The sequence below is a fragment of the Colias eurytheme genome, chromosome 21 (assembly GCF_061535395.1).
Source record: "Colias eurytheme isolate Ceu_HAF_F1 chromosome 21, ilColEury1 Martin Lab GWU primary, whole genome shotgun sequence".
In the NCBI taxonomy this organism is placed as follows: domain Eukaryota; kingdom Metazoa; phylum Arthropoda; class Insecta; order Lepidoptera; family Pieridae; genus Colias; species Colias eurytheme.
In genome coordinates, this window is record NC_143000.1 from 4,540,693 (window position 1) to 4,601,640 (window position 60,948).

The 60,948-nt window shown below is 32.0% G+C and overlaps 3 protein-coding genes across 3 annotated transcripts; 2 read left to right on the forward strand and 1 right to left on the reverse strand.

Annotated features, from left to right (window-relative positions):
* Window positions 1-22,395: 22,395 nt before the first annotated feature.
* Window positions 22,396-26,491, forward strand: LOC149899063 (uncharacterized). Its single transcript, XM_090114143.1, has 6 exons — window positions 22,396-22,558; window positions 22,910-23,066; window positions 24,387-24,501; window positions 25,174-25,308; window positions 25,773-25,986; window positions 26,337-26,491. Exons 1-6 carry the CDS (start codon window positions 22,396-22,398, stop codon window positions 26,489-26,491), a joined length of 939 nt encoding a protein of 312 aa, XP_089970269.1.
* A 13,861-nt stretch (window positions 26,492-40,352) lies between these two features.
* Window positions 40,353-45,139, forward strand: LOC149899064 (uncharacterized). Its single transcript, XM_090114572.1, has 6 exons — window positions 40,353-40,574; window positions 41,446-41,602; window positions 42,989-43,106; window positions 43,687-43,821; window positions 44,152-44,365; window positions 44,846-45,139. Exons 1-6 carry the CDS (start codon window positions 40,412-40,414, stop codon window positions 44,998-45,000), a joined length of 942 nt encoding a protein of 313 aa, XP_089970698.1. The 5' UTR covers window positions 40,353-40,411; the 3' UTR covers window positions 45,001-45,139.
* A 4,173-nt stretch (window positions 45,140-49,312) lies between these two features.
* On the reverse strand, window positions 49,313-60,437 carry LOC149899065 (potassium channel subfamily K member 18-like). Its single transcript, XM_090114391.1, has 3 exons — window positions 60,094-60,437; window positions 51,081-51,768; window positions 49,313-50,892 (listed from the first exon to the last, which is right to left on the reverse strand). The coding sequence occupies exons 2-3, from the start codon at window positions 51,676-51,678 to the stop codon at window positions 50,099-50,101; spliced, it is 1,392 nt and encodes a 463-aa protein (XP_089970517.1). The 5' UTR covers window positions 51,679-51,768; window positions 60,094-60,437; the 3' UTR covers window positions 49,313-50,098.
* Window positions 60,438-60,948: the final 511 nt, after the last annotated feature.

Below are 60,948 nucleotides of genomic sequence, written 5' to 3' on the forward strand. Positions count from 1 at the left end.
TAAAAAGTATCGTGGATAAAGACAGTTCTAATAAAATTTACTTACAAATTACTATGTTTCGGACATAATATATTAATAGTAGGACATGTTTAAAAACCATAAACAGTTAAAATATTCCTGAAATTTAAAAAATGTATCTTAGTTGTATAATAATTTGTTTTCTGAATAATATAAAAACAAATTCAATTTTAAATTGTTATAAATTGAGGCGTTACGATACAAAAGCTTTTCTATAGCAAAGGCAATAAAAGTAAAAGCCCTTCTAAGACAAAAGCTTAATTGATTGATAATAGAATGACTTATCAAAATGAAAATAGCTTACGTTGCTTAGAAATTCTGCTGACACATTTTGTGATTGAACAGATAAATCTATAGAGTCGTATCTGTATAGATACGACTATAACTACTATTGCTAAAATCTGATGAAAAATTTTGCAGAAGTTTTAACAATTGCCATAGTTATCATAAATAATGAAAATATATCTATTTCTTATTGCTTTATGTATGTCGATACCTATTTCTTTGTGAAGGAAATTACAAAAATAATATCGTTAAAATAATTCTAAGCAACAAGTTGATAATAATACATCCGTAAATAAATATCCGTTTATCAGTAAGTCTCAAACAAACGAACCTTATAAAAATACACTGTATACATACTTACAGCTCTATAGTTTTTTCTGTTCGAAGCGCAATATGCGTTCAGCTTTACGAATGAGACGTCATTACTCAAAGTCCATCTGCTCTTATTCAGGATTTTTCGAGACATATAATAGTATCAAAATGACAAAAATATTATCCTAAGCGCTACAATAAATTGATCTAATATTCATTAGAAAATAATACCTTAATAATCAGATAATTATCTAGGTAAATTTATTGGAAAACTCTACTATAAGCTACTAATGTACTATGTTGGTTTTACGACTCATAAAATATCGTAAATGGTCATTAACAGCAGACAACAGTGATTTCTAAACTTCGATGCACATGTGATTTATGACTTTGTCAAAGATAATTCAATCGGCAGATGTGGCAACTTATTTTATGAAAGAAATACAATCTAGAAATAAAATTAATACAGCCTCGAAAACATAATAAAATAATCCAATTTAAGAGGATTATCATATTTGAATGATTAATAAAATATGATTAGTCTACACTGGAAAAATAATATTTTTTATAAAATTGTAGGTATATTATTATTTTTTGGTTCTTTTATTGCCCTCAGATTAAATTTATAGATATTTAAGAACGGTCATGCTTAAAATATACCTAACGAATAATTTTTGCTACATTTTTATATTTTTCGTTATTATAATAAACTCGTATCGTTTTTTCATAGTTTGAGGTTTTGGTTTTACCTATTTGTGAAAGCTTATGGGATATTAGGGATATTATTAGTACCTAGTCTTTGTCTATTTTCGATATCAGTTATTACTTACTTTGTTTACCAAACAGTAATTTCAGAATTCCATTGATATCTCTAAATTATTTTACGCGCGATATAAATCATGATAATCAAACAATTCACGCATAGACAATTTTAAAATTATTGTACGTCAAACGCATATAGCGTTTGACTCACATTCAACCGGTTTTTTCACGATATACCTACATATCATCATCTGCAATGGCCTATAGTATAATCGTTGTCGTTCCATTTCATTGGAGAAATCAGCGAATAAATCAAATTTAGCTAAACTGTCGGCGTAGTTGATCTACACGCCGCAATATGACACTCCATAAATCGTCGATAACAAACGAACTGTGATCGGTTCTTTGCTTTTTATGATTTGCGTATGAATTTTTATGTTTTCGTCATATATATTTACGTAATCCGAAGCGTCAATCAGCATTTCAAAATAGTTTATTGAAAACTAGAGCAAATGCATATAAAAGTGCAATCCAATAGATCCATTCCTGTTTTCTATAATTATCTCTCCTTTTCTGTTCGTTATCTACCAAACCTACAGCTAAAATTATAATGATATTTACCTACTTGTAAGTAAATTTATAACATTTTACAATCGACCTATAAAGACATGAAAAACCACTCCGTTTAATCCTAATAAGAATTTAAAGAAAACAAAGACATTTTATTGCAAGTCTACAACTTGAAAAAGGCGTCTGAAATCATTTACAATAAAGTTTCAACACAAAGAGTATAATATTATTTCTCAATTAAACAGACACTTTTGAAACTGAGTAGGTATATGGGCGTGTGAAAGTTTCGGGTAAAAATTAACGAATTAAAACTTCACTTTAGTGACACTGAGAGTTGGGATTTACTGCAATCGAATTTTCAACTGTTTTAAATAATAGGAAAGTTTCTGTATTCAGTATTGGGTTCCTACTCCTAGTGAGTCGTAAATGAATTACGTACATACTTATGGTTACTAAATTTAAAAGAAAAAGTTTAGTACAATAAATCTGTAGTTGTTTGTAAGCTCTCTTGTGCTATTTTGAAAGTGTTTTCATTAAAATTTACAAGCTTTTCATCTCAACAAGTGATAATTTTATCAAGATCCGAAACTTTTGGTTTACAATATTATGGATATTTATTATAGGTACCAAACAGTTATGTATTTTACTTACCAATTTTTAGCTACACAATGAAACTGTTTTATAATAGATATGATTTTGAAATAAATCAATGAATAATTTACATAATTAATACAATGATTTTATGAAGGACCTCCCCCAACCTTTATACCAAAAAATGCGCCCAAAAATTAATTGCCGATTAAACTATGGACAAAAGATAAATGCTGACGTTATCTCAGTTTACTTCGGAATCTGAGTGAAATATGTCGTACACGAAACAGCGTGGTCAGGGCCTGCTACTAACCGATTACTTCCAAAATGTCCAGACAAATTCTGGTGAGATTCATTGGCCTGGCTGACAGTCTCTGTCCATTGTGTGCCTGCGTAAATAGTTTCCATGTTGTTTTATAAAGCAGGGGCATTGGTGATAAATAAAACAGTTGAACCTGTGTTGAAATTAAATATTATATTTATTAATCACGCGTATAGCATTTCAGTCTATGATTGTTTTCGTCGTTTTTTTGTTTTTATACAATATAATCGTACATACAACACGTCTGAAAATTTGTAGGCAATTGACAATGTTTCTGACTGCCTGCCTATTCAATACATTTTTTGATACATTGTTAAGTAATTGTCGTTTAACTCACACATTAATCTAAATAGAGCAAAAAATGTAGTAACTAACCACCAAACCATCAATTATTGTTATACTAGATTTCCGCCCGCGGCTTCGCCCGCGTTTTCAAAGGAAAACCCGCATAGTTCCCGTTCCCGTGGGATTTCCGGGATAAAACCTATCCTATGTGTTATTCTGATGTATAAGCTATATTGTGGTAAAGTTTCATTCAAATCCATTCAGTAGTTTTTACGTGAAAGAGTAACAAACATCCATACATCCATACAAACTTTCGCCTTTATAATATATATTGGATATTAGATTAGATTAGATATATTAGATTAAGAGTTCGTAAGCTCAGAAGAAGAAAAGCAAGTAAAATTAAGCAAATAACATGAAATGAATTAGTCAATATGCACAGAAATGCCAGGACTTTATACTTTTAAAAATGTGTTAAATAAAAAGTCACATGAATATACAGCTTGGATCATTCCTTGTCTTCTTCACTATTTACCTATATAATATTATATTCTTACACACTATTACTTATAGTTAAGTGCCGAATATCTTGTATCCCCTGTCCGACCACTGATTTATATCGCATAAAGAACAGAGGGCGCCACTAGCTATAAACCACTGTAGCGTCTTTTACCAATATTGATAAAATATCAACTATTTAACAATGACTTTTGTTTTCACTGAACGGCTAACTTCAATGATTACTTATTTTATAAATGCTTGTGAGGATGAATGGATGTATGTTTGTTACTCTTTCACCGCTTTCACGAAAAAACTACTGGATGGTTTTGAATAAAACTTTACAGAATAACATATTATTATGAGCTATAGAAATACTTGGTTTTGCCAGCGAGTTCATCTACGGGTGAAAAGTCCATGAATAAATGTAAGTTTTGATATAATTTATTTAAAACCAGATTTCAATGAGATGTTGTTAAATATGATAATAATCTCTCAATTTTAGGCAAAGTCACGTCACAAATTTAATGTAGAATTTCTTGTTGAAGTCTCGTGGTGAAGTGTCATCCCTCGAAGGACGTATTTTCATTTCTCATACTTATTTTATAAGTGAATTTTTCACCGTAGGGTATTTTATTTTGATATTATATTCTCCTAGTAAGAGTAGCGTGTAATAATGGAAATTTTGTATGATTAATAGATTTTTTGAATTTATTAAGCTCCTTAATATAATATAAATTAATTATATATTAGAGACAGAATTCGTTAATTTGTAACACATAAATGGAAGTTTAGTTAATCTGATAATTATTACATTATCTAATATCATATTATATTATTTAAATGTAGAGTTTTGAATTTTACAAACACAATCAGTTCAGTAATTCCCATAAATGAACAAAAGACATTAAAATAACATTAATTAAAAGAGAAAATGTTTACGTTATTTCGTAGTTAAGTACTGTGTAGTAATTGTGATTATTCGTTAATGACTGTTTAAAAATCAAACGAAAAATCTAATTGATCTTTATATTTAGGTACCTACGTCGTAATATTATCATGACCTTTCCCTAAACTTTCTTACTTTTTACGATTAGTGAAAATACTCGTGGTTCTTATAATAAATTCGGGCAGACATGTTTGGGCGTTCAATTATATAAATTTAGTGCACCCCAGGGCGAGGGTTAGACAGGTGGCTTGAGTAAATTATACCTTTCACCATTCACATTCAGTGTAAGTCAAAATGTTACGCAATTTTCACCAATACGGTCAAGAGAAATGTTTTTATATCAGCTAGTATGCTAGGCAACCCTCTTTAAATAATTTATATGCTACCGCTAAAATGACATATTTTTAACGTTTTCATTTTCCCTTGTAAATGCAAACACATGTCTTTTTTTTTCTTTTAAATACATGCTAGATTGAGACATAATATTATATTAATATAAGGTAATTTTTTTTTAAATATAAAAGTAGGACGTAGTCGGGAGCTAATGCTTACTCTCTAACCATAATTATGTAGAGATTATAACGGAAGAAGTTCTAATAAGTAGGTACTAGTTATAGTTATGTTTGCTATATTATAACTTTAATAAGCTATTATTTTATATCTTAATAACAATGAAAGATCGTAGGTAATATTTCGTTTTTCAAACAAATTAAATTCATGGTTTTCGTTTAATTTTTATTTCATATAGGAACATCATAACTGTGATTGTAATACAATGTATTGTAATTTTATTTATTAAAATTAACATAATTCATTTGTAAAGTTCAGATATAGACCAAGAAAACTAGGTACATGAACTCTTAGCTACATGTTAGAAGATGAATCAGGTAGCCAATCAATAGACATACGGGAGGCAATGTCAAAGCAATACGTTCCCTTATCTACAGGTGCCTTCACACAACTAATGGCGGCTGTCTGCTCGCAGCTGCTTCATATTGTTAGATGGGAACTGCATTGTGCCTCTGCAGCTTCCAAGACGTGCGATAACGAACTAATACTCTCTAAACGTTTATTTCAATTCAATGGAACTTGATTCGGCTTAGTTCTGAGCTAGATAGATATAGCAGACTGTTCTTGCAAGATAAATGTTATGGTTGATTTTACCAATATGACATACAATTTTACCATGTTTCCTACGTCTAAGTTAACAATCGTTACTAAGGAATTAAATTCAAGCTTCGTTGAATTATCGCTCATCTACGAGAATACAGCTTTATATACTCGGGTATTAAATTATGAGGTAGTTTTCTATGAAATTCATGAGGAGCAGATATACAATTGTACCTACAGTTTACGGCAATATATACGTAAAATGAAAAATGGGTATGATGATTGATGAGGTCCTTTATGTTTATTTGTTTGAAATTCATTTGAACTTAATCTCTTTCATATGCAGCTTGTTGCTCAACAACATGATAGTTAGCGATGTTTATAGAAATAGATACTGTTTAGATATATTATATACAAATTTTTAAATAGTCTCATGAAAATTACCTTTACAATATAAACCTTGTACAAATATTTTACACTAGGCTCTAACACACATTATTAGTTTCTACCCAACATATTCTGGGTTTAGTGTGTTCATAAATTGCGGTACAAGGCTTTTAAAATGTAAGTACATCATTATAGTGTCGCGACTTCTAAATTAAGGTGTATAAATAAAGCTGTATATTGTTACCTACCCTTAATTTGTACCTTCTGCTGGCATTTTACATGGATATATTACTTCTGGAAGTGCCCAATTTAATAGATGTATTAATTCTTCAGTAATTGTGTTGCATCGTACAATATATACTATGGGGTATTATTTGTTATAAAATGTAGAGCTACATTTTATATTGAAAAATAATGTAACTAGATAATTTTAGAAAACATTTATAGCCAATAATTTTGATCAAAGAGCTTGATACAATGTGCTAGGTTTGAAAACTGTTATTATCTCCAATTAAAGGGAATTATAAGAAGGGAAAATTTTCTGAATGCATACTAAGTACTTAAATGAAATTGTATCAATTACATCAATTATTTTTCTCGGTGAATAAAAGGTATTTTCACGTTTAGTACTTTTCGGCTTCCTATAGAATTAATATAAAATTCTGAAAAAAAAATTATAGGATACAACCAAATAAATACCTAGGTACCAACCTATTTATTTGTTTGTATACTAGAGAAAACAATTGATATCAAGTCTTAACTTTCTTATTTTATGTGTGCACAATTAAAACATTTAGCAAAAGTAAATTGTATACATAATACAACATAGTCAAAAATATTTGTAGGTCAGTGGTTAAATCCTATAGCTCCCATAACACGTTTTACGCTAAACAAAAATTAAGAAATATATGAGACTGGGAAGTTATTTAATTAAAAGCAACCACAACGTGAAACTTTAAGTAAACGACGTAAGTTTTCGAATAGATGCATAAACGCCGTATGAAAACACAAGAGACTTTTGAATGTTAACTATAGGTATTGTAAAGTTTTGCTGGAGAAAACAATTCGTTACTCTGAAATACGAATACATTATCAATCACCAATATACTTTACGTGACTATTTGGATAACTAGTAACTGAAACATTATAACATACTATATGTACCTATAACATGGCATTTTTAGGGGAACTTGACAAAATTGCTAGGTATATATAGTATATTATATACCTTTTCTTAAATAAAATAATATTCTAAACATTTTTTTTCAATGACTGTGTTAGAAGAAACAAAAAAGATTCTACCATTTCTAAAAAACCAGCTATTGATACTTATATTGAAAAATAAGCTCAAGCAGTCTCATCAACTTAGATGTCTTCCAAATTATTTCTTCAAACAACTCACTATATCTGTCTACATCGAGTTGCTTGGAAGAAATAGCTCACGAGCGATTAAGCCGCTCTTTGTACATCTATATTATAAGCTAAGCACAATAAAGAATATTCATTCATTCAAATGAAACACCCATTTAAATTATGCATTAACCATCCAGATTCTAAGCATCTGTGAGTGACTTTACCATGGCAGTAAATCCTCGTAATTGGAGGGGCCACGACGAACGGTCCGGTCCTGTAACGTGGTTGTGCTTATGATTTTTTACGACCCTCTTTATTGCTTATTTTCTATTTATTCCGTCTAAATGCGTTTTGTCTCGATAGATTGGATTTATCTGTATAATTATGTATACATTGAAGGTAATAAACATTTCATAGATATGTATTTAAATATTCCAAATAAATTGGTTTCGCACAGAAATAGTTACTGTTTGACACAAAATTCTGAAAAATCAATTATTATAATGTGTTTCAGTAAAGCTTGTTCACATGTTCAGTTCTCAGAATATCTACCTACTTTATTTTAATTATTGTGAATATCTTTTTAATCGAAAACGTCCAAAATTTCTCACAATAAACATCATTTAAGTATATAATCGATTAAAATTGTGAATATTCTTCTTTAATGAAATAAGAAAAGTGAATTAGTTAGAATAATAACGCATGCCAAAATTTCCCCCATATTCAAGAGAATCTCCGCCGATTTCCATTCAAAGAACATTTCAGGCAATACTCAGACGATAAAAGAGGTTCAAAGAATAAACAGTTGAAGAAATCAGCGAAATCCAAACAATAAAACGAAAGGGAACGCCTTGAAGATATTTATCGGCAAATTATTCCCTTCACAAAGTACTGTGATCATAAAGCAGGAGCAAAAATGCGCTTACCTCTAGAATCTAACCTTGTGTCTTTTACATAATGAGATAGGCGATATGTATTGTATTGTAAGGGATGATAAAAGCAAGTCTTTTTAGAGGCATCAAGTTAAAAGTTAGTGGAAATGGATCAACTTAATTTTAATAAATTAGAATTTTCAGCAATACCTAAGTAAAATATTTTACTAATTTTCGTTAAACTTTTCATTCCGACTAAAAACCAATCTGAATTTGAAAACAGTTTGAAAACTATAAAAAACAAATTCTTAAACTTTAATGCCACCTTCCAGACAAGCTTTAATACCAGTACCTAAAACTATTAAACAAGGGTTAAAGACTAAAGTTAAAAATATATGAATAAAACGTATTAAAAGGAAACAGCATACATTGCAGTGTATAATAAATATTCGAAACAATAGTTGTGCTGCCAGGGTCAGTAAATATTGCATGATGTTCCGGTTAGAGGAAGGACGTAGTTTTGTGCAGCAAAAGATGATATACCACAAGGTACCGTTTTATCTTGATATACAACTTTGATTGTGGAAAAATATTTTGGTATTGTGTTAAATATAACGCTCGGCTTATTCCGTGTCGTTTTAATTTTCTTATTATTCTATGAAATATGAAATAGAAAAGAATATTTAGATATGACTTTATGAAAACTACTATACTAGCTTTCTACAATTTAACAAACAATAGGTAAGTACTTAAACCTTCCTCTTGAACCACTCCATCTATTAAAAAAAACGCAACAAAATATTTCGTAGCTAACGTTCACTGAAGATCTATAGAGATAGACAGAGGGGAGCAACTTTATTTTATACTCTATAATTGTATTTATAAATAACAAATCAGGCTATCAAATCTTAAGGAAAACCAAATTTATCTTCCAAGAACAGTCACCTATAACTATCTAGCTCAGAACTAAGCCGAATCAAGTTCCATTGAATTGAAATAAACGTTTAGAGAGTATTAGTTCGGTATCGCACGTCTTGGAAGCTGCAGAGGCACAATGCAGTTCCCATTTAACAATATGAAGCAGCTGTGAGCAGACAGCCGCCATTAGTTGTGTGAAGGCACCTGTAGATAAGGGAACGTATTGCTTTGATATTGCCTCCCGTATACGTCTATTGATTGGCTTCCTGATTCGTTTTGAAAATTGTAGTTAAGGCTTGAGTACCTATGGTTTATTTATTTAACAATAAATTTTATATACCACACCAAGTAAAAAATATTTACAATTTATAAATGAGTATTTACAATTAAGTTTACAATAAACGCATTAATAGGGTACATAAGGCGGCTTTATAGTTAACCAGCGATCTCTTCCAGGCTGCCCAAGACACGGAATAATAACTAGTACCAAGGTAAGGGATAAAAGGTAAAATGTATTGTTTCAAAGCAATCGATTTAATGTTTTCATCATTAGTGATTACTACAATAAAAAAAAAATATTTCTTTATTGTACAACATATTTCGATGAAACAAATTGTTTTATGTATGTGCACGTAAAGTACCAACCACATTATACCCGGCGCGGCCTAAGATGATCCCTATGACTATCTAGCTCTAGCAGTTCGTCTTAGTGATTGCTCGTATGATGGATCGTGTCGATACTTTACTATTTTATAGGCTAAGGCGTGGTTTGCATTCAGCCACGTCGGTAAACATGTTTTTACAAATATTATAAAATGAATTTTTAACGTCTATTATGTAAACGAAACGGTAAGTAAAACGAAAGTTTTTCAAAACATAAAAATGCACCTTATCATTTGGTCCGGGAGCCAGCAGCAGATTTTATGACCAAGTTCCTCTCAAGCGGTAATTAGTAAAATGCATCAAAGTATAGTATTATGAAGCCTCGTGAACGTCAGCTGGAGCTCGGTTGGGGGGAAGAGCGGTTGTAGCCTCCCGTATCAGCTGACGGTTTTTCCACCAAGATACAGAGCCAGCTGACATATATATATTTATCCACAGTTACATATAAGCTATCATCATCCAACCAACTACAGACCAATTGCTATTACCTCCCTGCTCTCCAAAGTGATGGAAAACATCATTAACAGCCAGCTATTGGGTTATCTGGAGGAGAACCAGCTGATCAGTGACCAACAGTATGGTTTTCGTCATGGACGGTCGGCTGGTGATCTTCTAATCTTCTTAACTCACCGATGGGCAAGTGCTGTTGAGAGCAAGGGGGAAGCTTTAGCGGTTAGTCTGGACGTTGCAAAAGCCTTCGATCGGGTGTGGCATCAGGCGCTCCTCTCGAAAGTTACAGCCTATGGACTTCCAGAGAAATTATGCAAGTGGATTGCCAGTTTTCTCACAGCGCGCAGTATTCGAGTCTTGGTCGATGGATCAAGCTCTGACTTATTACCTGTGAACGCTGGCGTTCCCCAAGGCTGCGTACTCTCACCCACACTGTTCCTTCTGCATATCAATGACATGTTACAAATTAGTAACATTCATTGCTATGCAGATGACAGTACTGGTGATGCTATATAAACCGGCCGCACTAATATTTCTCTGGAACACGTCCAAGAGTACCGTAACATACTTGTGTCCAAAATTGAGACTCTTCTTGGAGAAGTCTCAGAGTGGGGTCGACAAAATCTTGTCCGATTTAACCCTGACAAGACACAAGTATGTCTTTTTTCAGCTAAAAAAGTACCATTTATCACGGCGCCCCTATTTGAGAACACTCCCCTTAGTATCAAGTCTAGTATCGGAATTCTTGGTGTCAATATTTCTGATGACGTTCAGTTCCGCTATCACTTGGAAGGCAAAGCTACTCTAGCTTCCAAAAAATTGGGTGTCCTAAATAGAGCGAAGCAGTATTTCAGGCCTGAACATCTATTACTACTGTACAAAGCACAAATACGGCCTCATATGGAATACTGCTCCCATCTCTGGGCCGGGGCACCACAATATCAGCTCCTGCCACTTGATAGCGTGCAACGAAGAGCCGTCAGAATTATTGGCAAACAAGCACTTACCGATCGACTTGATTCTCTAGATTTGCGACGAGACGTTGCATGTTTATGCGTCTTCTACCGTCTGTATAATGGGGAGTGCTCTGAGGAGTTGTTTGAGCTGATACCTGCCGCGGAATTCCACAACCGTACCGCACGGCATAAGACCAAGTTTCACGCTCACCATTTGGACCTCTGGCGCTCTAGTACGGTGCGATTTACCCGCCACTTCATTCCGCGCACAACCAAATTGTGGAACAGCCTGCCTTCGGCGATATTCCCGAACGCCTATGACATCGAGGCATTTAAAAAGAGAATATACCTCCACCTTAAAAAGTCGGCAACACATCCTCGGACACGTCTGTAGATGCCTATGGCCTGTGGAATTGCTTACCATCAGGCGATCCACATGCTCGTTTGCCTTCTTTCATGTAAAAAAAAAAAAAAAAAAAAAAAGGTAAATTTTTGTTTGAGAGGAAATAAAGGAAAATAAATTTTTCTTTAAATTTAACTTTAATGTTCGAGACACCAGCTGACGTATAATACACCATGTTGTAACCAGCTGACTATTTTTTTTCGTTGAGATATTGGGTTAGCTACAATTTGACAAATTTTTAGCTGAGAGGAAATGAATGAATGAATGTATTTTTTTTCCTATGTGCGTGGGAGGCTACAACCGCTCACCCCCCCAACCGAGCGCCAGCTGACGTTCACGAGGCTTTATAATACTATACTCTCATGCGTCTGACGAATTATCTCTTGAGAGGAAATAGTTAACCAAATTTGCACCTGGCTCCCTAACAATTTTCTCGTAATCTTTAACCCGTTTAACACAGTGTATATTATTTTATCATGAAAATGGAATCCCCCATTTAATTTTTCTAAAAAACTTATATTATCATAGGTAAGTAAATTAACGCGAACGGTAATTAATTAATTAATTATGCTGCGATCTTCTGTTCCATTCAATAGAGAATGAACTATAGCTTAAGCATGGAAAAAATGTGAACTCGTTTCCATTATCAAAATTTGTTTATCGATACTTCCGCACTAGTCGATAAATGCCAACGATGTAAGTTTTGAAGGACGTAAACGTAAAGTCAGATTGATATAATTTCTCGTAAATTTATTTTATTTATTTTATTTTAAACACTTTATTGTGCTGCCAACATAACAAAAGTGGGTACAATAGGACTTAACCCTTAGCTGGTAAATGTTAAGAATTGTTATAATTCCAACGGAATATCATTGAAATGGCATAAAGCTACGTAAAAATTAATAAATGCCATTTTTAGACGCCTCCAATACGTTTCTAATTTAATGGTGACGCCATTACAAGTTTGTCTCTTGAGAATAACTGTCAGTGTCATAGGGATCATCTTAGGCCGCGCCGGGTTATAATTATTTGAAATTAGTGCATTAGCTCCTTTCAGTTTAATATGTGGCCTTTGATAAAAGCAATATCTGGTGATTACCGTTTATAAGGATCATTTGGTTTCTAAACGATCTTGCTAAGTGAAATATTCCTCAGGTTGAGTTCTATAGGATCTATAGGTAGATCTATAGGATATATTTAGAGATAATATTAATAAAAGCCTGCCCGTACTGAATGATCAATCCTGTCATAATAATCCTTGTGAAATGTTTAAAAATCTTTTTAATTTAGTGCATAATGAATTTGAAAAAATATTTAAAGTTAAATCTTTAAATATTACCAAGGATTTACCATTTAGTAAATGGGCGACACCTAGCATACATAGGTGTAGGATCGTTCTTTATGAGTTATATGGTATGAAGCAATATAATAAAGACCCATCGTTTCTTAGTTATGTTAGAAATTACTCAAAAACTTTTAAAATCGTTTGTTTTACTGCGAAGCGTTTGTATATCAGAGATAAAATACGCGACTCCGATAATAAAGTTAAAACAGTTTGGTCTATTATTAATGGTGAAATGGGTAAAAGCAAATCAAGTAATACCATAAAACTTGTTAATAATGGCATGGTTATTGACAAAAATGCTGATGTTGCGCTTGCATTTGAAGATTTCTTTAGTAGTGTCCCTGCTAGCATTACTAATAATTTAAATTCGTCTTCAGCACTTGCAGAGACCTTTTTGAGGGACCATGTTGCGGGGTGCAGCACATTATTTGAATTGCGACACGTAACTGCTAATGATATTGTTACAGCCTTTAAGACACTAAATTTAAAAAATACTTGTGATCTTTGGGGAATGTCCGTAAATTTAGTTAATAATATAATAGAAAATATTGCGAACAATTTAGCTTTTATATTTAATAAGTGTTGTGACTATGGTACATTTCCTAATTTATTAAAGCTTAGTAAAGTTATACCTCTATTTAAGAAAGGCGATCAAGAAGACTGTAACAACTATAGACCTATCTCGATTTTACCAACATTAAGTAAGGTATTCGAAAAGTTAATATTAAACCAATTGACTAGTCACTTTGCATCTAATAATTTGCTGCACACCAAACAGTTTGGTTTCACAAAGGGGCGCTCAACCACAGATGCTGGAGTTGCACTACTAACACATATATATAAGGCATGGGAAAACTCAAAAAATGCTTTGGGGATATTTTGTGACCTCTCCAAGGCATTTGACTGCGTTGAACATTGTACCTTATTGCGTAAACTTAATCACTATGGGATTAAAGGACAAGCTCAGAACCTCATAGCCTCATACCTGCATGATAGGATACAAACTGTAGTTGTTAATGGAGAACGTTCTAGCGGTGCGTCAATTAACATTGGTGTTCCACAGGGATCTATTTTAGGACCCTTCTTGTTCTTGGTATATATCAATGATCTACCTTATTATTTACAGGATAGGTGTGAAATAGTTCTGTTTGCAGATGATACCTCATTAATATTTAATGTGGATAGGCATGACCCAAATGTTGACGAAGTGAACAGTGCTCTTTTACACATATCCGACTGGTTTACTGCTAATAATTTATTATTAAATGCCAAAAAAACAACTTGTGTTGAATTTTTACTACCAAACGTTAAAAAGTTAAGCAGAAATATTACCTTGAACGGGGAGGTATTACACCCTACAGAATCGACTGTATTTCTTGGGTTAACATTGGACGAGAAACTACAGTGGGGAGCCCATGTCAACACCGCTGCAGGTAAGCTCAGTTCAGCAGCATATGCAGTCCGAAAGGTAAGGCATCTCACCGATGAAGATACAGCTAGATTGGTTTATTTCAGCTACTTTCATAGTATTATGTCCTATGGAATTCTACTATGGGGCAGGGCAGCAGATATAGAAACTATATTTATCTTACAGAAAAGAGCCATTCGTTCTATATATAATTTACGTGCTCGGGACTCACTAAGAGATCTCTTTAAGAATACTGGTATCCTTACTGTACCATCACAGTATATATTTAATAATATTTTGCATGTACACAAAAACGCCGACTTACACACAAGAGTAGGAGATAGACACTGTTATGGCACAAGGAACAGAAATAGAATTGAAATGCCATTTTTCCGATTAGCTAAAGTTAAAAATTCATTTATGGGTCAAGGTATACGCTTTTACAATAGAATTCCTCATAATATTAAAGAGTTTAGTAGTTCTAAATTTAAAACTTATATAAAAAATGTACTAGTTCAGAGAGCGTACTACAGTATTCAGGAATATATGGACGATAAAAACCCATGGAGGGTTGTCGCGTAAAAACCACAGGACAGTTCTTTGGCATGTTATTACAATACTTATATGTTGTTACATATGTATTTTGTAAAATTGTAAAACTGACATGATTTAAAAGAGCAACTATGGAGTTTCTTGCCGGTTCTTCTCCGTAGATACTGCTTTCCGAATCGGTGGTAAATTTTAAAATATGTAATGACGTTTCAAAAGTGCTTCTTTAAGAAGTCTAATTGAATAAATAAATGTTTGAGTTTGAGTTTGAGTTTAGGTGAGATGAATGGATACTGTACTAGCGGTCCGCCCCGGCTTCGCCCGTGGTACATATTTACGTTTTCTCTACATAAGAACCATCCTCGTACTTCAAGGAATATAATAAAAAAAGAATTATCGAAATCGGTTCAGCCGTTCTCGAGTTATGCGCTTACCAACACATTTTGCGATTCATTTTTATATATAAGAAGAAGATATGAATACAATTTCCAAACAAACCATAGATTCTTTTTTATGTAGGCAAAGTAGCTAGTAGCACAGCTAGTAGGTTGAGCGCCACATTGATTACTAAAAAGTTTATCTATGTTAATTTAATAAAGAGGGAATGCATAGGTTTTTATGTAGGTACCTATAGGTAATTCTATACGAAAATTTTATTTACTCCTATTCTACTTCTATATAGGTATTAATATACATATTACTGTACAAATTCAATTAAGTTTTGAGTATTGTACGATGAAATAGCAATTTGTGCAACAGTGCTTAAAATTAGAGAACGTACGTTTATGAATAAAATATTGAATTATAAATAGAAACCGAAATTGATAATTCATTGAACAAAAGGTAAATGAGATATTTTAACCAATTCTTTTATCTTTACCCTTGTTATAGGTATTGATAAAATGATCCAACCCTTTAATATTGATCACTTTACAATGGATGAACATTCAATTTATGGAGTGCCTAATTTAATTTGTTAAATTAAACGTTTCTCTCTTAATTTGGGATATAATAATTTATTTTGTTTAGACACATATAGTACCTAACATAACGTTTCGTCTGGTTATTGATGTGTTTGCTAATTTCGATCATAGATTTCGCACTATTTTCAACTACACTATTTTCAATTTTTTGCATTTTTCAATTTCACTAATTTGATTGAAATTTGAACCACCTAATATTATAAATAATTTATTACATATACTTACAAAATATGATTAGATTGGATACATGGTTTATAAAATATTATTTCTGATATTAATTTCCTGCGAATCTTGAAACACAATTATAATATTATGCATTGTTATGGTACGTCGTAATTTTATATCATAAACTCATTTCGAAGAAATTTCGTAAGCTTCAATGAACATTATAATATTTTCATTTTCGTAAAACATTTATTTCGGAGGAAAAAACTTTTATACATAAATTTATAAACGAAATAGCGGTGTGGTTTCACATAATTGACTTATAATTTTAATAACAATAACAAATAAACAACTTGAAGGAATATTGCCATGATGATAAGTATTATTATTGGTTCATTAAGCATGCAACAACACATTTTGTAATAATATTAACCAATAATTTATTAATTAAAAAATTATGTTTGATATCAAAATCACACAATTGATTGTAATCTGACAATTATTAATACATATCTAGTATGCTGTGCATTTTTGGTTGCATTCAGTATTTTAAAATCCAAATATTTTGAAAATTTTTCACAACATTAATTTAACTTATCAATGCCATCTGGTAACAAAATAATAATATTGATACACTTTACAAGAACAAGCACCCTGTAACTATAAACCCCATCCAATTCACACAACCTTTACAATTCCGTCTCCATACCAAAACACCAAGCTCAGCCAATAAAATAAAAATACATAAACGATACACAAAAGTTTCACGTACTCCATTACAGTTTCACTTTCAGGCTCGTGAAACCAGCCTAAATGTGGAGTAAATCACGCGTGTGTTCACCCCATTTGTCTGTAAAGGAGTCACCAATGGACCCCAACGAAAGGCAATGTATTAGCCATTGTTAATAGCCAGTGAACAGTTTTGCACGCGCCCACAAATAGTTGGCTGTTTCACTTCAGCCACGGTCCGACAAATCGAATGGATTTTCCATTACATCAAGTATATTGGATGGAAGAGTTGTTTCTTGTAACTGTTTTTTGGGCTACGCATTTTTTGGCGAACGGCTTGGTATGAATTTGGCCAATGTGTTGTATTAAACGTATTGTAATCAATCATTCTACTAAGAAACTGCAATCAAAAACACTATTAGAGTAGGTAAAGAGTTTTTGTCTTAAATATTACAAACTAAAAGCAAATTCCCCCTGTATGTATAAAGGTTACATTTAATTCAACCAATCTCAATTCCTTAATAACTCAGGCCCCGGAATCACAGACACAATAGAAAATCTATTGTGTCGTGGACCGACCGGGCCGTTCGGGGCTCAATGGGTTAATTATGAAACAGCCTAATAAATTGCTACAACTTTAACCTAATATATTAACAGACATAACATATGCAATGGATATATCAAATAATACACAGCTTCAAATCCAATTAGTTTATTCCCGGTGTTAGTCGATCCGAGGGATTGACGCGAATCCAGTGAACCGAATAGTCTAAAATTCGCACGCGTTGTCACACGATATAGACACTAGACAGATTTAATTTTAAAATAACATAGATTTCTCGTAATGTACTAAATTTATAGGTTATGAATTTTAATTTTAAGCTCACTAAAATGAAGCAGGTTCGGTGCTCTAAGTATGTTTCGCTATATTATGTATGTTTATTTGTATAGATTTGATGAATTAAATAACAAGTTTTTATTCTTTCAATTTTTAACTAGATAGATACCCGCCTCTCGGGCACAGTTCGTGAATTTTCAAATACAGTTGAACCTCGATAACTTAAACCTCGATAACATAAAAACCTCTGTAACTTCACAAAATAATATGTTCCCTTCCCATCAGAGCCCAAAACCTCTTTAACTTAAAATACGCAACCTCTATAACTTAAATAAATAATCTCTGTATTGGCCCTCAATAACTTAAAGAAATGTTTCCACAACCTCTATTACATAAAATTTTTTGTCAATGAGTCATTTTGAAAGAGTGTCAAAACAAAAGGTTTCGGTATTTATTGCTTGCACGTGTTTACTATGTATTGTTAACGTAAACAATACATTACCTATTGTTTGCTTTATCGAAATTCTTCAAAGCTTTGCGGCGGTTAGCTTTATGACAACGACTTACTTGCATCATAAGTTTTTGATCGTTGTCCTGGAAACATCACTTTACTGACTGTGTGATAAAACTGGCTTAAAATTAGTCCAAAAAGAAAACTAACAACCCTCACCTACGCTGATAAATTAAAAGCTATAGAAGCAGTGAAAAATGGATAGACCCTTGATAACTTAAAACCTCTATAACTTAAAATATTTTGTGTTTCCCTTGGACTTTAACTTATCGAGGTTCTACTGTATCTTTAATTGCAGTTTTATTTATTTTTTTATTTAAAGGAATGTTTCCTTTCAGCAAAATTTGCTATATGCTCAGTATTTCAAGTATTTCCCTCCTGGGCCCATAGAAATTTCCACCCAGTAATGATGAATATGCTTTTTACCTTGTTCTTATGCAACTAATGTGAATAAAATTTAACAAAACGACGAAGTCCTTAATTGACTTTATTTAATGTTGACGCTTATTTTAAGTATTGTGTTCCAAAATGACTAACAAATAATTCTTTTACTCACATTGTTAAACAAAATATAAATTAATTACATAATGTATTCCACACAGCACAATAGCATTCGTTTTCAATGTGTTTCCACAATCAACAACTTCGTAAATCGTATAATTCTTTTCGTCGCTAATGCAAGCTTTAAATGCAAAGTAAGAAGTTCTTGTTTACCCGAGAATTGGTTTTATTCGAGTGATTTGGTTCTTTCTATTACTGCTGAATAATGTTTTGTGTATGTTTTCTTTGCACCACTTTAGAGCGCTGATGTTTTATATCTATAAAAGTAAACATATTAGGTGTGTGTTGGTAGTTTTGTTGGTAATTTAAATGTGTCTAAACATCGATTAATAGTGAACAAAAAATATGTGTGGAGATATTAAGAACAGAGTGACACGCAAATTTTTACCTCAGCACATTTTTTTATTGTTCATAAAAATTGAAATAAAAAATAAATTTACCGCGCTGAATTATCTCGGCCCATGGAAATTTCCTTACGTAATAAAATATTATATTGAATTATTGTGGAAATACAAAGCTACCAGACGCAAAGAAATATTAAAATTAAAATGTCATTGGCCCTTTACTTTTAAAGACAAATTTTCACATTAAAAATATATTAATATACTCTACTAATTTTAAACATTTGCAAAACAAGGACGCCCATTAAATAATGTTCTAAAAATACATAATTATTGTATGAAGTAAATACTAAACTTTGGAACTCTGACGAACAAAGGCTTATTTGTGTGAAAAACCAAGGCCCTTAGAACGCAGGTGAGCCAATTCCAAGTCCAAGGTTAGGCTAAATATCTTTGGGAAAACGTATGATTTTGTCCAATGCGTCACGCCTCGACGTCAATGAGGAACTTTCTCATATCACCCAAGAATTGTTTACATAACTTAACTTACCTAATCCATGTGTTTACTGAGAGAGCCATCTTTTGTGAAAAGTAACGCTTCAAGGAATATTATGGTACATATATGAAAACCCCTTTTTATCTGTGAAAACAAGCTACCTGATACTTTATTTATGTTGTAAAAATATACAGCTTTATATTCATTTTTATAGCACGCTGTTTTCAAAAGGCAGTGCCTCCATCGAACCGTAATCCCAGTCGCTTTAAATTCAAATCTAATTTTCATACAAACGTTGCGGGTGGCGTTTTCCATACATTACCTGTCGATGTAGATAATACAATACCTGAACTATCCGACTATTCCTTTGTTTGCATTCTGTATCAATATAAAGATAGTGTATTCAATTTAGAACTTTAATACACTTTGTTAGAGATTTAATTCAAGCAGAGGTCATCGAGATTGTTTGGTCTTGATAAAGTTTCGATACAAAAATTTCGTTTACGCATAAAATAGTTTCGAATTGAATTCTGCTTATAAGTTCTTATTTTAGTGGCAAGTTTCAAATAATATTATAAAGTGTACCTAGTTGAAGAAATGATTTTTATTTTCGGTGATGTACCAAATTGGCTACAAGGATATTCGGGGCATAAAACTTCGACATTACTTAAAATATTCGAAATAAGAACCTTTTTTTTTTTTCAACCAAAAATAAATGTTATCCAATACAAAAAAAAACCGAGAGCATACCTACTCAGAAGTTATGACATTTTATTTGAGATTACATCGAAGTATAGTTTAATACTTAAATATTTAGAAAGAAAGCAATTCAGAAAGCGAAAGCGGGAGATAAAAGAACGAGAACGTATTAAAAAATTGTTGCATCATAAATATTTAGAACCGGATTGTTAATATGTTCGCTGTTGTTAAAATCATATGTTTTAAGTTTTCATAGTGAATATCAATGGGAATTACATTTATTAATACACGCCAAAATATTGAAAAAAAAAATCATCGAATAAGTAGATATTATGTTTATTTTAAGATCTTAACATTGTAGAAGATACATTAAAAACAATTATTGCAACTGCTAAAAAATAATAAGGAAAACTGTTCAAATACTAAACAACAGTTTAAACATTTTTTAACGTCCTCAGATAATATTAAAAATACCAAGAAAGTAATCATAGGAAATAGAAACCCAGTGAAAGGATATTGGCCTTATAATTTGCTCAGTCATCGTTAAAATAACGGTTTTTTTGTTGATTGTGCGGAAACTAACCAACAATCTTAAATTTCTGTTGAATTTTATTCAAGAATAACATGGAATTGACCATGATCAATTATATAAAGGTCTATTTTGTATTAAACTCGAATTTGCTAGGGTTGGTAACGGAAAATATTACCAATAATAAACAAAAAATTATTTCAAATTAGAAATTTTTTTCATGAATAATATTCAATGAAAATACTGCCATCATACACCCTCTAGAGATCCTTCAAATACAAAGTTTATATTAAGGGGTCGGTTTTGATGGTTAACTAAAATTGGCAACCCTGTCTACCTTCAGCCAATGGCGATTAAATGAATTTAAAATGCCATAATTATTGAAGATTCCAATGCCTCTATAATATTCCAAAGGTTAGTTATAGTTCTCAAGGTTTACGTAGATTCTACAGGCATATATTCGACGAAGAAATTAAGTACTTATACATATTTTGTATGCAAGTATAAATTTAAACGTACTATAAAGAGATCTTGCCTTCACCTAGATTTTGTAAATTGACAGTCAAGATTGATAGGACCTTGTGTCAATTGAATAACCAATATATGACTTTTTAAATTGCAAGTCGTTGAACTTTAGTACTCAAACTATAAACTTTTTTTGCACTGGATAGACTGAAAACAATGGTTTTAAGGAATCTCATCGTAAGGAATTATAAAAAATCATTTACAAAATAATGAAACAAAAAATCTGATTAATCGATAGAATAATCATACATAAAATATAAAAAACGCGTATAAAATTCTCATTATTAGAAGAAAAAAAAGTTAAAACTAACGTTGAAAATGTATACATTAACATAAAAAAAAATGTTTGTTTCCTGATTCGATTTTGAAAAAAAAATGAGACTTATTAAAAAGCTCTATTGTTTTAATAACTGGGGAAGTTTAAGTTAAAAAAGGGACAAATTGAAAATTTATATCGAGTCTGGAAAAATCCTTTAAGTAAAATACATAGTTCATTGATCTCTGATCAATTCTTTATGTCACTAAAATATTACGTACTCTATAAAAAACTTAAACCTTGAATTCTTAAACGAACGTTTTGTATATATGTATTTTTAAATTCGAAAGAGTTTCTTAATGAAATACGAAATCCAAAATTTTCGTTTCATCTTAGTTGTAACGAATTAGTAAATTCCAACTGAAGCTAGCAATTGCGATCTTTTCAGTGTCATGCTAAATCAAGCTTTTTTATTATAATAGTAGGTGAGGTAAAAAACACATTATAATACTAATTTCGTTAATAAATTACAATTAAGAAATTACGAAACCTTCATTTTTGCAGGACGAAGAACGCTCTTAACCATTTATTTCTCACATTTCATACGATCATAATATTATGTTAAGCAAAACTCGAAATAATATAAAAAATGAATGCGGAACTTTTTGCATTTAAGCGACCGCTTATATGTACTTTTAGTAAATTCTTATTCAGTATTATATCAAACATCGATAAGAGAAGGCAATCAAAATCAAAATGGAGTATAAACCAAAGAAAAATATTATACATTTACGACCAGATACTGTCGATTATGTTTATAAAAGTATTAATTTAAGCAAGCCAGGTGAAATGGAAGATGCTATCAGAATGTTACGGGATTGGATCGCAAAGCAACCCCATTTTAAGAGAAAAGACTTTTGTGAGTTATGTTTATTGTTTATTTTCTTTTACTGGAAATTTTTCGCAACTTAGTTCGTATAAAGCTTTCCTATTGAGTCTTATCCTATATCATTGTCTTAAGTCACCAATCCAAAAACCTTATACTGACTAATTCATTTTATTTATAGAAAATTTAGTTCGGACACTGAATACACACGCAGTATTCAACCTCTTTATTTCGAAGTATTTTTCTTAGTTAGTAGGACATACTTTGGAAAATTACTACCTGCCTTTTAGAGCAAATAAACATTATATTAGTTTTAGGTTTCTACTACGTACATAGCATTACTCTTCTATGACCATTGCACTATCTATTTAACTTTGATTACAGCTGACAACTTTCTGCGTTCTTCAATTATCGTCGCAAAAGGATCAGTTGAGAACGCGAAACAGAAACTTGACAAGTTGTGCACTCTACGCTCCTTGCTTCCAGAGAGTTTCCGTTGTAATAACGTGAAGGAAGACTTTGCTCACGTGTTTCAACTTATGTATGTGTATTTAATTAATATTTTGTAAGCTAGCTTTCTGCCTGCGACTTCGTCTGCATGGACTAAATGATAATATGTACCTACATATTTTTGAAGTGTATATGTGTAGGTATTAAATTTATTTTTAATAGACTACTGTATGCGCGTAGATTGAACGATTTGTATCTTGGCAAGTCTTTACGCCATTAAGGGCTGCACGAAATGGAATCATTAGCGGATTTTTTAATTTTATTGAAGAACTGTAAAATAATTATCCTATCTACATAATGATGTTTTGATGTGGAGTAATTTACTAATATTATTTATTTAACGATGACGATACTATTAATTTGGTATTATAGGTAGCTAAGAGACATTTCCAAATATCCATCTTTATAGTGTATTTAGTTTGTGATGTTATGACCCTCCGCATAATATCCTATTGCACGCCTCATAAGCGAAGCGTTGAGGTGGGTACTACTGTCACTTCGCGCAAAACATCTGATTTTTCAAACTTAAAATGTCTTTATGTATCATACATTGCACTTGTAAGATAATACATACACACACATATTAAGAAAAAACACTATTTTTAACGTTCATGATATTTTTGATGTCATTTTTGTTATTTAAACTAGTTAAAAAACAGTTTAAAAAAGTTCTGTCTTGGACGTCCGTGTGTCTGTATGTGCGGATCCTTTTTCTTGTTAACACGATAGCGACCGAAATACTTTACTAATCGAGTCTTTTTTTTTCTCTTACGCTTGAGTATGCTCAGGAATAGAACCCTTTCATTTTTCAGGGTCTGATTCGATGTGGTTTAATTGTTATTAAATAAACAAAAATAATAATTAATAAATATTTATTAAAAAAAAATTATGAGGCGTGCACTTTTGGATTTTCCAAATTATTATATTCTATTTCCGAGAAATTCTTCTGAATAAAACGGTCGGTCTCGTACAAAGCACTCCTTGCTCTCAAAGAAAATCCAACTGAAGCGGTTGTAAAATGCATACCAAAGTTATTTCCCACTGACATTAAAATCAACCAACAAATTACTTCACTTCAGAAGATTTTTTGAAGTGAAACTTCTTTAGGCACGTTGAGAGTAAAATTTCTAGGTCGCGTCTTGGCAATACCGTCACGTCATGGAGTAAGGCGACGATTTTAGTAACTTCTTCAAATCTTGCCAAAGTGCAAGTTTCACTTCTGACACGTGTGCTCTTTTTTTCATCACTAGGTAGATAATGCTTCAATTTGGAATAAAGGAGAAATATCCTTTTGAGAATGTTTTGAACTGGATTTATTTGTCTTTCTATAATTAAATGGTATTTTTTTCAGGAAACCACTTATATTACCGCAATTAACGGAAGATCACTGTAGATTGATAACGGTCAAAGTTTACGGGGCTATGGAATCTTCACATATTTCTGACGCACTCAAATATTCAGTTGTGGTGAGTATTATAATATACCAGCTTGCGGCTTCGCCTGCCTTGTAGAAAACTTAAAAAATTGTGTACTAAAACATTCCTCTTGAATCACTCTATCTATTATTAGATCATTAAGTAATGATCTAAGGTTGCGTAGGTTTTAAGATTTAGGCATAGGTAGGTACATAGGGACGGACAGACAGCGACAGTGACTTTGTATAATATTATAGGTAGGTTATTAGTTTAATCATAATTTCAAAAATATAATCGTAGTAAGTAATATATCCAAGTAAAAAACAAAGATAATTAGCAATTAAAGAACATTAATCAGTATTAATTCTATATTTAGCAATGAGCAAAAAATGTTGTTTCGATCAATTAAACTCTAAAACTACGCGACAAAATGTAAAAATAATATTTTCCTAGAAAAATACACCTTCATCGCACTGAGTTCATAAACTAGATTTGCCCCGCGGCTTTACCCGCATTGCTCCACTCCTGTTGGTCTAAGCGTGATGATGTTATAAAGCCTATCCTTCCGCGATAAATGGGCTACCTAACTTTTTTTTTAATTCGTTGAACGTTTTTTTTAATTCGTTACTTTTTTTTTAATATAAAAAATATTTACCATATTTTTATATGCCATGTGAAGCTAATACAGTACTACTATTTTAATATTTTTTTATTTTATTTCAGCTCGGTGATTACATGAGACAATGCGACTTTGTTCGCGAATATATTTGTATTTTTGATTTGACTGATGTCAACATGACGAATGTATTAACAAAACTCAATCTTATGGATTTGAGACAAGCTTTTACGGTATATTTTGTGAGTATTCGCAATTTTAATAATTAATACACTGTGAATTTGGACTTTAGCACAGAATACTTAATAGAAGATAACGCTAGTGTAAGTTTGAAATCGCGCTTAACGTTAAATTTCTTGATATAATACCTATACCTAGCCATATTAAGAAGTACCACTGTACCAGTGAAGTCTTTTTTTTTAATATATTTCATTATATAGATTCAAGAAGATTTCAAGAAGGCAAAAATATTAAAATTCTTACAATTTTCCTTTCATGTTCATTTATCACTTACCATATACATAAGTTTGTTCTTTATGAACTCTGCTACTAGTGATTTATAATTAAATGTAACCTCGAAAATAAGATACTTAACATAAACCACAAAGCTTGCTTATTCCTATAAGCTATATCAGATTCTTAAGTACTAAGCCATCACATCTTCTAATCAATCACCTACTTCCTATATTGACCAATATTGTTCTAGGAAGGACACGGGTTAAGATTTAAGGGCATGTATTTCATAACGACGTCCAAACTGGTAGATACCTTGATCAATCTGCTAAAACAAGTCATGAAGCCGAAACTTATAGATCGTATCAAAATCATGAAGTCCTGGGACGAAGTACATGATATCATTGATAAGGACATTCTGCCTGTTGATTTTGGTGGTAATGAGAGGTCGGAGCAAGAACTACATGGTAGGTATTCTGAGTTAAATATAGTAATATTTGTCATAGAGTTTTGTTTTGTTCAAGGTTGTTTAATATTTGGAGTTCATCTATTAATACTATTTTGCTGCCAGTGTCATTCAAAAACTAATCTCAGTTTTAATTTGTCTCTATTCCAGGAATAGGAAGGTAATTTTCAATTCACAAACGTATATTTCTTAATAAATAATATGAATTATTGATGAATACATAATATGTCGTTCTATTTTTCCACACAATTAAAATATTACACTAGAAAGTGCTTCTGAATCTATATAAATTTTACATCGATTACATCTTAAATTGTACATAAAAAATGATCTGTTTTTTTTTATACACAGATGATTGGCTAGAAGAGTTAACCAATGAAGATTTCCAGCAATATCTACGGGATATAAATTCAACCGGGACGGACGAGACTTGCAGACCCTCTTACAAATTCAATGAGGAATATGCTGGAATGCCTGGCACATTTAAACTTTTAACCGTCGATTAAATTAAGAAACATTATTTGTACTGGTTTTATTAGTTTAGGTATATTTTAATAGAGGTTTTAGTGAAATATAACTAATGATTTACTTATAGTTTATACCATGGTAAATAATATTCAAAATTCATACTTAAAAGTAGGTACTATATTATTATACATAGTACAAAAATTACTTAATACTACTTATATTATTAAATAGTTATCTAGGTATTTGTTGATGTCTTAGATAATATGCCATATGAGTTGAACGTAATATTCTCGATTTCCCAATTAATTAAATTTTCTTTGATATTGTTAAATTATTTTGTGATAGAAAGAGAAGACTATCTGACCAATTTATGTGGGTGTTTTTTTATGATTATAATAATGATTTGTAAACCAATACTCTATTTGATTGCTTTGTGTTTTATTTATGTATAACAAAATATCTATGTGTTAACTGTTATCTATCTGAACCAATCTGCTTGAAAACTTTGCAATCAAATATATTATTCATAATTTACCTACGTATATGCATTTCTCTTGCATTTCTACATAAAAAATATTTTTGCAAAAGTATTTAAGTAAATTAAGAGTACCTATAACAAAAATGGTATGAAATATTGAAAACGATATATTATCACTTTATTTTGATTTAGATAAATTAAAGATCTTTCATTTTTTGCCTAATAAGTCTTGAGCTTCTCATAAAACCCTAAAAGAAATCAATCACCATTACTTTTTATTTTAAAAATTTTTGCCACTTACCTACGTCATCACTCAATTATCCATACATGACAATAAATCACAAGCTTAATACCTACGTAATAAGTTTATTAAATATGCGTTCCCACATTTGTTTTTATTGTTTTGTTCATGTTTTGTTTATGAAAATATTATGCTTATAAACATTGAGATAATATTACTACGTATGGAGGAGACACCACGAATAAAATCTGTGCGCCATTTTTTTGCTCTACTTAACTAAGTTTTAAAAATTATTATTTAGTTAGGTACTTAACGATGAAAGTTATTCCTTTGCACTTTTCCGTATTATTTGTATTATTTGTGCAATATCGTAACACACACGAAGGCATGTTTGATGCGTTTCACTTTAAAACCATTAAAAAATACCGCTCAACATACGTCACATGACGTATGTTGAGTGGAACATAAGTGATGTAGGCGGTGTCGTCTCCTATTAATATTATCTCAATGCTTATAAATCATTTTTTCCCCACGCGAAAGTACTTCATATAAATTATAAACCACTAAAGATTCCAAGGTACAGTCTACTTTACATGGGTTGATCCAAAAGTAATGATAATCAATATTAAACAAGGTCATTACAGTTAAAATTATTATGTATTCCTCTAGATAGTCTTCTAACTAGATAATATACTTCGATATTTTTTTTCTTAAACTTAAAAAAAAAAAACTTTGACTTCATCCACAAAAACTCCTCTACTGCGGCCATCACTTCGCTATCGTCTTAAAATTTCTTGCCTCGAAGGTGTTTCTTGTGCCGAGGAGAGAGATAGAAATAACTAGGAGCTAGATCTAACAAACAGGGTGGGTGTTCAAGCATTTGGAATGCCGATTTTTGAATGGCAGCCATTGCAACTGACGCTTTGTGATCTGGTGCGTTGTCTGGGTGAAAAAGCATTCAAGCCCGCATTTTGCCTCTAATGTCTCTTTTCCTCACTAACCTACCGCAATCTTTTAATTTGATATGTGTAGTAAGAGCCCAATATAGTGGCTACCTTCTTAAAATATCCCACCATAATTATTCCTTCAGCGTCCCAAAAAACTACCGCTTTAATCTATCCCACTAATTTTCACTTTGAATTTCTTCATCGTCACTTTGGAAGCTTGCATCCAGGCCATTGATTGTTTCTTGGTTTCAGCATAAACATGGTGAACCCGGGTAACGTCCATAATCACAAATCGTGACAAAAAATTATCCTGGTCTCATAAAAAATTTGGAAATTCACCCTCTAAATGTCGAATCGTTGTTTCTTCTTTTCGTAGGGAAACATTCTGGCACCCACGGTTCACTTTCAAATTAATGTAAATACTTGGAAACGTGGCCTATTGATATGATTTTTTTGTGATAACTTAGTGAGTACATGAGGAAGAAAAATATATTTATTTTGTATTTTTATGTGCACAGGAAATACCCAATTATCATTACTTTTGGATAGTATAAATACGATAAATTTTGTTTATTCTAGTTTTATTTCAGTACTTGAATTATAACGTTTAATACGCATACAATATATACCTACCTAATATTAATTATACTAGTAGAAAATAGCATAATATTATGGATTTTGTTCCAAAAAATTCGGTGTTAAAACTCCGCCATGATTCTATAGAAGTAGCGAAGCAAGGAATAAATTTGGTGCAGCCTGGAAAAATGGATAATGTAGTTGAAATGTTACGAGATTGGATTCAACAACAACCACATTTCTAAAAGAAAGACCCTAGTGAGTAATCTTGTTTAGTACCTTATCCTACTAATATTATGAACGCGAAAGTTTTTAGGATGGATGGATGGATGGCTGGATAGATGGGTGGGTGGTTTGTTATTCTATCACATAAAAACTACTGAATCAATTACAATGAATTGGTAGATAGCTGAAGACCCATAATAATATGATATAGGATTTTTATCCCAGAAATCCCATAGGAACGAGAACTTTGGATTTTTATTTGAAAACTCGGGCAAAGCTGCGGGCGGAAATCTAGGAGGATAAACAGCAGATGAAGATACTGGTTCTTGTGCTTATTACAAACTTGTCCTTTAATTTTAGAAACATAATATGCAATTTACGTTTAAAATTGAAATATTTTTTTTTATGTATCTATAAGTGATTTATTAATTCATAAGATTATTTCGTAATATTATTGAACACATCAAAAATCAAAAATAAGAAAATTCTGAGCAATTACATAGTTTTTTGTCTACATTTTAGGTAAACGATATCTAGAAATGACCATCGTACAAACTAGGGGATCGATTGAACGTGCTAAAAAGCTAATAGACAACATTTACACTTACAAAACGTTAATGTCACAATATTTTCAATGCTACGATGTTAAAAACGATTTTTAAAAAAAATGTTTGAAGTTGTGTAAGTATTATTTATCATATCATAGTTGAATTATAAGTAGTAAGTGTTCACTCTAGTTTTGTACAAACATTAATTGATTTATATTTATCTTTAAAAACATATTAATTTCCTGTTAAATGATTTCCTGTTAAATTATTTCTTGTTAAATTCGTAGATTCGTAGATTTTTCATAACAATAGGTATGTCCTCTGCTAGAACGAAAACAAACAGATGAAAATAATATAAAATAACAATTATTTATATCGGAAAAAATATCTGAAACATGGTTAAATGATAAAATAATATACATCACTCATAGGAAAATTTTTGTACCAAATAAATAAGTTACACTTAATACAAGCTTCATACTCGTTAAGAAAATCAATCGTCTATTGAACTCTATTGTAACGGAGTCCGAATATTAGTATACCTATTTATTATTTCAGAACACCAATTATTCTACCCAATTTAACCCATCACAGGGTATTCATAAATAAAATGTGGGGAAATATTAGAAATAATGGTAAGTATCTACAAACCTTAATAAAATATTTAAACTTATTTTATTGAACATGGTGAATAGTGTATATTTTTTATAAAGTAAAATAAGCGGTAATATTAGAGTAGCAATAATAGGCTCGACTTTACCCTGGTAGAGCCAGAATAAATACAAAAACAAGCAAAAATAATGTACCTAAATACATACTAACAAAAGATCTTTGACCTTTATTCATATCAGTTTATTATTATTAGCTAACACTTTATGGAAGTATTTACCTAATGAATAAATTTTCAATTATTACCTACCATGCTACCAGTAAAAATAACCATGAAATGACAGCGGCAGAAGGTTATAATCCCCGTGTTTGTTTGATTATTTTTCCGACCCAAATATCGACCAATACAATTGCACCATTCGACGTCACGTGGTACAACCTACATGGTATTATACTGATAATTTTTTGAAAATTTTCTCTGGTAGTTGACGTCAAACTGACAGGTTGAATTCAATTGTGAAATTATTGGCTGACATTTGGGACGGAAAAATAATCCCCCGAATACCACACGAGCTTCAAAATTATCTGGCATTTCCCTCAAGGTTCCCTGCAAAAGAAGCCTTGAAGCTCTTGTGGTATTATAAGTGATAATCGACCAACGTATAAGTTCAATGAAGATTATGCTGGCAAACCGGGCACTTAGAGTTTTAATGTCGATTAGGTTTTAATTGAATTTGACATTTAATATATAAGGAAATAAATGTTTAATATAAGATACTGAATATTTTTACTTTTACTACCACTAATGACTCATTTAACATTTTGTGAAAGATGTAGATTCTAATCCCAGTACAAGAACATAATATTGATGTTTTGCATTAAAACAAAACATGTATTATGTGTCGAATAAAACACACAGCGTTGGTGAAGAAAGCTGTCTATGAATCCTATATATCTCTATGAAAAAGGGTCACCTTACCGAATATCGATGGATCTTTCACCTCACTAGCAAGAGCGCGTCCCTAGTATGTCATCTGTCATCGCCAATTTGACATCACCTTTGAAGCGCTGTCATCTGCCTCTGCCGGCATAGCATCTTCATCAGCAAGCAGTAAACTGCAACGCTGTGTGTTTTATTCGACACATAATACATGTTTTGTTTTAATGCAAAACATCAATATTATGTGTCTTTCTAAAACACACAGCGTTGGTGAAGATGTGTTTGATATCTGCTGGTGAAGAAAGACATACAAACGCTATGTTGAAAATAAATTATCTTGTTAATATTGTAATACCTAAGAGTATTAACAACTTATATTTCATTCCTTTCAGAATGTTAAATGAACCTCTTGTATTGTAAAATAAAGTTATATTTTAAATTCTAAAAAACAATACAAGGGGGTTATGTAGCAACAACAAAAATTGTTTTTCTTTCATGTAAGAACTAACCATATATCCTCTAAATTTTAAATTATTCTCCTCAGATAATCATAAGCCAATACTAATGAACTAAGTCTTAGAACCTAAGAACTGATTTATTATTTCTCTGTATCTTTGAAACAAATCAAAGTTCAAATAATAAGATAAAAATAACATTTTAAAAATTATAACTCAAAGGAAGATCAATGTCATCAAGGATAAACAATGGGGCCTCTAAGGCTAAATACTACAGTAAATAACATCTGTATATAAAATAACTTGGTATTATAGTTGTTATGTTAACACAACTGTACCTTAAGCTTTAAGCATGTTTGTTACACATTGATCATTACTTGGATCTTAAATCAATTACAATTAATTAAATAATTAATTAAACAGTTTAAGGTTACCTTAAAGTAAACCAGACTCACTGGCACTGGCTAAATTGACTGATTGACAGTAAAAACTTTATAAAGGACTGTATGGTCCTTCCATTGCCTCAACAGGTTGGTGCCCTTACCACCTTCTTGAAGCCACTGCTGGACAGGGTTGCTACTGTCTTTAAGATCTGGAAGGACCTTATCTAGCCAGACATAAAGGTTTGTGTTGCAAGCTTAAAGGGTCCGCCCCTCTATAGATAAGAATCAATTATCTACTTTTAAGACTGAAAATCAGTCCTTTGTTACTTGAACCAACCTTTCCACATGGGTCACTGGGCATATTTATGTGTCTGGTTGTCCTCACAACCGACCCCTGATGGATAATATGTTGTTGTATCCATTTTATATCCAAATTCAGGTCAGGTTATAATCTTATTTTGCTGCGATAAAAAACTCTATTTTGAGATCTTCAGAAGTCATGTTCATGTCATGAGCTTCTCGGCCTGACCCCAGTAATAGCATAAGAGCTCCTGAGAGAATAGGGTCAGCTTGCTTATGATAGACCTAGGCTAATTAAAATTAATTAATTTAATTTAATTAGCTAAATAGAATCTCTGTGTACTAGATTACATGCATTCTTTTTTTTTTTTTTTTTGCATTATGAAAGTCACCTCCTGCTTGGAGGATCATATGTTGGCACTGTGGAGGGGCACCACTACCTAACTGCTCTGTCTCCTTTGCTCTACAATGGGCTTTTTTCTCCCCCCCCCCCCTTTTCTGACTGAGCAGTTGGGGGGTAAGGCCATTCACCAATGGTCTGAGTGCTCCTGACTTCCGGGTCAATAACCATATATAACCATAAGCCATCTTTAGGCGCTTGACATCGAGTTGCGGAGAAATGCCCGTATATTATTATTATTTATTATGTTAACCATAAGCCACCCTTGGGTGCTATGTATCTGCCCGGGTCCCGGGGTGCGAGGTGCGCTAGTACACTTGGAGGATTATCCTTGGAAGGGAATATTCAGCCTAGGCGTCAGCTCCATCAACGACTGCAGATGTCGCATAATTCGAAGCAGGCTTTGGCAAATATGCCCTGGCACTAAAGCACCTCTTTGGATAGCGGAATGGACCATATCAGGAGCCTCCGAAATATATTTCCTGTTGTACAAGGTAGGAGAAGCCACTCCGGTACAGGTAGATTTCTTGAGAGGCAATCTAAATCAAAAGCCATTTAGGCGTCCTGGAAGCGTGCCAAGAGTTATTCTCAACTTCTCATCTAGGTACAGTTACTCAGTTGTGAGGGCTAAGAGAGTTAGCAACCTTTGTATGTGGGCGACCAAAGTCTGATTGGTTGCTTGGGCTACAGGATGTGCGCCCCTTTCAATCTACTCAGAAGCATTTTTATTGCATACCTATGGTACACTACATATAAGTCAGAAATTCTAAGGCCAAGTCCCCTGCTTCCCTCTCCATTTCTCTGACAGGTAAGTACTGTTCAGATGTCCTACTCAGCCCGCATCCGCGGTATCTGTAGTTAGGAAGTGACAAACTTGTTCTTTTACAAAGACTATGACATTTCTTTGTATGTTGTCTTTTCCACAGCTCGTAAGTCTTGTGTAGCATGTAGAGGGAAAGCCTTTCTCTCTTGGTCTGCTGTGCGCGAAACTCTAGAGAAATACCTGGAGGCGACAACTGTACAGTCCTCTCAGTGTTAGATGTCTAGAACTGTCTGCAACTCTTATTTAGTGCAAGACATGGTCCTCTTAATGACTACCACAGTATGCTCTATCTTTGAAGCTTTTGGGACTAGCAATAACACAGACATTTCTATACTATCACACATGAGGCACAAGTATCCAGGTTTACAATGTACATTTTGTAATTGATGTGCCAAACCTGCTTTCCCAAAATCTCTATGGTCTCCGGGACCTGTAAAGTTGATTGGAACAATCCTTGTAGACAAAAAGATAATTGTCTAACTAGAAGGCTGTGGCTCATTCTGTGGCTTTACTAAAATCTCCATGGTCTCCGAGACCTGTGAAGTTAAATTATTAGAATAATCCTGATAGTCTAACTAAATCAGAGGGCTGTGGCCCTTCTTGTGATTGGAGTGCCAATCAATCTTTACCAATATCTCCATGGTCTTCGCGACCTGTGAAGTTGAATTGGAATAGTTCTGCCCATCAGGCTTTACCAAAACCTCCATGGTCTCCGCGACCTGTGAAGTTAAATTGGATTAGTCATGGTAGACCCAAAAGATAATTGTCCAACTAAACCAGAAGGCAATGGACTTTATGTGGCTGTAGTGCCAATCAAGCTTTTCCAAAATCCTCACAGTCTACAAGACCTGTGAAGTTAATTTTGTAACGGTCTCAATAGACCAAACTTAATAGCTTAAATAAAACAGAAAGAGGGCACCTCTAGCTTGTAGGGTCTCCGCGACCATTTGAAATGGCTGCAATATGCAGGCAGAAAATAGGCCAATGATGCCTGATTGTACAAGCCAATCCTGGCCTTGGAAGAATCTCATTACTGTTACCAATGATGTCTAATTTTACAAGCCAATCCTGGCTTTGTAAAAATTTAATTACCGTTATAACCTGTGATATGTATCAAAATTACCTGGTTAATACCTAGGTGTTTAGGTGTCTCAGATTGAATATCAACCTGGCGGAGCCATCAGCTCTTATTGCCAGAAGCATATCTGAATGTAAGTATGGCATATATTTTTCTGTGTCTTTCTGGACACTCAGTTCTTTCAGCATAACCATACTAAGCTAATCATGGCTAAGGACGCCTTGTACATATTTTCAGTACATATTTTTGTAGAAGATATAAATAAAAAATACAAAGATTTTGGTTACTTTACTGTTGATATTATAAAAATTTTATCACGCCTGAGTTTTAATTTTAAGGCAAGCTCTTTCACTTAAGTAAGAAAGGAACTAGATAAACATCATTATCATCGGTAACATTATAAGCAAGAATGATATCATTCAACTGTTCGGGGATATGGTAAATATGGGTCCTTGATGATGATAACGTATATAAACATATCTACATCTCCTAATGTGCAATGTCTATTTCTTATGATTTTTCAATACTTATTCAAATAAGTACCCATAGAATCAAAGCTTATTCTGGTATCAATTGACTATGAAAACACGCTCTTTATGTTAACCCTTAACTAGAGTCGTGGGTCCAATGGACCCAGGTTGAGTTTTTAAAGTCTCGTTTACTCCACGGCACTAACCGCAGAACCTCCCACTACTCAGTACCTTCCTATAGTACGCAGGAGCGTATCCTGTGAGACAGACGTGTTCGGCTCGGTACTCCTTAGGTAGGTACTGACCTTTACAGGGGTCCACTGGACCCACGACTATAGATACGTATCTTTTTTATTTTCGTTATTAAATTTATTATTGTATTTTTATTTAGTTTATCGCTATGTAGAATCCCAGAAGTGTATGTGTTGATAACGAAGAGATGTTAGAACAATGGTTGAATGAAGAATTGTTAAGAAATGATGAAGACTCCGATGAAAACTCAACACCTACCCGTATTGCAGAAACTAAATCAGATAATGAGTTTTCCCATGATGATGTAGATTTTGTTGTTAGATAGAAATAAAAGGAAGCGATGTTCATTCTGTTTGCCTGGCAAAAGAGCAAAAACTGTACATTTGTGCACTAAATGCAGGGAGCCCATATGCATGACTTGTGCAAATATAATTTGTAAATCTTGCACGTAATTAGGGATTGCTATTTTTTTATATATAAGAGTTTTTAGTTTGTTATTGCTTTTTCTAGGAAGCAACATACTTTTTTTAGTTAGATAAAAAAAATTGATTTAAAAAAAATAAAAATTTTGTTGAGATTTTTAATTTTTGTAAGACGCCTTTTTGTTGTATAAGAAAACAACGACTGATTTTATAAGTGAAATTATGTTAAGTAAATAAAAGTTCTAATTGTTGATTTTTATAATATATATTCTTCATAAACTAAAATATCATATTTTATTTAAATTTACATAAATAAATGCATAAATAAGTAATTATGACCATTTAAAAATACATGGGTCTAATGGACCCACGACTATACACACGTAACAATTGTTCACGACTCTAGTTAAGGGTTAAGAATTATTTACCATAAACTAGGTAATCTCAACTTGTAGTAATCAGTACCTCATACTGAAAATTGTGTGAGACCGTTGTTCACATTATACATTCTATATCATATCTTAAGTAATGTAAAATCTATATGTGACATGTTTGATACATGATAGATATGTAAATTATATTATAATAGTTAATTAACAATTTCTCTATAACTATCTAAAATATAAGTACCTCTTAATTGTTTTGAACTAATTGTGTAGTAGTGGGCACTAAGTAGTAGGTACTCACTTTTGTTGAGGTAGTTACAATTGAATGGTCAAAGTGATTGAGATACCTCACTACCTGCTGCTGGGGCTCGTTAGTCATAGGGGATCACGGTCGATTCCATAAACCTAAGTACCTTCTACCTAGATAGCCTAACGATATCTCACAATTCTGGTTAAAAGCAATACTTGACACAGTAACCAATGTGCCTGTGTATGATAAATAAACCCGATGATAATATAGCGATCTCACTATAGGCATGCATTGTGTTTTATTATTAATTACCTACATCTAAATATTGATGTATTTGTGTCAAATACTGTGAAAATATGTATACCACGTGTTGCATGGAATTCTATGCACGAGTCCGGACATGTTATGACAAGTCTGATTGTACTTACGGAATTTCTCGTCTCCCGGTCTCTTGGGCAGTGACGAACCATTGCTTCTCTCGTCCTCCGAGGACGAAAAAGAGTTCCCGCCACTATTATACATACCAAAGCACCGGTTTTCGAATTTTCTTCCGACAACGTGGTCTTTTGTGTTTCATATTGGAACTAATTCCGTTCCTAAACCAATTACTACTAAAATTTAACGCTTTATGTGTTTTATTCAGGTAAAAGTAACTTAATCTGATCACTTTTACTAGAGATAAATACTAATTATATTCTGCGCGATGTTATTGCGCACGAATTCATAAACGCTATGCCGGCAGAGGCAGATGACAGTGCTTCAAAGGTGATGTCAAATTGGCGATGACAGATGACATACTAGGGACGCGCTCTTGCTAGTGAGGTGAAAGATCCATCGATATTCGGTAAGGTGACCCTTTTTCATAGAGATATATAGGATTCATAGACAGCTTTCTTCACCAACGCTGTGTGTTTTAGAAAGACACATAATATTATATAGAGTCTGGGATGTTACCGAACTATTCAATGGGTTAAATGTAACTCTTTACTTAACTTCCAGAGTTCTAATTGTCGATTTATAAGTATTTTACAGTTTGAAATTGACATTTTAATTACCTAAGGAAAGAAGTGAACCATAAAATTATTAATAGCTACGAAATATTTTTGTATTTTATTATTTCCTCATTTAAAAGTTATTTATAAATGTATGCGGGCAAAACAGAAAATAATATGTAGTTTACTGGGTAAGATTTGGAGTGCTTATTTATTATATTTTATAACTTATATTACACAACATTTAAACATCCATACTAATATTATAAATGCGAAAGTAACTCTGTCTGTCTGTCTGTTACTCAATCACGCCTAAACTACTGAACCAATTTGCATGAAATTTGGTATGGAGATATTTTGATACCCGAGAAAGGACATAGGCTACTTTTTACTCCGGGAAATAGGATAGGTTTTATCCCAGAAATCCCACGGGAACGGGAACTATGCGGGTTTTTCTTTGACTCCGTGGGCGAAGCTGCGGGTGGAAAGCTAGTTTACTATAAGTATTAAAAGTCTAAAAATAACAGTGGTATTTTTTGTGTAATGTAAGTACATAACATAAAAGCGCATATATTAATAAATTTCACATTGCAATAGCATGGAAACTTTGAAAACAAAGTAGGAAATGAATCATTAGTAAACACATGTTTCTATGTAATTCTTATATTTTTTACCTAAACTTTCGTGCAAAATAAAAATTATTGTACATAATTATAATGTATAATAACTAATGAGATTAAAAAAACTGCATTAAAAATTTTTTAGTAAGCTGAAAGCACTGAATTTATTCATGTAATGAATAGGTAATAGAATAGCTTATTTTTTTTAGACCTATGTTAATATTTTATTATATTTTTGAAACAAATAAAGAAATTTTTTTTTTTAGATGTTTAATAGTTTATCTGGATGACGTTAGATGAGTCATAGCAAATGCAATTAAGTTTGCATAGTGTTTCGAATATTTATCTGACCGATTTAAATTCCTATTAAAAATTATTTACATAAGGTCGTTGCGGCCATATCATAGTTTAGACCACAGTATTACAATAAAATTGTAATATGTACTGTGGTTTAGACCGATGAACAGTAACTAATCCTTTTTCATAGAATCAGGAATAAATTAAAATATTATTGAGTGAATATAATGTATTCAATAATTTAGAAACTTATATTTTTATGGATGGAAATGTCTTTCCTAAGTATATGGGTTTTGAAGAATTTTATTACGCATTTGTTTTACTCAACTCCTTCAAAGTACTAATCCATATCTATATCTATATATATAAAACTCAAAGGTGACTGATATAGTGATCTATCAACGCACAGCCCAAACTACTGGACGTATCGGGCTGAAATTTGGCATGCAGGTTGATGTAAGGACGTAGGCATCCGCTAAGAAAGGATTTCCCGAAATTCTTGCGGGAACGGGGAAAAACGGGGATGCACGTACAAAGTCGTGGGCGGAAGCTAGTTAAGTAATAAATACGTCAAACCATACAATATTATGTTAATGAAGGTACATTGTAAAAAAATATTAACGGACTTTGAGGTCTCAATGAAGGACAAATACGACAGCCATTGCTTGTATGTATAAAAAGTCTCCGTTTTCACAGTTCTTATAATATTTTTTTGTTCAAAGTATCATAGAACAACGCAAGTATCATAATTAATTAATATAATAATAATATTCGATTCATCTGAAATCTATATTGATTTATTCAACACATTTTTAAACATTTTCATTGTAAGTAATAAAAACTCGGCCAGTCAATTATTTTTATATTTTTTTTTAACTTTAAGTCCCTATTTATATGAATGCGATACCTATAAGTAGGTATACGAATAAAATTGGTTTCATTTTTAGCTATTTATAGGAACTTTGAAATAAAATTACAATATATAAGATGAAAATTGACGTTATTGCTAATTAATTGTAATATGGTAGAAAAAGCTATTAAGTTTTGATTTAATATTGTCATAAAATACATAATAAATAGTTTTTATGATCTACTTACCTAATCAGGTCATAAACAAAGATTTTAATACATCAGAAATAAACCTAGATTAACATATTATTAACATATCCATAAAGATGAATAAAAATAAAATCCTATTAATATTATAAATGCGAAATTTTGTAAGTATGGATGGATGATTGTTTCTCTGTCACGCAAGTAGGTACTACTGACTAAACCACAACCAATTACTATGAAATTTGGTATGTAGGTAGCTGAAGGACCAGAATAAGATTTTTTATCCCGGAAATCCGACAGGAGCAGGAACTATGCGGGTTTTTCTTTGAAAACGCGGGCGACGCCGCGGGCGCAAATCCAGTATGTTATAGTTAAAAAAAAATTAAGCTTTATTTTCTTTAAATACAACCATTTTTTTTTTTAAATAAATTAAAGAATTATATCTAAAAGAGCGCTTGTGTGCCGATAGACTACAGGCCTATGTTGAAAAGGTGGTTATTATTTGTTATTATATTTGGTGGTTATGTTTATAGGTCAACTGGTGGTCATTTAAACCACCAGGTGACCTATCTAGAACGATATAAGAGCAAAAATAATGAGTTAAAGGTAGTGAAGTAAAGTAAAGGTAGAATAATTTTCAACAAGGGATAGAAATGATGATCATATTACACCCGGAAGGTTTATCGAGATAAAACATGAAAAAGGCAATAGGGCAGAATTTAACGTCTGGTAGTTTTCTATATCATTTAGTTTACTAGGTACTCACTTAGTTCATTTAACTAACCACAGCAATACTGTAATAGTAATACTTGTAAGTACACTTAAATACAAATAGTTATTGAGTTCCACTTTCAGTTTAAATGTCAGTCGTTATACAAAAGCTAAAAATAACACAATATTAACATTTTTATCAATTGTACATTAACATTTTTAGCTATTTTTAAACACCAAGTATTAAAGTATTTTTTTAATTTATTTATAAGTATTCATCGGTAAAGTTTTCAAATTTTTAAAGCACTATCAATTCTGTTATTGAGAACATTTTTGATACACTGCATGCAACGAAATCTATGTTATTATGTACTGTTATATGTAATCATGAGTCGAGGAACGAGTTTTTTTGTTTATTTTGGTTCTCAAGCGGCTACGAAGTTATGAATCAGTGTATCTTATTTGGCCATTAGAAACGCACATCTCCACAACTTTGATCATGGATTACGAGGCTAGAAAGCAAATTTTATTCCTACATTCCGATTCTGTGAAGGTTGCGTGTGAAAGGGTTAACTTGTCGAAACCCGGGGAGATCGATCAAGTGGTGAAATTATTGAGGAATTGGATTCAAGAGCAGCCACATTTTAGAAGAAAGGATTTCAGTGAGTGATAAACAACTTTAATAATTTAGATTCTGTTGCATTTGCATTTTGCTTGCAGTACCGTTTTATAACGGTACCTAACAGTGTGATTGATGGTGACGCATATGCGTATTATTTCTTTCTTCGTGACGATAATCAAAGTGTTTTTAATAATATTTTTTTATATTATTACCTAGTCATATATATATCGCATATTCATTTCACATTCTATTTAGTTGCTGTGTATTTATTAATAACCTTATATTATATACCTTATGTTTTATAATATATTGAACTATATTAAATGTATAATATTATAGTTATGTTCAAAATAAGTTATTTCTATATTCATAATATATAGATTAAAATTATATAAGTACAAATAAAAATTATTACTCAAACATGGATGACACCGAAAATTAAAAACAACTTTTTATTCTAATTCAATATTACATATTTTATCACGTGAATATCATTAAAAATAACTATGCAAAAGAGTAATTGTGAATAATTTACTAAAATGCAAATTGCACATTGTTTTTTCATTATTTTAATTATTACATTGTTGTTTTCTTCACTTCGCATAATTGAATCTGATTAGAATGTAATTATTACCCAAGAAGGTAGTAGTTAAATTGATAAAGAAGCATTATAAAATATATAATAATCACAATGATTCAAATCTTGACAAGGAGATATAAAAAATATTGTCTAGCAGAGGATGTAAATACTTATTAATAATCGATCTTTTGAGATGTAATACCATTTTCCAGTCTTCAAAAAGTGTCTACAAGATCTACCTTAATTTCATTGTTCATATAATAATAGTGCCCAGATAAAACTTATTCAAATCTCTTTCATCTAACTTTATATAAAAGATCGTTACATTCAGGTGATGCGTACATAAAGATGACTATACTCACCTCAAAGGGGTCAACGGAACGGGCCAAAAAACAATTGGACAAAATGTGCACATACCGAACTCTATTACCGGAAAGTTTCCAAGACTGGGACATTAAGAAAGACTTCAAACATGCATTTGAAGCTGTGTAAGCATGTCACTATTACTATTACTATTAAATTATATTACTACTACATTATATTATTGAGTGATATAATACAATTAACAGCAATATATTCGATTTTTTGTAACAATTGGCATTGCATTTGGACCTCTTAGCTTTATCTCTTCTAGTCTAAGAGTCAGTGTACATAGCTTTGTAAGTAATAATATTTTGTCAAAATAAATCCTTTATTTATTATTTATTTATGTATTTATATTTATATATAGATATAAGATCACTTATTTCAAGGCAAGGCATGATTTTGCAAAGTTAATGCTAATCATGTCAAATAATGAGAATTATCTATTGTCTATCTAAGAAACTATCAGCTTCTTCTTTCGCTAACATTCATCAAAACCTGTTATGTAATTGTGCTGTGAAAGCTGAACACATTTACGTAAGATTATTATTAGACGCATAAAATCGAATCTAAATTATTGATAACTTACATCTTCAAATCCATCCATTAACTTATTAGTTCGGCAATTGTGCCAATATTTTTTTCATTTCATTGAGTATCTTTAGGGCCGATTTTTCAATGCTTGGATAAAACTTATCCGTCCAATAAATAATTACACTATAATATTAAAATGTCACGTAAACTGTCAAATACGGGCAATTAGAATACGTTTTAAAAAATTGTAGTTTTATACTTTACTAGCGACCCGCCCCGGCTTCGCACGGGTGCAATGGCGGCCGGCCGGTACCGTCGCAAACGCTACGTCCCGCAATTTTTAAATCTGTATTATCTTCGAAATTATTCACTTAAATCATACGGTGTAAAGGGCCATATAGATCTATATTAAATGAACAATGTATTCAAGGTATTTAATTCGTTAAGGATTAATGCTGTATTGGTTAAAATCGCTTCGAAAATTAACCATTATTTGTCGTAAAAAATGTTATTGTGGGTTATCCTTATGAGATAGACATATACCAACGCGGGTTTTTCTGTAGACCTTTTCAATGTGTACAATACTTAGTACATTATTTTGATAAAACTCGTAGGGTTCAGCCTGCGTTTGCAATGTAAGCGGAATAAAATGTAATTATTTACGTCACAAACCTCAAAAATACTACTACTTCTCCACTATTTAATGGAAGTTATTATACATATAAACCTTCCTCTTGAATCACTCTATCTATTAAAAAAACCGCATCAAAATCCGTTGCGTAGTTTCAAAGATGTAAACGTACAAAGGGACATAGGGACAGAGAAAGCGACTTTGTTTATACTATGTAGTGATGATTCGACGAATAAGTTTTATCCAAGCATTGAAAAATCGGCCCTAATATTTAACTAGATAATATGATAATGATATATTTATTATTCGAACAACTGTGAACAACAATACTTTTTATTCCATTCAGTTCTCAGGTTATTCTGCCAAAATTAACAAAAAATCATCATAGAGTCTTCTTATACAAAGCGTGGGATAATATTAAAGACGCATCTCAGATGTCCAGCAACTTTAAATATTCTTATATCGTAAGTATTTTAATATATTATGTATATTAACGAAAGTGTCGAATGGATGCATAAAATTTATATATAAAATGCTTACAATGAATTAAGGCGAAGTTAAATCATAATTAGGCGGTTCGTACAGCATGGATACTATATTATGGTGAGTGATTTTAAATAGAAAAATGCTCGAACAGACAAATTGTTTGATAATTATTGTAAACTAGCTTACCGCCCGCGGCTTCGCCCGCGTTTTCAAAGAAAAACCCGTTCCCGTAGGATTTCCGGGATAAAACCTATCCTATATCCTTTCTCGGGTATCAAAATATCTCTATACCAAATTTCATGCAAATTGGTTCAGTAGTTAAGGCGTGATTGAGTAACAGACAGACAGACAGAGTTACTTTCGCATTTATAATATTAGTATGGATTAGCTTTCCGTTACTAGTTACCCTCTATATGTGTGCTAAATTTCATTGTAATGTACTAGGTTGTACTATTTTCGTGAAAGAGTAACAAACACACACAGTAGCATAGTAGGATATTAACTTACTTATTACTAACCTAATTATTTTCTTAAAATGAATGCCTTATTTATTTTCAGATAGCGGAGTACATCAAGCAATGTGATTTTGCATTTGGATATCATCTAGTTATTGACTTTTTGAACATTAATGTTTTAGATCTGATAAACAAATTAAGCGTTATTGAATTCAGACAAAGTTTTAATCTTTATATGGTATGTATTGTATATTGGATAATTATATGATTAACTGTACGTATTAATATTTGGTGAAACAAGTTTTTATAAAACATTCCGCCTCTGGCTTCGCCGTTGTAATCAAACACAAACCCACATACTTCTCGTACCCGGAGGAATCCTGAGATAAAAATTATCCTATATCGACCTACCTCAGGTTTCAAATTATACAAGTACCAAATTTCATCTAAATCAGTTCAGTGGTTTAGGCGTGAAAAAGCGACAGACAGACATAGTACACATATTCGTAGTACACATTATTACAGAGAGAGAGAGAGGGATTCATTAGAAAATATTCAATAATTTCAGGAAGCATACGGCATGAAAATAATAGCCATTCATATTATCAGCACTTCAAAGCTCATAGATACCTTTGTTGCTTTATTGAAACAAATACTCAAACCAAAAATCGTGGATCGAATCAAATTGCACAAGTCCTGGGACGAACTACATGATGTACTGGGAAAAGAAGTTATACCAAATGATTTTGGGGGTTATGAAAAATCTGTTAAGGAAATACATGGTAAGTACAGAGTATTTCTATAAAATATATTTATAGCTATTGATTGCATATAAAATAAAATGTGTAATAAATGTTACTAATGGTACTAATAACGACATCTAGTTTGTGATGAGTCAAATATGTATCTATTAAGATACACTAAAATGGCAAAAAACACTGTACCAAAAGTGCTTAAAATAAATTTTATCGGAATTGAATACTGAATCAACAAGCCAACATATTTTTATGGTTTAATGGTATTCATATAATATGGAAAAGGGCCCAATCTATTCCAGGCCAAACGTATTTATAGGTTGATTTTCTTGAGATCTGCGAGAGCAAGCTTTCTAAACTTTTTGCTTGTAAACCTCTGCTCGTTAATTCTGTATTAAAAAGATAGTTTTCAACCTCAATACCGTTATGTAATAGTAGTTTCATCTACTATTACAAAGAGTTTAATATTTTTGTAATTTAAGATATTATCTTTTAAATATGTTCCAGATGATTGGGTAGATGAATTATCAAATCAAGGATTCAGGCAATATCTTCGCGAAATGAATTCAGCTTCCACGGACGAATCCAAGCGGCCATCAAATAAATTTAGTGAAGAATACGCGGGATTGCCAGGCACATTCAGAGTACTTAGTGTCGATTAATCAGATATAAGTGTATTATGAAATTGTGGTTCACAAAGTACTTTCTATTGGTGTTATTAAAATAGGAATATATTAAGGAGAAGAAAAAATGTAATATATCGTACACTGTAATATATTTTTTTAACTTATAAATACAATTTAACGATAGTCCAGTCTGTGGGGAAATATAAAAGCCTCTGCTCTACAAAAGGTGGCGTAGAAAATTTTTTGAAACAATATTGTTTAGGTATGAAAGGTTAATAAAAATCCAAGTTTTCGACCTTGACGGACCCAGGCGCTAGCCGCCATCTTGAATTAAAGGTGCTAAAATTAGGTATATTTTAAATAACTTCTCAATTGTTTACTAAATCACAAAAGTGTCTATGAGGGGTTCAAAGAAGACAAAATTACCTACATTTTTTTCATACATGATTATTCTGTAAGTCTTAAAGGTAAAAAGTTACAAGCGACGGAAATAATAATATTTACAGAAATCATATAATTTTAATTTTGTTTAAAAATTGTGCAGCAATCTTTTTTTATCCTTTTTGATGGCCCGGGCTGGTTAATAGTGGCTTCTTCATTATCGTCGCTGAAATTTTCTGTTTCATTGTCTGTATTTTTAGTTTCCAACCATGAAATTTCGTCGATTAAATTTACTTTTTATTGATAACTTTACGAATCGTTCATATCGGATATCTTCTAAGGATTCCTTATCCATGTCCCCTCCGTAAAAAGTTACTAGAAAGCGTGCTCCAGCGTCTTCGATTTCTTCTGGTCATGATGACGAAATTTCATGGTTGGAAACTAAAAATACAGACAATGAAACAGAAAATTTCAGCGACGATAATGAAGAAGCCATCATTAACCAGCCCGGGCCATCAAAGAGAATTAAAAAATGATAGCTGTACAATTTTTAAACAAAATTAAAATTATATGATTTCTGTAAATATTATTATTTCCGTCGCTTGTAACTTTTTACCTTTAAGACTTACAGAATAATCATGTATGAAAAAAATGTAGGTAATTTTGTCTTCTTTGAACCCCTCATAGACACTTTTGTGATTTAGTAAACAATTGAGAAGTTATTTAAAATATACCTAATTTTAGCACCTTTAATTCAAGATGGCGGCTAGCGCCTGGGTCCGTCAAGGTCGAAAACTTGGATTTTGATTAACCTTTCATACCTAAACAATATCGTTTCAAAACATTTTCTACGCCACCTTTTGTAGAGCATAAATACCTACAGACTGGATTACGACACTATCTGATCGTATTGTTTTGGTGTTCCAATAAATTCAATAAGTTATTCGTGAAACTATTTCTGTTGTTTCAAATACAATTGTATCTAATCATTTATCATTTATCAGATTTATATAACTTATTAAATTCTTTAATAAGCTAATTGGTCCCAATAATTATACTTTTTTGAAGCTACTTTTTGTTTAGCACAAATTTCATAATTATCAATTATCAGGTAGAGAACTAATCCCTACAAACCCCATTAAACTTTCCTCGCTTTAACGAGACGCAAACTGAAGTGGATTTTAATATTAATTAGAAATTCTAGTGACTGTTGCCTTTTTGCAATGTTCCCGGCAACCACTATTTTGTATGCAAGTAGAAATATTCAGAGGCTTGATAAATAGAACGGGCAATCTTTTTATGTTATTGAAGGTGCATTCGGAAACTTATTTGTTCTGTTTAATATAAATGTTTATTTAAAACACGTTATATTATGTTGTTTTATTTTATCTGTTTAATATAAATCTATACTAATATTATAAAGCTGAAGAGTTTGTTTGTTTGAACGCGCTAATCTCAGGAAATACTGGTACGATTTGAAAAAATATTTCGGTGTTAGATAGCCCATTTATCAAAGACAGGCGCGGAGCCACGCGGGTGAAACCGCGAAGCGCAGCTAGTGTTTATGTATAAAATACGTACCTAATATATTTTACTAGCTGCTCCGCGTGGTATTACCCCCGTGGCTCCAATCCTGTTGGTCGTAGCGCAAATAAAATATAATAACAACAGCTTTTAGACGCCGTTCTAATTTGTTTGAAATTTATCTAAAGAAATAACATTCCTGCCCATCTGTTTCTTAACTTACCTGTTCATTTGCTCCTGTGATTGCTTCGATATCGACTTTATTTCCTGAGTCATCGTTTTTGAAGACCATTTGTATTGTAGGGGGAATCCGGGAGACTTGCCCAGGTGGGAGAGTTGAACCACTTTCAATAACTTTTTAAATTAGGTGCCAAATTACGCTAAGTGGCAAACAAATGAACGCGCGTAACCCGCCAATCACAAGCAACTCAAAATTTTGAGTGATAACAGACGCGTTCGACCGTGAGTTCCGAAAAAGTGGTTTCATCGTCGCGGAGTGAATTTTTTAGGCTTTGTTGTTTTAATTGCTATGCACGCATTTATGAAGGTATATATCAAACACCTACGTTATTGCATTACTAGATTATCATATTTTGTCGTACGTTCAGTGTTGTTCTCCAGTTGATAGTGGATTTGTTGGAAAAAATCAAGATATGGCCTTGGGTCGGGTGCGGGAGAGTTGAACCAGTCTGCAGTCGGGAGACTTGAACAGTGGTTTAACTCTCCCTTTGCAGTTTGTATTCTATTTAAGTTAGCTTTTGTTTTGTTTTAGAAAGAAAATGCCATTTCAGAATAAGCCTAAGGAAGGTAGTCGTCGCAGGAAACCGTTTACTAAGTCTAAGATTGAAAGCGCAGTCAGAGAAATATAGAGTGGCAAATCTATTCGTCAAATTGCAATCATGTATGGGATAGGCAAAACCACTTTACGGTATTACCTCTTAAGTGAACAAAAGTTAACACCTTTGCAAGACAAGGGGAGCCAATACAAATGCTCCCGGATTTTCAATGTAAATAAAGAGAAATTGCTCGTTCGTTACTTATTGACCTGCAGTAAAATGCACTATGGTTTAACCATAAAACAAACAATGCAACTAGCATTCGACTACGCCAAATTCCTCCAAAGTGAACATCCAAGAGGCAAATATTGAAGAAATAGGCAAATAGGCACATATTAATTAATAGTTAGAAATGTCTTTAAATTAGTTTTGTAGATTTATTTAGCAGTAGATACCTCAAAACGAGTAGGTATTTAATTAATAAAAAGAAGCGAATGTTATGTTTAGGAGTTGCTCTGAAAACATTTTTCACTAAATTGTTTAGAAGATGATTATGAATAAGTAATCTAGTTATTGTTAAATGTGTCTAAATAATACATAACTAATGAATAATATGCTTTATTTGCGTCATTTCCCCTCTCTAAAAAGGTATGGGCAAGTGTCCCGCACCTGATGGGCAAGTGTCCCACCGGTTGGGGAGACTTGAATCAAAACTCATTTTTTATTACAACTTAATTTACTATCTTCTCCTTGCAACTTTTATTTTCAGAATAGTATAAAATCTTAGCCAGATAATAAGGCTTCCATATGGTTTAGATCTTAAAGCTCTCCAGGTCACTGATCAGATTTTATAGAGTTTTTAGTAAAAAGCGGTTCAAGTCTCCCGGACTCCCCCTACTAAAGAACCAATATCAAAACATTAAAGAAAGTGAGCAATAACCAAAAGTAGCAACAGTTAGAAAGCCATTACATCAGGTGAATGCAGCATACAACTATTATGGCTTGAATGTTACTAGCTATTTACGTTATCTTACTGTGCTCTAAGTATTTTTGCATCTTTAAAGAAATAAGTAGAATGTGATTTTTTTTAACTTTATTGCCTTAAATATAGTTATCATCAAGTTTTCTGCGTCATTTTTTTACGATATTACATCGGTATGTACATTGTACATACATAATTTGAGAGAGTAACTAATTATAAATCCGTACTAATATTATAAATGCGAAAGTAACTCTGTCTGTCTGTCTGTTACTCAATCACGCCTTAACTACTGAATCAATTTGCATGAAATTTGGTATAGAGATATTTTAATACCCGAGAAAGGACATAGGATAGGTTTTATCCCGGAAATCCTACGGGAACCGGTTTTTCTTTGAAAACGCGGGCGAAGCCGCGGGCGGAAAGCTAGTATAAAATATTTTTAAATTAAAAGATGTTGTTGAAATGTATAATGAAGATTTAGTAGGTATACTCTGATAGTGACAAAAACATTTGACTTACTTGAGTTTAGCTTTTTTTCACCTGCCAGGAGACAAATGCTTGGAAACTTTATACTATGGCATTAATTTCTCAAGGTAAAAAAAATATATTACAAATACCACCTAGACACAATATTATATCCTGAAAACGTAATTTATGACATTGATAAAATTAAATAAAGAACTCATTACACTTTTTAAAAGTTTTATTATTTTTACGTGTCTTTCAATTGCACAAAATGACTTTAGTCATTAATTAATAAAAACCACACTCGCTCTCAACTAACGCATCTATTTAAACCCTTTTATACTAAAAAATAATAAAAAAAAACATTTAATCAATTCCTATAATAATTCAGATTTCATTGAAAAAGAAATAACTTCATTACATAGCCAAATAATCTGATAATATTTTAGTGTAGGTATATTCTTATAATATGACGATGAGATAAATATTTATTTAATACACAATAATATAATATTCATAGTCCTAAAACATACATAACTCAATTCCATAATCATTTACACAATTATTATATAAACAAATATTTCTAATAAGTGTTTTCTTACGTGTAGACTTCAATCTCACTTTTAAGATTAATATTCAATGTATACAATATACATATTATAATACTGTAATATAAATAAATAATATTTAATAGTTTGGCACTATCTGCTTAAGTCATAATAAAAGTTAGTTATACGTCAGTCCTTCTCATTACTTTTAAATGATAAAATGTAATTTACAAAAACGATTCGACTAAGAGTCCTAAAACAAAACTATCAAATTGTTTATCAAAACCTTTGATTAACTGAAAAGTTTCTCATTCCGGCTCCTCTTTCACAGTATACACAGACCGACGAATTGCACCACCGTTATAATTAGTTCTAGTAACGTGTTGTAAAACTTCTGGTAACATATCCCCTTCTGAAGAAAGCATCGATTCGTCAGTCAAGTTTCCACTTTCATCCCGTCAGGAACGCTGCAGAAATTCCGGCGTCAAAACTTTTTGAGTTGCCTTCATAATCTTTTCATGGTGTCTCAGTCTATGAACAATTTCATCATGTAAGACGTTAAAGCACATTGCAGTCAGCGCAAGTCCAGTGATTATGTAAATGGAACAAAACCAAACAGTTCCCGAAGAAGCACCGTTTCTTTGAGTTACTCCAGGCGCCAAGTGTCCAAAACCAATAGTACTCAGACTCATAAAACAAAAGTATACACCGTCTACTGGACTCCAGCCTTCCAGTTGATACAAAACCAGCGCCCCGAAAAATATATAAGTAAATATTGCAGCGAGACACAATGAAATCGGAGCTAGAATAGAAAATCCTCGAAGTGATATTTTCGAGTCTGTATCCGTGCAACTCATTGAGTCACAATCTCGGAGAAAGTTTAAGCCGACCGGTTTATCTTTTATTGATGTGGTACTCAGGCTATTAGCTTGTGACGCAGAAATGATCGTGCCAGAAGGGGATCGAACATAATAAGGTTCTTGAAGATGCAATGTTTGTGTCCGAAAATCTTCTGGTCGCCGCACTTTTTCCTTGCGGTCTTTGTTTGTAATTGTGCTTTCATCGAGACAACAATATCCACATTTGACACATATACAACAACATAAAGCCCTGCTAAATATACTGCGGGCAAATCTAGACAGTAATGCGCCCACAACCGATAAATATAGAAGTGTTAATGGTATACCTATAACAGCATAACCAATTGTCACCACTTTACCCAATGCTGTCTTTGGTGCAACACTCCCATAACCTGAAACAAATTAAATATTTTTATCCTGTATCTTGTAACTATTGATTTCTGCAATCTTAACTAAATTGAGTTAATTTTTAAATTTTTAATACAGAAAAAATAATCGTTCTATTTTTTGTAAAATTTGTATCCCCTAGTCATTTAAAAAAGATAAGTAAAGTTATATTAGAAACAAAAAAATTGCTAACCTATAGTTGTCAGGACAGTTAATGAATACAAAAATGCCTTGGAAAAATTCCATTCGTAGTCGTCTGCGACAAGCGCAGGTGCGGACTCCAAAACCCTGGCTCCGCCGTACTGTTCTGTTACATCAGCCGTCACTCGAGCAACTAATTTATCTTGAAACCTTGCTATTTCTTGAGCAGCGAGTCTTGTCCAATTTTCTTTATACAATATGTTTAGGGACACTGTTATCTCCCATATACTTTCAACAGTTTGTGACCTGAGTTCAGCGGTCACTTGTGCAATACTATTATTAACTTTAGCTATCGGCAACGGCTTTTTATTATCATTAGCCTGATAAGACGTCGTTGCCAGTGTTTTTTGATGTATTTTGGCAGCGCTACCTTCGATAGCCAGAAATATAAAAGCCCCTACCAATGTGTATATCAATAGTATCGCAAATATTCCGAGATTTGTTATACATCCTGCAATCAGACTCTTTTTCTTACTCTTTTTCGTTTTCAAACAGAAGCAACATGTTGTGACAACGTCGTCGGAATGATCACTTTTCGAATTTTTCTTATATTTCCCATTAGGATGGTTCTTTTTCTTAGTTTTATCCATGTCTCATTTCTTTGGTGTAATATAAATTAGATCATGTCTATTGCTAGAAATTGCATTTTACAATCTTGGTTAGTTAATATTCGAGTATACCTACCTGAAACAAAAGAACGGTTTAATGGGTACATTTTCAGCAAACCAATATATAGGTATATCATTTAAAAATCACTAAAGGCTCCGAATTTCCCTTTCATAAAAGGCATTCGCAGTTTATACTATTAGAAATTCAGCAAAAGAAAATAAGTCGGCTTGACTCGTAAAAGGCGTGTCTGGAGTTTCAATGGAAAAGAATACGTAAATTCAAAGGAGGTATCTCCAATGTTTGTGAATTGTGAATAGCGCTTTGATGTCGGAGATTTTAAGTTTTAACATTATAGGTCTTGATCATTTATTTGACTCTGAAACTTTATTTATAAATTACTGAAGTTAAATAAATTCCCGTAACGCTAGGAGTGGAATAAAATATTTGAACAAAAACCCTTTTATTCTTGAATATATAGAACGTAGGTTATTGTATAGTCTTAATATCATTGTTAAACCTAGCTTTGGCACATAAGGATTACTGGTATTCCATAAATCGCATTAATATTAAATTAGACACTCGCAATACCACAAGTACAAGTTTCCTGCAGTCATATCGTACTTGCATCTACAAACTTAACACATCCAGCGAATTGCAAAACATAAAGCAGTATTATATCTTTATTGTTAACCGTGGTAAGTACGCGCAAGTTTTGGTTGGATTGTTCCGGCTAACATTACATCTGTATTCAAACCTTCCGGTCCATTAACATTCGTGAACCCGTGTACAGATTAAATGAAATTTATTTAAATGATTGTCACTTGTGGTTCGTATTCAATTTGCACTGGTTTTGATAGTGTGTATAAACTGACAAGAGCAACAAATAGATAATTGCTCTATCTATTTGTACTACGTTTAACGTTACATACGTAGTACAATAGATTGAATGTGTTGAATTTTTTTTTTACAGTACAATAGGGGAGCGCTTGGCCACGATCTCGCCTGATGGTAAGCTGAGATGTGTTGAATGTCTTCTTTTGATATTATATTATCATAGGCTTTAGACCTATGCTTTAGACATTTTTATCTTCACATAATTAATGAAGACTGCACTGACGTCGTCGTTAAGTAGCACTAATCACATTTGAAATAAAGTAGTAGTACCTAAGTTTAATGGTATTCTATCTGTCCATCCTTCAACGAATTGTTTCTAATAATAATTAAAAAATAACATGTTGAAATGGTATGGCTATAAGAACCGCTTCTACAGATGTAGGATAACATATCCAGAGGACGAAATCTTACTACATAAGAATTCAAATAAAAATTGAAATGAATGGATATAAACAAAATAAACTCTGCTCTCAATTATCTCTCTTAACTCGCTTTTTCTCTCCATGTGTTTCTATTTACCTAAAACTGCCACATCTAGAGATATATTGTACAACAGTCATATGGATATGTATGTAACATATCTTACAGTAACTTCCAACTAATAAACGCCGAAAACAAACTTGCCAACACTTGCCTGTTTTTACCCGTTAGATTGCGACGCAACTAATCGCTAACTTTTGTTCAACAGATTCTAGAAACTCCTCCAACAAGATTGCGACCGCGCTAACTATCGTATTAAGTACTTACTACTTCTTGTTAGAGTGTAAGGAATTGCAAGTTTGGTAGGTATTACAAAAAATAAGTATCTATTATAATTATTGCGACATAATTTAATTTGATCTTTTATGTCTGCTTTATCGATTTGAATTAATGTCATCTTAGTATATATTTATAATTATTGTTTGGTTTAAATTGCATCCTTATTGAAAAGTACCTTATTATCTTTGAGTAGAATATTTTTTTTAAAGATTTTCAATACAAAGTCAATTCTATTTATATAGAACCTAGACGTTCATCATGCTAACAAAATATAGATCAAACAATTTTCTTTCCTCATATTGTACCTCGTTAGTCGTTAGTAGCTACCTTTGATCTCTTATATAGCTCCTTGTAAATAAGTTTCATGTTTCTATTCCAAATAACAAAATTGAGATACATATTCCTTAACGTTATTCTCTTATATTCACGAAGCCTTAATATTTCCAAACAAAAGAAATAACCTTTAAATGGGCCAATTATTTCTTGCTGTATGAAAATCTTAATGTGCAAACTATATGAATATAATATTAAACTCGTCCTTATTATATCGTATATATACTTGAGAGATGCATAGATCATTCCTATTTTAAGAAATAAGATAATAAATGCCCCACGCTTGATTACTCTTTTCGAGGAAATCTATCCCTAATATTACCATCTATCGCTGACATATAGATACTTATATTTCATCAAAATCGTTGAAAAGAAAATAGAAAAAGACATATCCTTTTGAGCATTGTCTCCTTCAGCCTTCTCTCATACTTTCTGAACATGAAAAAGATAAATCATAAATTAGCAATTTGTCGCACACCAAGATCTCTCAGTATCATCAAAAAAGTGCTATTAATAAGTCTCTAGAACTTTCGACCGTACTCCAGTTGCCAGGCCACATTGATGAACATATTCATCTAACACTTAATCGTGCAAGTCACAAGAATAAAGCCCATACAAAACCCACTTGACACGATTCATGCTACAAAATAAAATAGGAGAAAATCTCTCTCGCATCTGCGATCGCAGAATACAGGGTAATAAAATAATGTTGTTTTTATGCAGGAAAGTGGAAGTATTATGTGGTAAATTTGAGAATATGTACGCTAGGAAAAACGTTAATTTTATGCCTGATTTATAAAATTATCAGAAACAGTCACCATTGAAATGACTCAAAAAATTTAAGGAATATTTTTTTTGGAAAAATATAGCCCATGCTGACTGGACTGACTCATGATATAAAAAAGTTAAAATTATATTTGTAGATAATCTCCAAATCCAATGAACAATTTTTCAAAGAAACCCTGTGTAAAAAAAAATAATTAAGTATTTATAAAACAATATTTGTGTGTCAAAAACCTTAAGGCAATTTTAATGAATAGCGTATAAGATTTATAATTAACCTGTATAATTAAGGAGCTATTCCATTACAATAAACCGATTAACCAGGAACCGAAGACCTAGAACATTATCGACTCATCGCAACATTCTCGATAGAAAATAACAATCCACGTAATATCATACTAAAATTTTATTATCAATTCGAAAATTTATGCCCACGAATCTCGCTCAGAATCCATTCGGGCGTACGCAGTAATGAAATAAGTCATTTAAATTGGAATAGAGATTTCAATGGGAACATTAGGCATGGGGGGAGGCTAAAACGCGATAATATTGGATTATATCACTGATTTATGCAAAATCTTTATCGGTGGCGACACTTGAAATTGGATTTCGGTATCGTCACGTTGGTTCGCGTTCAGGTAAGCGAGTGGAACGGGAAAAGATTCTGTCCCTTTTATTGCGAAGCCTGGGGATTACGCCGGATTTGTGTAATTTATTTCAGCCTTTCTGATAATTATTCTGTTTACGTTTGGATTAGATGTGTTCACGAGTGATTTAAGTTTTTTTTTTTTAATCAGAAAGGTGATTACGACATTGTGTCTATTGTGAATATCTGTGGAAAACGATCATTAGGTTTCCTGATTGCGATTAGCGATCAATTTTTCAGGTATTACTATTCAATATGCATAGGTATGCAGATGCAATGATAACAAAACAATCAATGTTTACACTTTACGATGATATTACAAACACGTTAAACTATTTACGTTATCGTTATAGAAACACTTTCAGGGTACCTATAGCAAATCAGGATGGATGGATGGATGGAGGATCACATAATACATATAGGTACCTACGTACCTAACAGAATTTCCAAAATATCAGGAAAGTTATAGTTTTAAGAAAGAAGACAGTTCAATTCCCATAACAATTATTAATATATTTCTTATCGACTTGAGTTAAAATCAAAACTTTTATTAAACTTTCAAGAGATGAGACGTCAATTCACCCGGAGGCTATTTTTTGGTATTGCAATACGAATTGATGGGAGGGAATTCCGTAATATTCGTTAATCAACAGCCTGTGTGGCATATTTGGCTTGAAAAACTTCAAGCCTATTTTATTGGTCTAATATACTCATATCTACCATTTAAAATTGAACATCGTTACATGGATCTAAGCCTATATACTAATAATATATACTTATCTAGTTGTTCTTCTGATAAACAATTCCGTATAGTGTTTGTTATATTTTTTTGAGTATGTCTCTAGTATTCTCTCTCTCCGAGTGACCTATTTAATTATAAGTGCTATTATTATTTAGGTTAGTGTTTATTTATAAGACCCATCTCCAACGTCATAATTTTTATAGGATGGAAAATAGGTTATGTCCAAGTTCAGAGTGTTTATACGATTGAATTTATGCTACAAGTGTGATTAAATAATGTTCATCACAGATTCGTACTAAAATATAACCCATGAGAGCCAATCGCAAAACAACATTTTTCACCAATCTGTAAAATTTTTAAATCAACGAATAAAATCATGAACAAAACGCACACAGCGCTGCACCCTGTTAACTTTGACAAGCCTCCTGCTAGAACAACTTCGCTTTTAATTGAAAAGACCCTTGAAATCGACTGTAGTGAAATTGGATGAAAGGTAATCTTGCCCGCGCTCACTTTATTTGACATGTGCGAAGAGTGTTGAGCGAAGAATTTTCCAAATTTATTTTACGCTCCATTTGAGTAACGGGAAAGCAATTAAATACGCTTTCTGAATGAAATGAATTTAAACGGAATTCCGTGTAAATTCTTCATCTATTACAAAAACAGTTGACTCTACAATTTCAAATCTTAAACACTAGCTTTCCGCCCTCGGCTTTGCCCGCTTTGTCTAAAACATAATAAATTACTATATACTAAAACCTTCCTCTTGAATCACTATCATCATCTATTAAAAAAACCGCATCAAAATCCGTTGCTTAGTTTTAAAGATTTAAGCATAAGTACATAGGGGCAAAGCGACTTTGTTTTATACTATGTAGTAAGAAATCACGGAAAAGGGACAATAGGGCAAAACGATGTCTGCCGGGGCAGCTTATGATCTAATAATAAGTAATTTAAATAAAATTGAGGCACACTTTCACTATGCTACATATTCTTAAACAAAATATTAAATATTGATACACCTATCTTATGAGAAGGCAGTTCATGCGTGACACGTGTAGGCAAATACGTGACATAATTTTAAACTTATGCCATAAAAGATGCTACTGTTTTCACAAATTAATCTTGTTGATTGTAATGCAAACGGAATATACCTTTGAAACACATTAAAAATGAATTAGTGACATTACATAAAACATACAAATCAAACATAACATTATAATAATACGATTAGGCCCATTTCTTTAAAATTAATATATAAGTTCTAACATAATCCGAGAGCATAATATTATGTTTTAGGTTTGTAGCTCTCGAAAAGCGAAAACGAATAACTTTAACCTTTTTTAATTCCTCTTTTATTGCGTTGAGAAATAAAGAAGAAGAACGTCTTCAAATTCAAAAGTTAACCCTATCGTTCAGCGACACGAACAGCCTAACCCTATCGAAAAGCGATGTCATAGCAAATTAGCAATTGTACCATATTTAGTGATAGTATTCCCTAATCGCCAGTTTTACATAGTTACAAAGTAATCAAAGCAGTTTTATGACCGGTTTATGACCAATTCGCACAGTTAATAGAGCATTTGACTGTCCACTTTTATTGTTCGCTCGTTATACTTGCATACGCCTAACGCCGTTGTACTCTCATATTTTTCATCATTCCATAAATTATATCGCAGATATACGGGACAACATTCAAAGACATTTTATGGAGCAATAAAATTGTGCTATTTTATATAGCAATACATTGCTCAAAGTTCTAGTAAATAACTTTTACTATGAGTTAGAAACTGAATGTTTCTGAAATGGTTCAACTTATATAGCGTATGTGGAATATGCTCATTATACGTGACTTTTTCTTAACCAATCGATCTTCATGGGCTCTTTTTATAAGACACAATGACCTCTTAATGTTATCCGATACGCGTGCTGTTGCTAATATACTTAAGATGATCTAAATCTTAATATTATCAAGGTGAACTCAAACAAAACTGCCAGATATTATCATGATATTATATAAAGAAATCTATGGATAATCTAGGCAGTAACTTTATTTTATAATAAAACAAGTTCAGTTACTCTTGTTGATGATGATTGATTTGTACAGCTATTTAGTAGTTTATACTTTTTAGTGTCAAACAGTACAGAGTAAGACTTAGGAGTAAGAGAATGAAGTAAAATGCATGATAATCTTTATATATAAAAATGAATCGCAAAATGTGTTGGTAAGCGCATAACTCGAGAACGGCTGAACCGATTTCGATAATTCTTTTTTTATTATATTCCTTGAAGTACGAGGATGGTTTTTATGTAGAGAAAACGTAAACATGTACCACGGGCGAAGCCGGGGCGGACCGCTAGTTTTAAATAATTTTAGAAGAAAATCATATTTTACATTCTGTGTCTGTTTTACTTTTCATTCTGTTATGATTAAAGTAATACAATAAATTAGAATTACATACAGATCCTATACATTTCCAATAAATTGTGGAATAATTTTTGTTCAAATATAACAAGCTATCTGAACTTTCACATGAGAATTGATATCGGTTCAAAGTTTGAAACGTTTCTGCCACAGATAATATAGAAACCGAAGTTTTATAACAACATTTTATCCAAAGTTTATTCTTCAAAGGAAAACTAAAAAGCTTGACTGCAAATTGCAATGTTTATTTTGTTATTGAAACCGAATATTGTAATCTTGCTATTTGTATCTTCAGAAGTTGGATATATCTAACATAATATAAAGTTCACACTACATTATTATATAATTTTCCTACAGATGTAAAAATAATAAGGTTATAAAAACATCTTTAATTATAATAAGTAGGTACTTGATGTTAGCTCTACGGACTGAACGCATTTGAACCGACATATTTTTATTTTCTGATAATAATCAACATTAGTACACAAATGTACTATAATGAATTATTTTCTACCGAATAAATAAGAACATAATTGTTGAAATAACTAATTTTCGTTTACAAAATTAAAGAACTGACATCTCATAAGTTATGGTGCTGTTTGTTACTTGATAACAGCATCAGCTGAGACGCAGCTACATTAAGTCCATTTCTATTTCTATACATATACTTTCCCACTGCAGGGACACGAGCTTCCTATGAGATTCCACTACGCTGTCCAAGTGTGGGTTGGCAGATGTCACATGTCGTCGAACTTTTGATTTTTGGACATGTTGGTTTCTTTGGGATATTTTCAGCACATACATATTACTCATTATACATACGTATGTTTTATATTATATACATGTGTTTCGTATTTATTCTACGTCGGATATAAGATACGCAATAATTATTTATTTGTTTACTTTATAATTTTTCTACATACAAGTTTATTTAAAGAATTAACAATACATGTTTTTATCACTCGTATTTTTTATGTAATATCCTATCAGATTGCAATTTTTGTACTTATTGATGATAATATACCTACTCCCAATAGAAGCGGAACGTTGAAAGCACGAATTGTATACTTTCTCCTTAGAATATAATCGCGAAAGTTTGTACGAATGTAGGTATATTGTTACTCTATCACGCTAAAACAGCTGATTGTACCTATTATACTATTTAAGTTCAGTAGTTACAGAGATGAATTATAATTTGAATAAGCATTACAATTGGGTTCCAGCTAGTGTTATCATGATTGAATATAATATGTGTCTAGTGTCATTAACAAAAAAAACATTAAATTCGCATAGTGTTTGTAACTTGACCGATGTATAAATATCATTTTGTTTGAATTCGATACCTAGCAGCTTTCTACGCCAAAGAGAGAGGTCCTGGCAGCTAGGAATCATAGTAAAATAACTTAATTACAGGTAATATCTGGGGAACGATCAATGAAGCTCTGACACCAAACAGAATGACAATGTGAAATAATAACTGCGCCATACAACTCATTCTATAGAAAGGAACCACCCAAGGGCTTATGGAAATTTCATACCAAAACAAACATTGATTATCATGGTAAGTATTGTAATATTGATACAAAACCGTTAATGAAAATAAATTATTGACGAAAATTGAATATTACAATTGGATGAGCTCTAGAAAATTAAAGACGTAGGTAGTACCGGCAATATAAATAACATACGCACGTGTAAATAAATAGCAAAACATAAATACGAATTATCATATTATTATTTTCACATAATATTACAGATACAAAATGAAATACTGGAAATATCTACATTCTATTTTCTATCTTTACTTCTCTTACCTCGTCACTGATGTTTGAGCCCAACCTTTTTATTTGCTACAAACAGTGGTTCAAATCCTTTCAAATCCTCCTTCATGATAAGTTCACTTAGATCATTTTAATTATAATCCCCTCCATAGTTAACTGGATAATTAAAACAGTGTTAAATCATGTAAGAACATGCAGTCACTCATCTTTGATAATTGCCACTTATCTGTCAACACAATAATTAATTTTCTTCAAAAAAGTCCAAACGAATGTTCCACAGATTCCTTTTTCGAATATTTTCTTCGGTTACTGTTTGTATATTTATTTGTTGCCAGAATTTTAATTTGAATAGCGAATAACACGCTACAATGAATCGAGCTGGGGTCTTGCCGCCATCTTTTTCTGAAACGCGCATGCGTAGATCGTTTAGGAGTTTACACATGCGCTCTAGATGCGTAAATAGAAAAAATAACCTCTTTTTTACTTGCTTCAGTAAAATAACAATCTTAATTTTAATACATAATACAATCCTATCATTAACAATCAATAGATATTGTTAAAACAAAAACAGTAGACTTATATTATCACGCCTTTGAAAATGTTTGTATTATATAGATGTAATTTTACTTCTTTTCTTTATATCAATTATTGTAAAGTGAACGTTAGTGGCGAATTCAATTAAAATAATGTTTATTTATGAATTTAGATAATTTAAGCTTAATTTAAGCTTGAAAATTTCTGTTGTGTTCCTTTAGGTATTCTCTTCTTCCACCAAAAACTACCTAAACCAAATACCTACATAATATGTAATTTATTTTGATGAAATAACTAAAAATCTCAGTTGCATTTGCATACCTAAAGGTATATTAATTTTAAATAAAATTGTAC

Excerpts from the sequence above, each read along its gene's own strand:
- LOC149899063 (XM_090114143.1), top strand. The coding sequence starts at position 22,396 with ATGGAGTATAAACCAAAGAAAAATATTATACATTTACGACCAGATACT. Across the intron at positions 23,067-24,386 it reads GCTCACGTGTTTCAACTTAT|GAAACCACTTATATTACCGC; the intron begins GTATGTGTATTT and ends TATTTTTTTCAG. Across the intron at positions 25,987-26,336 it reads GTCGGAGCAAGAACTACATG|ATGATTGGCTAGAAGAGTTA; the intron begins GTAGGTATTCTG and ends TTTTATACACAG.
- LOC149899064 (XM_090114572.1), top strand. The coding sequence starts at position 40,412 with ATGGATTACGAGGCTAGAAAGCAAATTTTATTCCTACATTCCGATTCT. Across the intron at positions 40,575-41,445 it reads TTTTAGAAGAAAGGATTTCA|GTGATGCGTACATAAAGATG; the intron begins GTGAGTGATAAA and ends CGTTACATTCAG. Across the intron at positions 43,822-44,151 it reads AAAGTTTTAATCTTTATATG|GAAGCATACGGCATGAAAAT; the intron begins GTATGTATTGTA and ends CAATAATTTCAG.
- LOC149899065 (XM_090114391.1), bottom strand. The coding sequence starts at position 51,678 with ATGGATAAAACTAAGAAAAAGAACCATCCTAATGGGAAATATAAGAAA. Across the intron at positions 50,893-51,080 it reads AACTGTCCTGACAACTATAG|GTTATGGGAGTGTTGCACCA; the intron begins GTTAGCAATTTT and ends AATTTGTTTCAG.